At 40.4% G+C, this 72,089-nt stretch overlaps 1 protein-coding gene across 1 annotated transcript; it reads left to right on the top strand.

The window, feature by feature from the left end:
- Positions 1-20,798: 20,798 nt before the first annotated feature.
- On the top strand, positions 20,799-57,745 carry GPM6A (glycoprotein M6A). The gene is made up of 5 exons (XM_077814517.1): positions 20,799-20,888; positions 41,329-41,482; positions 43,388-43,464; positions 44,454-44,519; positions 57,593-57,745. The coding sequence occupies exons 1-5, from the start codon at positions 20,799-20,801 to the stop codon at positions 57,743-57,745; spliced, it is 540 nt and encodes a 179-aa protein (XP_077670643.1).
- Positions 57,746-72,089: the final 14,344 nt, after the last annotated feature.

Below are 72,089 nucleotides of genomic sequence, written 5' to 3'. Positions count from 1 at the left end.
AGGAAGAGGATGGGGTGTTCGTCTTCCCCGACCATTTGTGAAAGTACCACCCCCAACCCTACATCACAGGCGTCGGTTTTTAGGATAAACTCCTTCCCCCAGTCTGGGGCCACAAGTATGGGGTCAGTGCAGAGGGCCATCCGTAGATCTGAAAAAGCGTCTTCAGCCGCCGTCGTCCATAGCTTACTATGTCTGGGCCCCGAGCTTTCGTTAGGTCCATTAATGGGCATGCCCTGGTGGCAAAGTGGGGAATGAACCATCTATAGTACCCCACTAGTCCCAGGAATTCCCTGACCGGTTTTTTTCAGAGTGGTCGGGCCCACTTCAGTTTTGCTTCTAACTTGTTGAGTTGGGGCCTCACCATGCCCCTCCCCACTATATACCCGAGTTATTTAGCTTCAGCTAGCCCGAGCGAACATTTGGAGGGGTTTGCCGTCAGCCCCGCCTTCCTCAGGGTATGCAGCACTGCCTCCACCTTCTCCAAGTGTGTCTCGCAGTTGGGGCTATATATGATAACGTTGTCGAGATAGGCTGCCGCGTACTTGCCATGTGGTCACAACAGTTTGTCTATGAGCCTTTGGAAAGTACCGGGTGCCCCATGCAACCCAAAGGGGAGAACAGTGTACTGATATAGTCCCTTTGGAGTTGCAAAGGCTGTCTTCTCTTTGTCGGCCTTGGCCAGGGGGATCTGCCAATAGCCCTTGGTCAGGTCAAGGGTAGACATAAACCATGCTTTTTTCAATCTGTCAATTAGCTCATCTATCCGGGGTATAGGGTATGCATCAAACTGGGACACCTCATTCAGCTTTCGGAAGTCGTTTCAGAACCTCATGCTGCCATCCGGCTTAGGCACTAAAACCACTGGACTTGACCATTGGCCATGAGATTCTTCAATGACTCCTAAGGCCAGCATTTTCGTGACCTCTGTCCTGATCCCCTCTCTTTTGGCCTCCGGGATCTGGTATGGCTTGACGTTCACCTTCACTCCAGGCCCTGTGAGGATGTGATGGTGAACCTCAGTAGTCCTGCCTGGCTTTTCTGAGAACACATCCTGGTTGCATTTAATCAGGCTGATCACTTCAGGCTGATCACTTGCTCTGGAGTCATCTCCGGGGATATTCCCACTTGGTCGGGCTGGTAGCTTTTAGGGGATGGTGCCCCTAGCGCAACCACATGTGCTTCTCTATCCTGCCATGGTTTCAGCAGGTTTCTATGGTAGATCTGCTCCAGCTTCCGGCAACTCGGCTGTCGGACCTTATAGTCGACTTCTCCAATGGCTTCTGTTATCTCATATGGCCCCTGCCACCTGGCCAGGAGCTTGCTCTCTGCCGTGGGTATGAGCACCGTTACCCGGTCTCCCACCTGGAACTTCCGGGTTGTTGCTTGGTGATTGTAGTATGTCCGTTGGGCCCCTTGTGCCTTCTCCAGGTGTTTGCGCACAAGGGGGGCGACTTTGGCTATCTTTCAGAGTAACAGCCGTGTTAGTCTGTATTCGCAAAAAGAAAAGGAGTACTTGTGGCACCTTAGAGACTAACCAATTTATTTGAGCATGAGCTTTCGTGAGCTACAGCTCACTTCATTTGCAATACATGTTCAACGATATTTCTCTCTGGGTTCGGCTGTTCTTCCCAGCCCTCTTTGGCCATGTCCAATATGCCCCTGGGGTGGCGACCATATGACAGCTCGAATGGGGAGAATCCAGTGGAAGCTTGGGGAACTTCCTGTACAGCAAACAGCAAGTAAGGCAGCAGGGCGTCCCAGTCTTTCCCGTCATAACTAACCACTTTCCGTAGCATGTTCTTCAATGTTCTATTGAAGCGTTCGACAAAACCATAGGTCTGGGGATGATAGACTGACGTCCTGAGGGTCCGTAAATGCAGCATTGTACATAGGTCCTTCATTAACTTAGACACAAAGAGGGTCCCTTGGTCTGTCAGGATCTCTTTAGGTATCCCTACTCTGGAAAAAATCCAGACTAATTCTTTGGCTATGGTCTTGGACGTAGTGTTCCGTAGGGATATCGGGTGGCATAATCTAGTACTACCAGAATGTACTGATGACCCCGGGCTGACCTCTCCAGTGGCCCTACTAGATCCATAGCTATTCGCTCAAATGGAATTTCAATAATTGGTAGAGGTACCAAAGGGGCCCTTAGATGTGGTCGGGGCCCAAATAACTGACATTCCGGACAGGAGGTACAATATCGCCGGACCACCGCATAAATGGCAGGCCAAAAAAACCTCTGCAGAGTCCGATCAAGGATCTTATCTATCCCTAGATGGCCCCCAAACAGATGGCTGTGGGCCAGATCCATCACACCCCTCTGATGCTTCTGTGGGACCAAGAGGAGTTCTACGACTTGCTCTTGGACCCAGACTACTCTGTATAGCAGATCACCCTTAATCACATAATATGGCCCTGGGCCCTTGACTCTCCCCTCCACAGGGACCCCATTTACCTTGACTACTACTTTATGAATATTGTGGTATATTGGATCATTGGCCTTATCCTGATGAAAATTCCCAAGTGAGGTCCCCATTTGTCCAAACTCAGGGGGATCTACCTCTGTCTCCCCCTCGGGGAAAACTCCCAGGGAACTAGGTCCAGCTATTGGGTCGTTGATCTCCTGCCCTGCCCCACCGTCCATTGAGCCACCTCTTTCCCCTACAAGCGTAGATTTCTGGTACTGGGTCAGGATCCTCATTCCCCTCCTTTTATCTGCCCTCCGTTCCCTCTGAGTCTTCCGGGGCTTTCCTGGTGGGGAGAACAAATCCTGGCCAAATTCGTGGAAGGCTGGGGTGGGAGGTGGGGTTATCTATCTGGGCCACCCCCTGGGTCCCGGGTTCATTATTTTCTTCCACCTTCTCCCCAGGGAGTAGGCTATCAAATCCCGGGAAGTCTCGTCCAATAAGGACTGGGTAGGGGAGTTTCGGAACTACTTCCACCGTCACCTTAGTGGGGTTTCCGAGACTTCTATTTTTACGGGGATGATCGCATAGTAACTGACATCCCCATGTACTCAGGATATTCCTGAGCATTTGGCCTGGGATAGTTGGTCCTGCCCGACCAGCTTTCCTGAGACCAGTGTGATTGCACTTCCCGAGTCTACTAACGCGGTGGTCTCTATACCATTCATCTTAATGGGTCTAATGTATCTATGAGGGACCATTGCAACCCCAACTAGACTTATTAGATCACATGGTCTCCCTATATCTCCCAGTTTGCATTGTATGGGCTCTTCTAGATTTGGGCATTGGGCAGCGATATGCCCCAATTCGCCACATGCATAACATCGGTACCCTGCTTGGGGCAGCCCCCGACTTTTCGGGCTACTGGGCTTTATCCCCCGAGCCTTTCTCCCCAAGTCCTCAAGTCTCTCTGGGACCTCTGGCCGCTCTTCAGCCTCCTTCCTCCCCTCCATAGTCCGGCCTGGTGCTAGGGCAAACCAGGGCCTCGGCGCAGAGACTTGTCTCCAATTCTGGCGCTTTCCTTCCCCGGTGGTCCGCGAAAGTTCTTGGGCTGCTACATGTCTCTCTACAAGGGCAACTAGTTCATCACAGGAGGAGGGATCGTTTGGTGGACCCACCCCCGTATGTCTGGGGGCAACCCCCTCACGTACCTGTCCAACACAAGGATTTCCACTATCTTCTCCGGCCCATGGGTCTCGGGGCGGAGCCACTTCCGGGCAAGGTGGATTAAATCAAATAGCTGGGACCTCGGCGGTTTGCTGTCCCGGTATTTCCACTCATGGAAGCGCTGGGCCCGTATGGCTGACGTCACACCTGACCTTGTCAGGATTTCCGCCTTCAGCTGGGGGTAATCCATGGCTGTCTCTGTGGTCATGTCGAAATAGGCCTTCTGGGGCTCCCCACACAGAAATGGAGCCAGGATAACTGCCCACTGGTCTTGGGGCCAGGCCCCTTGCAGCGCCGTCCTCCCGAAGGCGAGGAGATATGCCTCTATGTCGTCGTCCGTAGTCATCTTCTATAAATAGTTGCTTGCCCGCAGCAGCCGGATCCCTTGGGGCCCGTGCTTCAGCGTGGTCAGAGCTTTTAACTGGTTCACTGCTTCATTCAGGGTGGCTCGATCTTGGGCCACCTGGTTCATCAGTAATTGGTTCGTCTCCTGTTGGATGCATCCTGACTCTTGCTGGGCAGCCATCTGCACCCTGGTAGCCTCTTGTTGGGCCGCAGTGGCCTGTACCAACGCCTTCACTACATCCTCCTTTTTTTTTTTTTTTTTTTTTTTTGTGATTTACCCTGCACTGAGATGGCTTGCCACAGAGCCTTACTCACTCACCACAACCCACTTCTGACACCATGTGTGGCAAAATACCTTGTTTGCCTCAGTAGGCTCAGTCCTTTTTCGCCTTGGAGACTCAGTTTTGGGGCAAGGCAAATCCTTATAGGTGGCACAGGGTCCTGCTACTCCTCTCCTCAGTCAGTCCGTTGTGCTTGTTTTCCTTCCCTTCTGGGGAGCGAGTGCAGCCTCCCTACTGGGAAGGTTTGGTGTCTTGCTGCAAACAGCCTACTGGCAGCTTCTTTGCTCCTCTCCATCCCTCACTCTCCACCTCCTACCACCCAGGGGAGCGTTTAAAAAGGTCCCAAGTAGTTGGAGACAGTTGAACCTAATTGGTTCCCTTTCAACCCCTTTTCCAGCTGAACCTTATTGCCCCGTAGTTCTCTCTCCTCAGCAGATAGGGAGGGGCCTTTTAATCCCCTGGGACTAATTACTACCCCCCTTTTGTAGCTGTTTGTCCTGGGTTTACCACATAGCATTTGTAAAAAGAACAGTTGCTATTATTAATGTGTTGTATTCTGATAGTGCCCACAATGTGTCTAGGCTCTACATACACTCACACTCTCTCTCTCACTCACACACACACAACAGAGGAAACAGTCCCTTCCCGAAGAAGTCACAATGTGGAGGCAGTGAAAACCCACATGTGAAATTGGAAAATACATATTTACTATTCATATTTCAAAAACAAAATATAAGGTCAGATCCTCAGCTGGTACATTTTGGTATAGCTTTATTAGTGAGACGGGTTATTAAATAAAAGCAGCCAGGATGAGATGAGGTTTGTTGGGGAAGAAGCAGGGCTGGATGGGATGATATCAGAGACAGTCACAAAGGTTGCTGCAGTGCAGGGAAGTGGACCTGGGGAAGCGCTGATTTGATAACTTATCCTGGACCCTAAAAACTCTGACTGTAGTCCATGGAACATGACAACAGTTCTAGAGTGGGATTTGTCTTTGTGTAGAATCTTCAGTCTGAAAAACCTCTTGTCTATTTTTGGGTTCCATCTGAATGCAGAGACAGTCATGTTAAACGTCCACAAACCAAAATAGCCTGAATGGATCAAAACAACAGACTAAATGATCATTTTTATTGTCCAGGTAGAATAGGTTGAAATAGGCACCATCTTCATGATTCAGCCCCCTCTGCCAATCATTGCTTCATGTATATATTGTTAATAAACTGGACAGTTCTAACACATTTTTAATCGGCAATAAATCTCACCTTTTTTTTTTTTAACTAGGACCAACCTTGTATGGTATGGCTCTCTGGGTGACCTCTCTGATACTTCACTTCAAGTTGTCCCAAACTTCTTCAATATCATCTGTATCCTGGGGCTTTCTCCAAATAGCTATTTTCAGGCAGTTCAACAAATGTTGGAAAGAGGAGGGAGTAAGAGACATAGGAGACGGCATCCGCAGGGGACTAACAGTATGAAATAATCAGCTATGTTCCATATTTTAACCACAACTGTAGTTTTGGTCTGCTGAGATGTAAAGGGATAATTTCCCTTAAGATTTAAAGGGATTGCATCAATATAAAACTGGTTATTTAAATTCTTCTGAGAACTGATCTTATGACACTTACCGTACCATGCCACCCTTATTCCTGTGCTGGTGCTTTCAGAGCTGGGCAGCTGGAGAGCTGTGGCTGCTGACTGAGGGCCCAGCTCTGCAGGCAGCAGCGCAGAAGTAAGGGTGGCAATACCATATTATGCTGTCCTTACTTCTGTGCTGGTACTGGCGGTGGCTCTGCCTTCAGAGCTGGGCTCCTGGCCAGCAGCCACTGCTCTCCAGCTACCCAGCTCTGAAGGCAGAGCCACCACCAGCAGCGCAGAAGGAAGATAGTAGCCTCTGCAGCTCCCTCTATAATAACCTTGAGACTACCCCACAACTCCTTTTTTGGGTCATGATCCCTACAATTACAACACCGTGAAATTTCATATTTAGATAGCTGAAATCATTATATTTATTATATTAAAAATCCTATGGCTGTGAAATTAACCAAAATGGACCGTGAATTTGGCAGGGCCCTACAAATAGGACTACTTGTTTTCTGTCAGGCTATCTCTATCTACAATATAAACTGAAAAAACAATAATGAATGTAACTGTATTTTTTAATACCGCTGATATAAACTAGCTAGCAAAGGTTCTAGCAAGATGAGAAATGGATCAAATGAAACTTGTATGAACTCAGAAATTTATGCATATTGCTGCGCTCAGTTTGTAATTATTATAAATATTTTGTCCTTACAAAATAAATAGGCATTGGGTTGGCTCAATGTGGCCTGAGTCTTGAAGTGCTTAATCATTTATTTATCTGAGACTCTGCAATTTCTGTTCTTGACTTTGATTATTAACAGCTTAATTAGGATCCCAGTTAAGGTTCGGGGTAGTATCACTGTAGAAGGCGCTGGTAAAATCTCGATCCTAAAAGGATATAGGATAAATGGTTGATCTTATGTGTGATGGTACATTATTTAATGTGCACACAACAGGGACTATTCTTTGGTTGTGGAGGGTTGTTAATAACATCCATGACGCTGACTAATTTATCCACCCAAGATCAAGACTCTCACACAATCCTACACACTCCATTCAGAATGGCCACTGTTGCTTATTTTAAAGGATATTTCAGTGTTTCCATTATAAATCCTGAATATCCAGAAATGTGTATACTAGCTCTAAGAAAAAAATCAATTGGAGCTGAAACTCTGCACTTAGATGCTATAGAAAAGACAATTTATAAATGCTGACATATAGATAAATAAAAATGTGCCATACAAGATCTGCAGGACCGGGGCCTTAGATTATAAGGTCTTTGAGGCCAGACATGGTCCCTTTATATTTGTTTGTACAGCACCTAACATAGTGGAGCCCTGAACCTGATTGGGGCTTCTGGGGGCTGCTATAAAGTAAGTAGTAAATATGAGTAAACAGTTAAAAAAACGGTTTGTTTGTCATTGCGTGTGTTTGTGTTATGAACAGCTTTAATTGTTTTAAAAGATAATTCTAAACTATCACTTAGTCACATTTGATAATTTGAAAGAAAAATGTAGAATTGTTAACCGTAGTCATCTAAAGAGACGTGCTGACTTTTCATGAGGATTATTACTGCACATTCCATTATATAAAATTATTTCAGTAGTTATTTAAATCATGTATTATGATGTTTCTAAACTGGGTTAATATGCACCATCCACTTAATAATAATAAACTTCTAAAGAACTTTCCAACTTCATATTTGCAGAATCAACTATAACAGATTCTTTAGGAAATGATACAACAATCAGTTTTTTAAAAGTATTATTCTAATGTTTTTAGACAATAGACCTTAATGCTATATTGAGTCAACAATGCCCTTTAAAATTATCATTAATAGGTATTTGCCCATAGCCCATTTTTTCCTAAGAGCATACATTGTAACAAGTATGGAATTTATATGTGTGTGTTTGTGTGTTTATTTGCAACTTGTTTTAGAACAAAAACAAGGAAATTAACACTTCAGGGTTTTTTTGTGATATTCAAGTTCATCAGTGACAGCAACTCTTCTTGAAATTATCTGATTGCAGCTAAGAATTGTAGAAATCTAAGGCTATGTCTACACCTGGAGCTGGGGTTGATTCCCAGCTTGCATATACACCAGCATAGGGTCCAGACAGATTTGTATTTAGGTCAGCTAGATCCATGCTATTTCTCTCTGCTGCTAAGTTTACCACTTTCGCTTGATGAGAGGTAGCACACGTATATCTGTGCAAGCTGTGAATCACACCTCTAGCTCCAATTGTAGGTGTAGCCTCAGATCGATAGGTGATGCTACTCCATCTACTGTGCATGCTGCCATATATTGATAATGATCTTGCACTTATACAGCGCTATTATCCAGTAAGATACCATACTGCATTATAAAGCTTCCTGAATCATTTCACAATCAATGAGACAAATGTTGCCAGAAGACCTGTGGACTACATGGGACTGGAAGTTGTCTTCCTCAACCCTGGTTCCAAAACCATAGAGAGGCCACTCCATAGATTTTTTGGGGCAAGAACTGTGGAGGTATATTCCAGGATAGGGTCAGGGGTTATAGTGCATATTGTCCTGGCTTAGCAGTGCTTCATTTGTATGATGCTCTGCTCAGATTATTTCCTTCTGGCAAATGGGTTGATGATCGTCAGAATACGGCTGCACATTGATAATGCTTTGGTTGGTGTTCAGGCATTGACTCAGAACTTGTGCTTTAAAAATGAAAATCACTGCTGTGCTGAGTATTGGCCCCAGGCCAATGCATGAGTAAACTCCCGACTACTTTTCTTTTTATTAATGTGCTAGAGGTTAATAGAAACTCACTTAAAGAGCAAACATGTAAAGAGCAAAATAATATTAACAAATAAATTTCAATTTCAGTTAAAACACTATCTAAATAAAGGAGACGGTTGCTCTGTCATTGGAATGATTTTGTTACATGTACAAAATAAAGCTTGACAAGAATAACATCAGAAAGTTTCTGTGCCAAAGACAGTGGGCCAGATTCCTAGCTGATATAAATTAGTATAACTACATTAAAGTCAGTGGAGTATGGCAGCATTTGCCAAATACATTTGCAGCCTTAGGCAGGGAGGAAAATTCCACCCTCTTACAAAAAGAGCTATGTTGCAAAGCAATCTGACACTCCATATTCTAATAAAAGCAAAGACAATAAATATTCTTATATAAATAAAACAACATTGAGGAGGCATTAACACAAATCTAGTCAGACCTAGACAAACATAGATGTAGCAACATTTTAATGAGCAAAGAGCAAACAAAAGCGATTGTAATCAATGCATAAAAAGAAATCTTGTGAATTAACAGAAGAGGTAATTAAATAGGGGGATTGCCAAATCAGAGCACAGCAGGAAAGAATAGCTTAGGAGACTGTCATAAATATAAAGGGAAGGGTAATCACCTTTAAAATCCCTCCTGGCCAGAGGAAAAATCCTTTCACCTGTAAAGGGTTAAGAAGCTAAAGGTAACCTCACTGGCACCTGACCAAAATGACCAATGAGGAGACAAGATACTTTCAAAAGCTGCGAGGTAGGGTTTGTACCTGCTGCCTCTGGCTAACCTTGGGCTGTCCCCTGCAACCCCAGTACCTGCTGGGCCTAATACTAGGCCGCAGCCTGAGGATTCCTGGCTGGAGCTCTCCCAGCTCCTCAAGCCCTTCCCCAGCCCTGCTCCAATCTAGGTACTCTACTTAAGTCCCTGCAGCCAACAAACCCTACCTCCCAGCTTTTGAAAGTATCTTGTCTCCTCATTGGTCATTTTGGTCAGGTGCCAGCGAGGTTACCTCCTCTCCTGTTTGTGTGTGGGGGGAGAGGGTGAGAAAACCTGGATTTGTGCTGGAAATGGCTCAACTTGATTATCATACACATTGTAAGGAGAGTGATCACTTTAGATAAGCTATTACCAGCAGGAGAGTGGGGTGGGGGGAGGTATTTTTTCATGCTTCATTTCTATAAAAAGATCTTCTACACTTTCCACAGTATGCATCCGATGAAGTGAGCTGTAGTTCACGAAAGCTTATGCTCAAATAAATTGGTTAATCTCTAAGGTGCCACAAGTACTCCTTTTCTTTTTGCAAATACAGACTAACACGGCTGTTACTCTGAAACCAATGAATTAGGGACAGCTTCTGACACCTTTACTCTTACTGAGTAGCACCTTGCTCTACAAATGGTTCTGTTGACATCATTAGGATCATGTGTTACCCAATGAGAGAAAGCTATTAGAATCTGCCCCTTAAAGAACAAGAAGCAGTGTGAATTCACATGCTATATATCATATGCAACAAACCTATGAACTTTCCTTTATGCAGTCCCCAACAAGTTGGATGGAGATAATATTGCAAACATAATTTATTAAGAGTTTAGCAAATGCTTTAATTTGGTTTTACATGAAATGTTTCTTGAAATGTACAGCGCCACAGCCTTGAAAGGAATCTCAGTTACTACTTGTCATAGTTCCTTTAGAGTATGTTTTTCCCTTTCACCAATAAACGAGATTTGTAAAGGCCCTTTGTCAAAGGGTGTCACTGGCTCTTTTAGAGGGAACAGGCCAGTGCACTGTGACTGGGCATCTGACCCCCAGCTGAGCTTAAAAAAGGACACCTGAGCCCTAGGGGACAGGGGCAGGAGAGAGCTGCCTGAAAGACTCAGAGACATTGGCAGGTGAGAGCTGCTGGAGACCAGGAGGCTGTAGAAGGTCCCTGAAGGAAGCTGTAGCTAGGAAAGTTTGAGGGCAGGAGAGCAGCAAGTGGGGTTTGCTTTCTAACCTCTCCAAGTCAGAGATCCAGGGCTGGAGAGAGCTGAAGTTAGAAAGCTGCAGAGGGAATTCCCTGCTGACTTCCAAGCCAGAGCAGACGGCTGAAGTCAGGGGAATGGTGGACGGGTTTACCCACCAGTGATTTTGTGCTGCAGAACTGGAAGAGGTCAACAGAATATCGGGAGTGATGAGTCTCTTCTGGTGGGGATGAACCCCAGCAGAGGCAGTGGGGATTTCTGCTGGGAAGAGCAGGGTTCCATTCCAGCCGAAAGGGCTGTGGAGGCAGTCCTGGTAAAAGAACAGGAGAGGACAGAAGAAGAGCCCAGGTATGGTGGGAACACAGGATGTGCTAAAATGATGGACTAGAGGATGTGGGATGTTAAGGCCTATATACAGTGGGTGGGAGAAATGGACTATGTTTGGACTGTTTTGCATTATGTTTTTGTAATATACCTGTGCAATGAAGGGGTATTTTTGAGGCAAGAAAGCTTGTTTTGAGGACTCTGTAGAAGGGAAATTGAGGTAAGTGCACTTGTTCTGCTGCTGGGGTGTACTTCAGGTTGGATTGACACACTTTTGCCCCTTTGGCTAGCATTAACACATTCTGTTTTGTCATTTCACTGCAATCTTTAATTGACCACCATATAGTTCCATTTTGTCCTTTTCCCAATTCCCCACTCATAGTACAGGCTCTATGTTAACCTGATATTTCTGAAAAGTCCCTCATGGAGCCACGTTAATGTTTGCCTATTACTTATATTTTTCTTTTTTTTCCTGAGGCATTGTATACTCTTTTGCCTTAATTGTGGTGTTACTTGGGTTGCTCCAGCCTTACTCTATATACAATGTATGAATATTAATAATTCCCTCTTTCTGCTTGCTTATGCTTTTTCTTAATTCTCCAGAATTTGACTTCATACACAGAAACAGCTATTACCAAATACTCCTTTATGACATTCTGCATAATGAAGTGGCATTGAGTTTGATAAATTCAGTAGCCTAGGGACTAGATTTAACCTGCATTTGTTTGGTGGACACCTAGTCACAGAACCTCAGAAGCCTAATGAGGGATGGTGCATGGGCAGAAAGTGTTTGCAAAGTGCCTTCCAGTGAGTGGCTGACAGGGCAAAAAATGGGACTTAGGTAGGGAAACTGCTAAATGCAAAGGATCAGTGCATTTCCTCAGCATTCTCCATGGCTACGGCTTCTGTGGATTCCCCCCACAAAAACTGAAAGCTGCCCCTGCAAACTGGAAGCTCTGAGGCAGGGCAGGTGGTAATGTCATTCCTTGCCTTCCCTCAGGATGACTCCTCCAAGGCGACAGGGGGATCAGCTGGTACAGGGAGAAATAAATTACACCTCTCTCTGCCAGCATGAATGAATTTGATTCCTGGCCTCTGAATATTAACCAGTCTTTCATTGTGGCATATAATATTAAAAGAAATGTGCCTAGTTTCATAACCCATGTGCTACTTTTGTATTCTGTTGTCTATTGATTAGTGGGCATTAACATCCCTGGAACAAAACATTTACTCAAATTTTACAAGGCCTGAACACCTCCCTCCCCCCACCCTCCCCGGCAATCTTATTGATCATGCTCTGTGTTTATTTCTCTGAAGTGTATCTGTCAACCTTGAAAAAATAAATTTAAAAAATGAATTGAGCTGTGCTAATCAAATTGAGTGCCTGCTATACCCATTGAATTTATCTGTGAGAATTGCATTTATTTTTGTTAACTTGGAAATAGAAATATTTTAAACCACTAAGTATCTGGAAAGAATTTAATGTTGAGTTCAATTTATCACCTTTCAGTTTATTTGTAATTACAATATTTTCAATGCCTGTATTCTTCTTGATTCCATTATCTCTATGTGGGGAAGTTACATTATACATTCATTGTATTCAGTGTTGTGGTAGCCAGGATATTAGAGAGGCAAAGTGGGTGACGTAATATCTGTTGTTGAACAAACTTCTGCTGGTGAGAGAGACAAGCTTTTGAGCTTCCACAGAGCTCTTCTCCAGACCTGAAGAAGAGCTCTGTGTAAGCTCGAAAGCTTGTTTCTCTCACCAAGGGAAATTGGTCCAATAAAAGAGATTACCTCACCTACCTTGTCTTATTATACATTCAGACTGATATGAAAAGGAGAATTATACAATGCTGCCAAATGCTGGGAAATTAATTTCACAGTAATACTAAATGTGGTAGCTAGATGGACAACTAAACTGCAGTAATAGTAGGACTTTATCCCTTATTCAAATGGAAGTATGTATACACAGAGAGAGGGAGAGAAATATGTTATTAACAGTGCTTTCTGCACAGTGAGAGAGTCAAGTGGCACAAGGCAAATCTAAGGAGAGCATTGCTCCTGTTAATCATCATTAAGTGCTTGCAATACAGAGGTATTTTAATTGAATAAAAATCCCCTGCCTTGGGTTCAATTTTGAGCATTCCAAAGCAGTATAAAGCAGCTTGGATAGAAAAAATCTCTCATTTTCTGCTGACTGATTACTAATATTTCAGCATTCAGGCTGGAGCATGCACAATCCTTAGGCTGCACCATGTAATTGCTTCAGAATTCCTACAGTATTAATCCATTTTGGGACGCAGTAAAAACAGGAAAGGCTCATAGCTGACAGTTTTTTTTTTGGGACCAGATCCTCAGTTGGTGTAAATCAGTGTAGGTCTATTTATTTGGATCCCAATGCCTGAAAATATATTGCCTCCAAGTGCTCTCAATAGGAGCCAATGTATAATTTTGGGAGAGGCAATACTGGGAAACTTTGGATATACATATACCAATGAAAAAAGCCTCTTAATTGCAGCTTTTTACACTGTCTGTTCCACACACTCTCCTTATTCAGCAAAACAAAACAAATAATAAATGGCCATATCCCGTCACTTAGTTCATAGAGGAGTTCTGTGCAGAGATTGATGACAGAGTGTGCTGGTCTTTTCCTTCAAAAACAGGATAATCCCTATTATGTGAATGCCTCAAGGGAAACCTTCAGATTTCAGCATGCCAGCCCAGCACGTTTTCAATCTGTTCTCCAAGAGTAGCCCAATCGTAGAGATACTGACTTTTTCCCCCAGAGACAGACAAGCCCAGAGCATCATTCCTGCAGAATTTAGAAATTCACAGGTCTCAGATGTGAAAGAGCTCCAGCCTCTTGGAACACGTAAACTACACATGGCCTGAGCTTCTGTCAATCTTTGAGGGTGATGTTCATTTTTTTTTTTTGGGTAACCAAGGAGTTTCTTTAGCAGGTATGTAACAGGCACAGCTGGTCTTGGGTCCATACAACATGCATTTTGATGTAGAAATTACTGTCACGGTTTATGGCAGTGATGGATAACCTGTGGCCTGTCAGGGTAATCTGCTGGCAGGCAGTGAGACAGTTTGTTTACATTGACTGTCCATGGCTCCCAATGGCTGCAGTTCATCGTTCCCAGCCAATGGGAGCTGCGGGCAGTGTCACAGGCCACAGGGATGCTTTGGCTGCTGCTTCCCGCAGCTCCCATTGGCCGGGAACAGTGAACTGCAGCCACTGGGACTGTGGGCAGCTGTGCCTGCGGATGGTCAATGTAAACAAACTGTCTTGCAGCCAGCCAGTGGATTACTCAGACGGGCTCTAGGTTGCCCACCACTGGTTTATGACCTAGTCAGACTAGATGAACATAATGGATCCTTCTGGCCTTAAAATCTAAGAACATGTTCAGTCCTATGAGCATGTGCTTACCTATGTCATGTAAGTAGCACCAAACTGCTTTCTTGCTGCTGTATCACTTGGTGAGCAACCCAATATGAAGGAGGGCTTTGATTACACCTCCTTCTTTCTCCTGGGAGCCACCTTTCCCCAATGTCTAGGAGAAGGTGCCCCTCTCATTTTTGCAAATAATATCCATTACAACTTTTGACATTATTTCACTAAATAATTATCTGGAAATATTTTTTTCATTTTTTGAACATTTTTTGAAAGTGAGTGGTTGAATAATATTTTGCAAATAATAGACATTGCAAATTTTATCACATTTGTGAATCCACATTTTCTTCATTCAAAGAGCTAAACCCACATCAGAGTATATATTGTTTGTTACAACAATCTCTTCTTCAAAGTTCACAGCTTTTGAATGTTCATAAAGTGCTTGGGGTTTATCTTATTAACTATTGTTTTATTATTGAAACTAGATTTGCTAAAGTACAAGGAAAAATACTGAAGAGAACTGATGTGGGAAAGAATGAGATGACCTATATATTTTTATATCTGTAACTTGATTCTGCTGGGACAGGCCACTCTGCACTTAATTGCACCGTTTGTTCTTCCAAGATGACAGCACACTTGGGTGGCAAAGCACAGTGGCTGCTTCTGTTAGGAAAAAAATGACTATTTTCTCTAATGCTATTCTCATGTCCCTCAGTCCTTTGGACTGAATCCAAACTCAGATTAATTATTTATAAAGTCTGCTTAATCTGGAATAGTTAATAACCAGCAGTAGAAAAAAATTGACAGAGGAAAAGTTGTACAGTCAAACTGATTTAATTTAGCTCAGTGCAAGCACAGCTTGAACTACAGGTTGGAAAAATCTTATGAACATGCTGATCTCTACCTGAATAGGTCCATAACACAAATATTCTCTACCAGACTTTGATGGCATACAAAATAATTCTTTCTTTACGCTCTAAAAATTGATTTCACTTCAATCAACACAATTGTTTCACAATAACTTCATTCCAAATAGTCTTTCTTAAAGTCAAGCACTCTGAAGGTAGAAACTGTTATAATTAAGGTTGCCTTTGTAACCTTAACTCAGACCCTTTGTGTGTCTGCAGAATGATTACATTAATTACATGATCACACATGATTTTTCCCACAGGGTCCCTGAATGGGTAGTGTGACAGGGTCAGGCCAGATGGCTACAGGAGAGTGATAGAAGACAGATATATTAGCCCTAGGTTAAGCAGGTCCCTTTTCCCTGGGTAAGGTAACAGGGGCAGTCCCACAACAATCAGGCACTTGCTGGAACCAATCAAGGCAGACAGGCTAATTAGGCCACCTGGAGCCAATTAAGAAGCTGCTAGAATCAATTAAGACAGGCAGGCTAATCAGGGCACCCAGTTTAAAAAGGACCTCACTTCAGTCAGTGAGGGGTGCGCAAGGAGCTGAGAGTGAGAGGGCGTGCTGCTGGAGGACTGAGGAGTACAAACCGCTATGTGGCATCAGGAGGAAGGTCCTGTGGTGAGGATACAGAAGGTGTTGGGAGGAGGCCATGGGGAAGTAGCCCAGGGAGTTGTAGCTGTCACACAGGTGTTACATGAAACACTGTAGACAGCTGTAATCCACAGGGCCCTGGGCTGGAACCCAGAGTAGAGGGCAGGCCCGGGTTCCCCCCATTCCCCCAACTCCCTACTGAATACAAGAGGAGTTGACCTGGACTGTGGGTCCCACCAGAGGGGAAGGTCCCTGACCCACTAGGTGGATCAGCAGAGACTGCAGGGATTGTTCTCCTTCCTTTTCCCCATGCTGGCCAGTGATGAGGTTAGCTGAGTGAACGGCAGGTTTGAGCCACTAGCAAAAATGGCCAAACTGAGGGCTGCCCATGAATCTCTGAGGCGAGCAAATCCACCAATAAGCGCAGGACCCACCAAGGCAGAGGAGGAACTTCGTCACAGTAGTTATTCAATATTTCTTTTATTCCTCCTCATTCAGTGTATGGCCTCATGCGATTTATGCACAGCATTCAAATACTGCACTGAATGCAAGGTTTGTAATTTTGGCTCCAATCATCTTCTCCCCTCTGCTCCTATTAACCTCTCCAGCCTCCAGTCCTCCTCTATTGCTATACACCACTCAGCCCCCTCTTTCTCTCCCCTGCGTCTGTTCACCACATCCCACCCACTGGCTTCTGTTTCCCCCTTTGCTCTTTCCCTGGACCTTCTTGGCTCCTGGCATCCCAATCCTAAATGGGTTTTTTTGGGGTCTTACTGCAGCATAAACAATAATACCATTAATAATAAATATTCTAAGCCATTTTACCCCCATCAGCTTCATTCAAAAGAATAATTTTTATTATTTAATTTATAATTTTTAAACAATGATAATTTCTGAATATTCCACTAGTCCTGCCCTTGAAAACTTCCAGCATGAGTCAATGTAAAATTCTACCTATGATTCACTTTTGTGATATAATATGATTTTCCTGGGCAGACAAGCCTTAGACATTGCAAAGGTTTTAGATGAAGTTTTAATTAATTTTTTTTCTCAGTGTGTACTCAATCAACATTTTCCAAAAGCATTCTAGCTGTTAGTGAGAGTTATTCTGAACATTTGTAAGCATGAAAATATTTCTTTCTTTTGGAGCTAAAGTACATAGGGATCAAATTCAGCCTTATGTTTGGACTGTAGTTCCAGTCTTAACTATGGAGAGTCTGGTTCTCTCCATAATGAAGCAGAGCAAGACCAGAATCCTGGCCTTTTGACCCTAGAAACATGGACATCTAACTACCTCTTGAACTAAAGATGTCAGCTGGTGCAATACCAAACGTCCTTTCTAAATTGACACCAGCCATTAGAGAGCAACATATTTTCTCACTTTTAGCCACGTGTGCGCATACATACACACAGAGAAAGAGGTTGCATCTACACAAGGGATGTGTTTTTTTTCAAAGGGACATAAAGACTTGTCTACATGGTGACACTCAGGAAAGTTAATCCTAATTAACTAAAAATGTGAATTAAAAGTGGATTGGTTAAACTGCATTAAACCCCTACGTGGCCACTCTCATTCAGAATCAAAATGGCCTTAATTCACTTTCACTTGGTGAAACTGCACCTGTTGGAAATTATGGGTCTGAAAAATCCTAGTTTAGACAAGGCCAAAATGCCTGACCCTGCTTCAGCAGAAGACAGTAGGGTATGACTTGTTTCCATTGATTTTAATGGAAGTTATGGGCCTATTCTCATTTCCACTGATGACAATGGGAGTTCTAGGGTATGTTTACACTGATATTACACACCCGTGGCTGGCCCATGACAGCTGACTCAGGCTCACGGTGTTCAGGCTACGGAGCTATTTAATTGCGGTCTAGACATTTGGGCTTGGGCTCGGTTCTGTGATCTGCCTTTTTGAGGAGCAGCACAGGAGATGGAGTATCTGGGGAGGCATAGCAAAGATAACTTAAAGCCACCTTTTTCCCACCCAGATTCTAGGCTGCTGCAAGGGTTGAAATATTACCAATGGCATGAACTGCATCTCACAATCCCTACAGCTCCACTACAGTTCTCTATTTCTATAGCACTGAGCGATATAGATATGTTTCCTACACTCTGGCCTTTGAGGATCTGTTGACATCAGCCCTCTGGTGTTCCAACAGTGCCATTATGGAAGTATATGACTAGTGTAAGAGGTAGAATTGAACCTATAATCAAGTTATATTTTAACTATTTTTGTCCATTTCCTTTATTATCAGGGTATATCTTTATAAATAATGGCAAGATTTGCTCCAAAATCAGTCATTTAAGGTCTTTGTAGAAAATGAATTTTATACTTGCTGAATTACCATAAAAACAACTGAAAGGGGATTTTTGACAAGTATTTTAACATAAGAACAAACATGAGACACTATGCAACTCTCTGAACAATTATGAGGTTTCTAGAGATGCAGATGAATCAGTCTGTATTCTTCCATCGGAGTATCTACATCCTTAGTTCAGATATCTGGTTTCTAAATGCAGATATCAAATGTGACTCCTTAGAATCATCTGATTGTGAGCCTAGGAAACGTAGCAGAAAAATATCTTGAGAGCAGATTCTTTATTAGGATACGGCACCTTGTTAAAGGTAAAAGCTTAGCATGTTTTTTCCCAGCCCTTTTCAGTTCAGCATCAATTAAAAATGTTCCTCAAGCTATTTTCTGACTCAGTTTAATCATGATACATATCTTGCCCTCAACCGGGTGCCAGATCATTGGTTAGCAATTAATAAAGCTTGTTTCAACTGTTCTCATAAACACTGAAGACACCTGAAGAGACATTTATGCTGAGACATTTGACATACGAAGTGCACATTTATGTCTCAGTTTGGATGACCTGCAATTTCACAAGCTTTTTAAATTCAAAGATATGTTACTTGAGCTTTGAAACTCGTTGTCTTAAAACCTACATTTACAGTTGTATTTCATAGATAAGGTTGAAAATATTTTTGTGGAAACTTTGTTTTTCAGCGCAATATGCAATTTCAATGAAACTGATTTTTTTTAATTTTGACAAATTTTCCCACAGAGAAAAAGGAACCAATATATTATGTTCCATTTTGAAATGAATTTTATTTCAATGTTATAATTGTATTTTACATTATTTTATTATGTGTCAGTAATACCAGTGCATGAGATGACATACCAAGTCATGTCATAATGACATGACAGGTCATTATACATTATTACTACTGACATTTCATAATATGACAGACACTATAATAGTTGAAATATTGTGTAGTCCTTCACTTCACCCAAGAGATGGCTGGAATGCAGTGGTGATTGAAAGGATTAATCTAAATCAAGGGTCCTCAACCTGGGCGTTTTGACCCCCAGGAGAACTGCAAACAGATATCAAGGGGTTACAAACTCTGGGCCCTGCAATATTGCTAAATTGGAGGAAGATTTGATATAGATAAGTAAGGGGGTTGGGGATTGGTTGCAGAGTGGTCCTGGTATGGAGAAAGGTTGAAAATTTCTCATCTAAATCAAATTGTGAGATCCCGAACCCTCCACTCTGACCCCTTTATAGCAGGTAAATGGGCTGGAGCAGCATAAATGGATTATAAAACCCATGATCTTGCTGAGGGGGAATTCTCCTGCCTCAGGCACTGCAGAAGACAGTCACAAGGCTGCTTTCTGAGGGCCTCCTCACAAGCCCCAGTATTGGAGTCAAAGCGGGGGGCAGGAGGGATACATAGTGGGCTGGGTCACAGCATGCCATGTGCAAATTCCAGGCAATGTTGGGACCCATAGCACAGCCTGGGGAAGCTATCATTACTTAAACCTTCCAGGAGTGTGTATTTTCTGCCAAGAGCCTTTCCAGTCACTACAGTATCCCAGGATTAGAAAGGTGAAAGCATGACTTAAAGCCCCCTTTCAGAGGCATAGCAGAGAATCTCACATTTTATCAGTAGATTTAGATCTCAATTCTTGCTTGACTCGTGTGTAGTCCCCTTGTAATACTCACTATGCCTTGCCGTAAATTAGACTGTAAATTCTTCAGGACAGGAACTGTGTCTTATTAAGGGTGTCTATAGTGCCCACACAATGGCCCCTTGATCTCAGCAGGGGCCTGTAGACACTACCATAATACAGATAATAATCCTGCTTATATTGCCGGGAGTAGGTGAGCAGGACTCGTCCAATAATTTATAAAATGTTTTGAGATCCCTTGGCATGGAAGACATTCCATGAATATGTAACCCTTCTGCCATGTGTGGCTAACAGTAACAGGGACCAGGTTCAATATGGTGTCTAGGGAATCCTTTTTAAATGCTGTCTCCAAAAATGCACTTTGTCCATTGGGGAATAATGGATAAAAATAATGAGGAGAGAGAGTTTTTAGCAGAAATTAATAATGCCACGTGAGAACTAAATATAACTAATTGTACGGTGATGAGTAGTTAATTGAAGATTGTGACTGAGCCTCTTTTTCATGACACATTACATTTCAATTTCTGTAACTGTCCAGGAAGCAGGATGATATTTAAGGGAAACTTTTCAGAATCATGTTTTCTATTCATGTTTGCTAATTAAATTTATTGTAATCCTATTACACTCTTTAGGTAATAAAATCAAATGAGGATGAATTGACTTAAATAGTGCTCTCTTACTGATCCAGGACAATTTTTGAATACCGTTAAGTGAAGGGAGCCCTTATTTTTTTTGTGTAACCATTATTCAGATGTATCAGCCACATGCTACATAAGGCAACATTTAGACAAGTCTTTAAATGCAGTTATTATAGAACATCAGCACTGAAGAGTTTCCACTCTAAAAAAGCTTATGCTAGAGGAGATCTTATTATACAACACTGACATTTCAGAGTCATCACTGAACTGTTGTTGAGATATTTAACTTTCTCACACTTCTTGTACAGGATTGACATCTTCAAGTATGTGATCTATGGCATAGCAGCTGCATTCTTTGTCTACGGCATTTTGCTGATGGTAGAGGGATTCTTTACGACTGGTGCCATCAAGGATCTCTATGGAGATTTCAAAATCACCACCTGCGGCAGATGTGTCAGTGCTTGGGTATGTTAATATGACAACCTTCATTACTTATGTTAATTTCAGTAGCATCTTTGGAATAGGTTAGTATATGTTTACAGAGGAAATATGTCTCTTGGGGGAGGGGGTTTATATATTCTTATATGTTAGTAGTTAAAAATTGCAACAAGAAAGGAATGAAATAATATGAATGGACTCCATATTAGCGAAGCAATATCTACTGATGAAAAGTGCAATATAAAAGCTACATAATAATAATTAATAATACGCATGTTTGTAGAAATAATCACTTCACTAATTAAATGGACAGGCTTTTTGCCCAAGCTAAATGTGAAAACTCATTGCTCAGTATTATGCTCTTTGGCGCAGGACCATGTTTTCATATGTGGTTTTATATTTTCCAGCATAATGGAGCCCTGATCCTGATTGGGGCTTTAGGAACTGTACATATCTACGTGTAGGTTGTAATATTTAATTATAGTGAGAGCTGATAAATAGATCAGGCCCTGAACAGTTCCTCCTTGTTTAATAACGTGGAGCTGGATTTTGAACCTTTTACTCATGTTGGTGAACAGTTATTCAAAAGTCATTTTCACTTCAAAATTAAACCACAAATTGACTCCTGTATTAGCTACATGCACATTTTATGTCCTAGGATTGCTTGGCCCCAGCCACACTTAGTCTCTGTTTACTAATGAAACAACTAAATAATTATACTTCGGAGACTGCTGAATAAATTCAACAGAGTCTTTATTAGCAGAACCTCTCTAGGTTAGGGAGAGGCTACCTTAAATCTCAGAGTATTAAAGATGGGCAGATCAGGGCAAGACATTTCTTGGCTTCCCAAATCATCATTCCTTTTACCTGTGTGTTTGACCTATTTGCTATTCCATTCTTAGAAGCTCAGGTATTGTCACATCATTTATCAAAAATATTTTGCTGTTTTGCGTGGGAGTAGGTAATGATGTACTCTCCTGGAAGCCAGTAGAATTTCTAAGGTTGGTCATTTTATACTTGATGATGATAAACGTAATTGCAAATAGCATGAACATAAAATGTTATTCAAAGGAGGGCTAATCACTACACTATATTATGAGATTACTTATATTGATAAGCTGAAGTAAAGGCTAAGAGTACATTGTGGTGACAAAGGGTAAGCACCATCTAAGAGCATAATAGTTACCAAGAGTCAACTATTAGAAACCCAGGCAATCCATAGTTAAGCTTAACTTGAAAAGAAATCCACATATTTGAAATTATGGAAAAGCACAGTTAAGACCATCCTAATAACTGCAACCCGCCCTATATTAATGTCACTCTTTCATCTTCTTGACTTTGTTCCTTTCATAACTACAGGCTGAGATATTAATACTTGGACCAAGACTTGTTGAGACCTTTCAAGATGTCTGTAGTCAAAGGCTGGGGACATTATAAATTGGGAAAAATCACTGTACTGAGACCACCATCAAGTTCTTTGATCATGCTTTTATCATCTTTGAGAAGGCTTCAGTCTATGGCTGCAGACATCTTAAATGTACAGGAGATACTGTACTAATACAACTTGTGGATGAAATATAAAAATGTGAAGCCCAGATCATTGATTTTATAACAGTTTTCATATACGCATGTCTTCAATAGAAAGAGTTATGCTCCAGCCACACATTAACCTTTATTCCTTTCATAATAATAAATGCCATAATCTTATAACCTGTGCCTAGGAGGATTCAATATTATGCTAGCCTGTAGTTTAATACTATGTGTGGCACATGAAATGATTGCTTTCAGTATACTACTTGTCTAAGCGGGAATTTGTGAAGTATGTCTTTTCCTGTAAAGAAGCCCAAAAGTCATACAGCCACTGTACAATTAAGATTAAGGCAGTCTGCTTTTCATGCCCAGTAATGAGATGAACTTGTTTGCTATGGGTGGAGGAAGCTGACACAAAGGGTGAAATCCTGGCCCAATTTAAGTGAATGGGAGTTAGGATTTCATCCAGATTATTTCCGCCCCAGGGAGATGCTATGGCAGCTCTAATTCTGTACATTTCTATATTTTCAAATGTTTGGGTTTCTTTTAGGTTAAACCCTAATTCTGAATTTCTTGGTCCTTTTTTGGTGGCTATTTGATAACTAACCTCTTTGTAAGGGTTAACAAAAAAAACCCCAAACTTAAGATGCTGACATAAGAACATAAGAGCGGCCATACTGGTTCAGATCAAAGGTCCACCTAGCCCAGGGTTCTGTCTTCCAACAGTGGACAATGCCAGGTACCCCAGAGGGAATGAACAGAACAGGTAATCATCAAGTGATCCATCCCCTGTCACCCATTTCCAGTTTCTGGGAAACAGAGGCTAGGGACATCATCCCTGCCCATCCTGGCTAATAGCCATTGATGGACCTATCCTCCATGAACTTATCTACTTCTTCTTCAAACCCTGTTATAGTCTTGGCCTTCACAACATCCTCTGGCAAGGAGTTCCACAGGTTGACTGCGTTGTGTGGGAAAAAAAATTTCTTTTGTTTGGTTTAAACCTGCTGCCTATTAATTTCATTTGGTGACCCCCTAGTTCTTGTGTTATAAGAAGGAGTAAATAACCCTTCCTTATTTACTTTCTCCATACCAGTCATGATTTTATAGACTTCTATCATCTCCCCCCTTAGTCATCTCATTTCCAAGTTGAAAAGTCCCAGTCTTATTAATTTCCTCATATGGAAGCTGTTCCATACCCCTAATCATTTTGTTGCCCTTTTCTGAACCTTTTCCAATTCCAATATATCTTTTCTGAGATGGGGTGACCACATCTGCACACAGTATTCAAGGTGTGGGCCTACCATGGATTTATATAAAGGAAATATGTTATTCTCTCATATTATCGATCCCTTTCTTAATGATTCGCAACATTCTGTTCACTTCTTTGACTGCCACTGCACTTTGAGTGGATGTTTTCAGAGAACTATCCACAATGACTCCAAAATCTCTTTCTTGAGTGGTAACAGCTAATTTAGACCCCATAATTTTATATGTATAGTTGTAAAAAGACATACAGTTACATGTATAGTTGTATATAGACATGCAGTCCAAACCTTAATTCCAGCTTAATGAAAATGGCAAATTCGTTTGATTTATATTTGTTTAGAAATGTTTGACATGCGTTGGCAGCCGAAGGAGGCAAGGAATATGCTAAAAGCATTAGAGTTCTCTCTGCAGGAAGCTCTGTGGGTTGCTGGGGGTCACAGGACAATACTCTGTATTCTCCCTAGCTCTTCAACTGACCTCCTTGAGTTAGCTCTTTATTTCCTGGCCTCTCCTTTCTTTGATTCCTGCTCTGGTTCCCTATGGCCTTCTTAAGATGAGCAAGAATCTTGACATGATAAAGAACAGTGGAGTTTTTATTGTTTTTTATTTTAATCTAGCCTACAAATCTACATTCTTAAAATTTATATAATTACAATTTGAGGCAGTCTTGTTCACACGTTTCTTTTACTTCACTCACATATTTTAAAAATAATTCTTATATAAATAAATATATAAAAATAATGACTGTAGAGAAAAGCAACAATTTTTATTTGAAAAAGGTATTGTTTAAAAGATATTTCAGTTCTATCACGATGCTTTTGCATTTCTACACTCCTCTCTTTCACATCACATAATGTGGGAGCATAAATTCCGAGCACAGTACATGGAGAATTAGACATATAACTCCTATTAAAAATTAAAAAGGTTGCCCTGTGTGTGCAACCCAGATGGTGCTGTTGCTGTGTAGATCAGATAGGAGAAATTAATATACTGTAATTATAGAGTTGCCAAATGGAGATTATGCTATTGAGGAGGATTAGCTCAAATCACAGGTTGCAAGAAGGCTTCCTTATATGGAATTCTGGGATATTCATCTTGTAAATTTTAAAAAAATACACCACCTCACAAAACCAAAAAACTCAACTAATAGAATCAATCAGTTGCTTTTTAGCAATGTATTCTAAACATGACAAAAATGTCCTCTTTACGGTCACATATGCACACAGAATATTTGCACTCTCAAATAATTTGAAACCACATAATGGCTCTAACTTGAAAAGTGGCACTATAAAAATGAGGTCATGTGTTTGTGTCAGTCATTCCAGGTAGAATTTGCTCAAATTATGAATTAAAAAGTATTTCTGAACAGAAGCCTTGCAGGCTCACCTGGAGGTCTGGGAATCAAGCTGAGTTCTTTTCTGCTTCAGCATCAGCACCTGCTGATCTTAATGAAGTTTATAATACATGTATGCATTGATTACACAAGTAACTAGAGTGGGTCAGAAAATGAGGGTAGCGGGGGTTTCAGGAGAAAATTTTTGACAAAAAACGAAAAAAAAATGCTTTAGTCAATATTCTGTGGAAAATTTTGACGTTTCACTGAGAATCACAGAATGATAGAATATTAGGGTTGGAAGAGACCTCAGGAGGTCATCTTTTTGGTTTTCAGGTATTCAATTTTTTTGACAAAAAGTGAAACTCTTCTGTGGAAAGCAGACAGTTTTGCCCTTTTTTTGCCCATGTAGACAGGGCCTGAGTAAGTGTCAATGATAAAAGTCAGTGACTATTGTTTCAGAGCTAACTCATTGTTAATGAAGTAAAATAAGGGCAGCATAGGAATGTTAAATAAATTCAAGCACAGATCAGCAGTGTTTTTTAGTCTTCATACTTATATTTCTCAATACTGCATGTATGTTCCGTGAATTAATTAAACAGATATATAGAATGGCAGTGGAGCTTGATTAGCCAGAAAATGAGAAACAAAATTCAATTATGCCTAAAACCACTTGTGACATAGTTAATATATCAGAGATCAGGTGGCCCTCCCATTTATATTCACCTTGATGATCTTGGGATGTATCTTTTCCATCTGTGATGTCAGTCAGCTGAGTAAATGAAAGATTCATTTCTCAATCATCACAGCATCTCTTGGCTTCCAGGCGTCACTTATTGCATAACTAATTATTTTTCTTTCTAAACTGAAAAATTTTGCTATTTTGGGCTGGGTTACTGCTGCAGTGTTATGGTGCTTACATTAATACAATAGCCTGCCAGGCACTATTACATGCATTGCCTGTGACTTTTTTTTCTTTTGTACTCTCTGTTATTTGACTTTTTTTTTTTTTTTGTCGACAATAAACTGGAAAAATGTTTTGTTTTGCTTTCAAATTAATTGTGTTGTGAATGTGGCTTTCACAAAGTATATGGCATTTTTTCTCTGTGTATAAGTTTGATCAATACGTCATTTCTTGATCAAAACATTTTCTTAAAATGTGATTGTGTTATATATTTCCAAAGCTTGTCTGACTGTGGAAGCTACTACACTTTTTCCATGTGTTGTGCCTTCCTATTATGGACATAAAATAATCAAATTGTTAACTCTATCTTCCCTAGGTTTCAGAGAGATTCTCCTCTGAATGTACAATTGTAGCTGTCTGCGTTATAGCTCCATTGTTCATCGGATGAATATGCATTTTGCTGACAGCATCCTTTGCTCACATCTGGCAGGCCTATTTTTATACTAGTAGTTAGCCATTTTATTCAATCTCTTTTATCAGTCAAATTGTTATTTACTCCCACAAATGTAGACAGCAATATTATAGACTCAGTTGCTAACATAGTAGTCACACTTTCTGTCCCATTTATTTTCTAGTCTATATGTCTGTGGATTCCAGTTAACTTCCCCAAAGTCTGCAAGAGCAGCAAACTGTGTTTTTCCTCTCTGGCTTATCCTTACCAATAACCAGATCTTGCCACTGACTCCTGCTCTGGCAGATTCCTTATCCCCCTTGTGGCTACTGTAGTATTTACCTGTTAATCACAGTAGGAATTTTCTGTTGTAATGTATAGTGAAAAAGGGCAAAGTTGAATTATATTCTAGAGGAGAAAGTGCAGGGACTTAAACAACGGATGAAGTTATTGAATCAAACCATAGAAACTACATCATGTAGATGACCAAAGGTGGTACTGTCAAGACCAGAAATGGAATAGAAAAAGGTGGATAAATGAAGACTGAAGATTTTGGCAGCAAAGAGGGGGAAAAGGGAATTTGGGGGAGGGGAAGATTTTGACAGCAAGAAAAGGAAGAAGGGAATATTAGAGATTGTGTGCCCTCAAGCTTCCTACAGGGAGCGGAGTCTGGGGCTTGCCCTGCTCCACATGTGCCGTGGCTTCGCGGAAACAGCGGCATGTTCCCCCTCCAGCTCCTATGCATTGGGCAGCCAGGGCTCCGCATGCTGCCCCGCCCTAAGCAACACCCCGCAGCTCCCATTGGCCGGGAACCATGAGCATTCATGACCCACCATACAATTTCCATAGCCAGATATGGCCCTCGAGTCAAAAAGTTTGCCCACCCCTGGTCAGTGTCCTCCTAGCAGTGTGTAATGAACATGACTCAAATTTGGCTGGGTTGCTGTGGGTTAGCAAGCCAGTACATTCTTTGAGGATCCCTTCTTGTTTTCAAGAATCTCAGATTTCATTTACGTTAAAAAGACTGTAGATATTATAGTGGTACAGAAGAACTTGACAATGTGAACTTTAGGTAGATGATGCAGAGATGTTTGCCTGAGTTTGTAGGGACACTGAAACAACTCAGATTTCCAAGGCTGCTAATTTAAATGCCAGCATTGTTAATTTGCATGGTTTATTGACTCACAGAAGGAAAGAGGGAGGATCATATTGTGGAGAGTAGTATTACTATTTTCACCCCCCAGTTTGACCATTGGAGTTAAGGAGCCAGAAGAGAGGAGCATAGATTGGGTGGCATCTGAGCCCTAACTGAATAGGAGCCAATCCCGCAGTGCCCAGTGTGGTGAAGCCAAGCTGAGTGTAGTTCAGCAGAGCACATGTGATCACATTTTGAACAACTGCACAATCTACTTTGAGTGGCATCTCAAGTGGGCAATGCTTGAAAGAGTACTCCACTTCTTTTCTAACCCTAGCCTCACAGGCATGTTTCCTTGTAGAAGCCCTGCAGGCTTCCAATTTGGCTGCCTCTCAAACCAGGTGTAAATAACCTTCCTAGAGTGCCTTTCACAGGCAGAGGTGTGGTCTTGTCTGTGTGTAGAAAACTTCCTGACAGTGAAAGATATAAACTATGGAACAGACTGCTCAGGAAAGTGGGATTTACTTCACAAATTGGAGACAAAACACCGGAAAAATGTACTATGGGGATCAATCCTGCATTGGCAGGGATGGTCATGATGACTGAAGAGGTCTTGCTGATCTCTAACTAGATTGGATAAAGTACTGTCATAAGGCATGAAAGCAGCCCAAAGAACTGTATTATACGAATGGTATGGGAAAGCAGCAATATATCTCATTTGAGGGAGGTGTCCAGTAGAGTGCCTCAGGAATCCATCGTAAATCCAGATTTATTTGTCTACTTTGCATCTAAAAGAGCGGGTAGTTGTATACACAGAATGTTGCAAATAGCACTCATAAGAAAGAGGTTGGAAGAAGGGATAGGAGACAAAATGAGAAACAGGATGGTGTAGGTATATACATTTGGGTAAAAACTAGGGCTGTTGATTGATCAGTTAACTCCCGTGATTAACTCAAAATATTAATTGTGATTAATTGCAGTTTTAAGTGCACTGTTAAACAATAGAATACAAATTGAAATTTATTAAATATTTTGGATGTTTTTCTACATTTTCAAATATATTGATTTCAATTACAACAGAATAAAAAGTATACAGTGCTCACTTTATATTACTATTTTTCATTACAAATATTTGCACTCTAAAAATGATGAAAGAAATAGTATTTTTCAATTCACCTCATATAAGAAACTTACAAATGTTGGTTTTTTGTCCCATAACTGCTCTCAAAACCAAAACAATGTAAAACTTTAGAGCCAACAAGTCCACTCAGTCCTACTTCTTGTTCAATCAATCACTAAGACAAACAAGTTTGATTACATTTACAGAAGATAATGCTGCCTGCTTCTTATTTACATAACCTGAAAGTGAGAACAGACATTCACATGGCACTTTTATAGCCGGCATTGCAAGGTATTTATGTGTCAGATGTGCTAAACATTTGTATGCCCCTCATGCTTTGGCCACCATTGCAGAGAACATGCTTCCATGCTGATGATGCCCATCAAAAAAAATGCATTAATTAAATTTGTGACTGAACTCCTTGGGAGAGAATTGTACGTTTCCTGCTCAGTTTTACCCGCATTCTGCCATATATTTCATGTCATAGCAGTCTCGGATGATGACCCAGCACATGTTGTTCATTTTAAGAAGACTTTCACTGCAGATTTGATAAAACACAAAGAAGGAACCAATTTGAGATTTCTAAGAATAGATACACTATTGGCACTTGACCCAAGGTTTAAGAACCTGAAGTGCCTTTCAAAATCTGAGAGGGATGAGATGTGGAGCATGATTTCAGAAGTCTTAAAAGAGCAGCACTCCAATGTGCAACCTACAGAACCCAAATCACCAAAAAAGAAAATCTGCTGGTGGCATGTGACTCAGATGATGAAAATGAACATGTATCGGTCCACACTGCTTTGGATTGTTATTGAGCAAACCTGTCATCAGCATGGACTCTTGTCCTCTGGAATGGTGGTTGAAGCATGAAGGGACATAATGGGAGAATTGAAAAATACTATACCTCTACCCTGATATAACGCGGTCTTCGGGAGCCAAAAAGTCTTACCGCGTTACAGGTGAAACCGCATTATAGCAAACTTGCTTTGGCTTTGAGCATTTCCGTTATTAATAGTCAGCAGGCCCCCCGGCACTCTCATGCCCTATCCAACGCCCCTGTTCCCCATCCCCGACCCTACATATTAGAAAAATGTAAAAGGAAATGTATAAAAAGGAGTCACAATGAAAGTTGCATTTAGCCATAACAATAACAGCTGCTACCACTCTAGAAAGTAAATGTTTCTTTAGTTAATATTTAACAGCACAGATCAGAAGGGTAGAAACCCCAGATTTGTATAAGGGACTGTTACACAATTCCCAGGCTAAAGCTGTTGGGAGTTAATCATTTCTCATGTTACAGAGATCTGAACAATTCTTAACCTTTGAAGTTTCACACTTCCTTTCACCATTTGCCCTCTGGATGCCCAGAAGGGGAAAACCATTCCCCTATATCTTTTTATTTGATTTTTTTAAAGTAATAAAATCATCCTTATCCATTGAATATATAGGCGTGGGAAAGGATTCTTGACATGTTTGAAATTAATAATTTTATGACATCATATTGATTTACATGGGATTTATTGGTTTTCTGTTACACATCTGAAAGTTAGAAGATACGATATAGAAAGTAAAAAGAAAAGGAGTACTAGTGGCACCTTAGAGACTAACCAGTTTATTTGAGCGTAAGCTTTGGTGAGCTACAGCTCACTTCATCGGATGCATTCAGTGGAAAATACAGTGAGGAGATTTATATACACACAGAACATGAAAAAATGGGTGTTATCATACACACTGTAAGGAGAGTGATCATTTAAGATGAGCTATAACCAGCAGGAGAGCAAGGGGGGGGAGAAAACCTTTTGTAGTGATAATTGAGGTGGGTCATTTCCAGCAGTTAACAGGAACGTCTGAGGAGCAGTGGGGGGCGGGGGAGGGGAAGGAAATAAACATGGGGAAATAGTTTTACTTTGTGTAATGACACAGCCACTCCCAGTCTCTATTCAAGCCTAAGTTAATTGTATCCAGTTTGCAAATTAATTCCAATTCAGCAGTCTCTGTTTGGAGTCTGTTTTTGAAGTCTTTTTGTTGTAATATTGCGACCTTTAGGTCTGTAATCGAGTGACAGGAGAGATTGAAGTGTTCTCCTACTGGTTTTTGAATGTTATGATTCCTGATGTCAGATTTGTGTCCATTTATTCTTTTGCGTAGAGACTGTCTGGTTTGGCCTACGTACATGGCAGAGGGGCATTGCTGGCACATGATGGCATATATCACATTGGTAGATGTGCAGGTGAGCGAGCCTCTGATAGTGTGGCCGATGTGATTAGGCCCTATGTTGGTGTCCCCAGAATAGATATGTGGACACAGTTGGCAACGGGCTTTGTTGCAAGGATAGGTTCCTGGGTTAGTGGTTCTGTTGTGTGGTGTGTGGTTGCTGGTGAGTATTTGCTTCAGGTTGGGGGGCTGTAAGCAAGGACTGGCCTGTCTCCCAAGATTTGCGAGAGTGATGGGTCGTCCTTCAGGATAGGTTGTAGATCCTTGATGATGCGTTGGAGAGGTTTTAGTTGGGGGCTGAAGGTGATGGCTAGTGGCATTCTGTTATTATCTTTGTTGGGCCTGTCCTGTAGTAGGTGACTTCTGGGTACTCTCCTGGCTCTGTCAATCTGTTTCTTCACTTCAGCAGGTGGGTATTGTAGTTGTAAGAATGCTTGATAGAGATCTTGTAGGTGATTGTCTCTGTCTGAGGGGTTGGAGCAAATGTGATTGTATCGTAGAGCTTGGCTGTAGACGATGGATTGTGTGGTGTGGTGTGGTCTGGGTGAAAGCTGGAGGCATGTAGGTAGGAATAGCGGTCAGTAGGTTTCCGGTATAGGGTGGTGTTTATGTGACCATTGTTTATTAGCACTGTAGTGTCCAGAAAGTGGATCTCTTGTGTGGACTGGACCAGGCTGAGGTTGATTGTGGGATAGAAATTGTTGAAATCATGGTGGAATTCCTCAAGGGCTTCTTTTCCATCAGTCCAGGTGATGAAGATGTCATCAATGTAGCGTAAGTAGAGTAGGGGCATTAGGGGACGAGAGTGGAGGAAGTGTTGTTCTAAGTCAGCCATAAAAATGCTGGCATACGCTGGAGCCATGAGGGTACCCATAGCAGTGCCGCTGATTTGAAGGTATACATTGTCCCCAAATTTGAAATAGTTATGGGTGAGGACAAAGTCACAAAGTTCAGCCACCAGGTTTGCCGTGACATTATCGGGGATACTGTTCCTGACGGCTTGTAGTCCATCTTTGTGTGGAATGTTGGTGTAGAGGGCTTCTACATCCATAGTGGCCAGGATGGTGTTTTCAGGAAGGTCACCGATGGATTGTAGTTTCCTCAGGAAGTCAGTGGTGTCTCAAAGATAGCTGGGAGTGCTGGTAGCGTAGGGCCTGAGGAGGGAGTCTACATAGCCAGACAATCCTGCTATCAGGGTGCCAATGCCTGAGATGATGGGGCGTCCAGGATTTCCAGGTTTATTGATCTTGGGTAGCAGATAGAATGCCCCAGGTCGAGGTTCCAGGGGTGTGTCTGTGTGGATTTGTAAAAGTGATTTAGAAAGTGATTGCTTTTCGAGTTCTGAAGGACTCTTCCAGTATTTAGATTCTCACTGATGGAGTTAACATTTGTGGCTTGTCAACACTACTGTTATTCTACATTTATATTATGGTAGCACATAAAGGCCAATTAATTCTACTGTGTTAGGTGACTAGGCAACTAAAGGTTTATACTCAGAGAACTACTCTTAAATTTATTACAGTATTTAAGCAGTAAATATAACGGGAATTTAACACTTGGGAAGAGTACAATTAATGTGATAAGCCTCTGAAACTTTACTGATATGTAATTAAGCTTAAGTGAGTCTAACTGCTGTAGCTTACACATTTGTATATCGTGTAGCTCCTTGGGGTGTAAGTTAATTTATTTTTATTTAGTTATTCATCTAGATTTAAAATAATAAAGACCTCTATCCAAGACTCAAGGCTTCTAAACCCAATTCATCATAAACAAATATAATTAAATTAAATCTCAGCAGCATTAAAATCAATTCCAAAGGAACTAGATTGTCCAGCCACCTGCCCCCTTCATCTAGGAAGTATACCCTCAGCCTTCTCCAGAGACCCTATCGAACAGGTGTCTTTTGTAGCATGCCCCAAAAGTCACCAGACTTGTGCTATTTCAGATCAGAAGGGAGCCAGTTCCAGAGTCCTGCAATATCCTCTCAGAGAATGCCCTACCAGCCTCTTTTATAATGAGGGGATGATTAAAGAATTATAAAATATGCCTTACAGTGACAGATTCAAAGGGCTCAATCTATTTAGCTTAAGAAAGGTAAGGTCAAGGTGACTTAATAACAGTCCATAAATATCTACATGGGGAACAAATATTTAATATGGGCTCCCGAATCTAGCAGAGAAAGGTACAACATGATTCAGTGGCTGGAAGTTCAAGCTAGGGAAATTCAGATTGTAAATAAGGTATACATTTTAACAGCAGAGTAATTAACCATTGGAACAATTTATCAAGGGTGTGCTGGATTCTCCATCTCTGACAAATTGTAAATCAAGATTGGATGCTTTTATAAAATAGAGCTAGATTCATAAAGCATATATGTGGTCAGTAGGGACAGACCACAACTGTGGCAGTACGTCCTAGGGGGAGAGACCATCCTTCAAGTAGGCTGATCCCAGGCCATTTAAGGCTTTATAGCTCATAACCAATACCTTAAACTCTATCCAGACACCAATGAGTAGCCAATGCAGCTCTTGAAACACTGGGGTCATGTGCTCCCAAAGAGATACCCTGCTCAGTAAGTATGCCCTTCAGTTCTGCTTTAGCTTCAGTCTCTGAATGATTTTAATGGCTGTAGGCCCATGTACAGCACATCTTGAGGTAACAAAAGCATTGATAACAGTTGCAAGGTCCACATCACAACCTCTTAAACACACACAGATTGTAAAAAAGTTGATTGAATCACTGCTGTAATATGATTGTGAAACATATTAACTAATGGCAGTCTAAGTTGTGAACACTATTAACTTAATGGCAGATGTACTCCCTCAATCGAAGGGATGGATGTTACTTCCGCCGTCTCCTCCAGGTGTTTCCCCTAACACACCATAATCACCTCAGTCTACTCTGGGTTGAGCTTCAATCACCTTACTCCCATCCGTGCCCCCATCTTGATTAGACAGTGGCAAGGGGTCAGCTTCTCCCGGTGAGTGTGGAGGCCTACACCATCAATCTCTGCATATTTAAGCTTTAGGATTTTTTATAAAAATTAAATTTCTTACCCTTCTAGTTAACATTACAAAAGTGAACAAAATGTAAACTGATACACTGTTGTCTTTGTAAGTCTACAGACAGATTCCTCCACTGGTTCTATAGTTGCTCATGACTCTGCCAGGAAGCAATAGTAAAATTAACAAGGCTTGTATCCCTTTTGATGTTACTATTCAACAGTCCCCTAGTTAGCAGTGCAACTGTCAGGAATCAGTGAAAATCTCATGTTGCTGCTGCAGTAGAGTTAATTATTGGAATTATTTCTGGGTAAGAAAGACCAAGCAATGGAGGCTGGCAGAGAAGCATAATAACAGAGGCCCACTGCCTCTTGGCAGTAGCTAGAGGAGAGGCCGAATAGTAGAGAAAGCCCCTTTTTTTGTATCAGCCAGGAGGGTTTGGAGTTGAACAATGGTTCTCAAACTGTGGGTTGGGACACCAAAGTTGCTCGCAACCCCATTTTAATGGGGTTGCCAGGGCTGACTTAGATTTTCTGGGGCCCAGTGCTGGATTCTGAGCCCCACTGCCTGGGGCCAAAGCTGAAGCCTGACCCCACTGCCCGGGGCTGAAGCCAAAGCCCAAGGGCTTCTCCATGTGCAACAGGGCTAAGGTTACAGGCCCCTTGCCTGGGGCTAAAGCCCTTGTGCTTTGGCTTTTCTCCCACTCTCTGCCTGGAGGAGTCGGGCTTGGGCAGGCTCAGGCTTCGGTCTCCCCTCCTGGGATCGTGTAGCAATTTTTGTTGTCAGAAGTTTGAGAGTCCCTGGAATAGAAAAAAAACAACAGAATGAGACTTCTCTCTTTTAGCATCTAGATAATTCCAGACCTTCTCTGTTTAATATTTAGAATTTCACATTTATTAGACATCTAGTCAGAGGCTGACAAGAAAGATGGAACTTTCATGAAGATTCCAGCTGGAGGTGACAGTAGGGGTTGGGATGTCATCAGAATGTACCTCCTGAATACGGGAACAGGGGACCGCTATCCTTATATTGTATGGATATCTATTAGTAGCTTTAGTTCTCCGAGTAGTAGTTGTCTGGTAATTTTTTCAAGACCTGATCCTGTAGAATTTAGGACAACGCTGCATCATGGACCATCTTACTTATGAACATAAAATGCAATGGAACGAAAGGTTTAAGGAAACTTTATTATATTATGTTCAGCTTCTTGCAACGATAAATGTGATAACTTAGAGGAGCTATTTTCACTACTAACAAAATATATAGTGTGCTAAAGGAGCAAATGTGGTGTTTAAGGTTTAGTACTGCTATTTAATAAATCATTTCTTCCTTTGACTTGTCAGGTAGCCGAACACTATTTCAAAGGAGTACCATCCCTTTTAAATCTGAGCAGATTGCATTTTGAACTTAATTCTGGCAGTGAACAGGCTTTTCAAGAAGTGTTTCTGGAAAGATGTCTAGAAGGTAGAGAGAAGACTTTATAAGAGAAAATTCACTAATAAATATTTTGGTTACTAACCTGTAGGCTTCACACAAGTATATCCTGTAATTTCTAAATTCCACTCCATTTTAGAAAAAAACATGTTCCTATTTTATGTGTTACCTGATCATTGTTTTAGGCTGTGCTTAGACACAGCTGGACTTGTATTACCCAAGCCAATGCAATTTGATTCTTATGGTTACCACCTTGCTGAAACCACCATGAAGGACAATTGCCCATTGATAACGGTTTTAACAGGGCTACAGATCTGTGGTATGTCCAAAGACCTTCATAGACTTTGGCATTGTAGACACTATTGCATGTAATCTGAAAAATGGCCTTGCTCTTTCACTGGCTTCTTAGTTCTGCAATGTTAATTAGAGCATGTAGTGGACAAGTAGTCCTTCAGTTGAAAGTGCTCAGTCAACAAAGAAGAAAAATAAAAGCAGAAGTTCTTTTTTGGTCTTAGAGTAAATACAGTTTTAAAGACTTAGCCTTGTCTTCACTTGTGCGTGTGTTAACACATGCACACATAGCAGAAAGATTCCTAAACTTCCATATGCAGAAAGAGCACAGGAATACAGGCCAGTGTATAAAAATTGAGCATTATAGTTCTAAAATATAATTAATATGAAAGATGTGGTCCGACCCATTAAATTATAGTACATTTAACTACACATATTGAGGTATTCGCATATAAATAACTTTGCTTTACACTTTTTAAGAACACTTTCTTTCCCATTTTTGAATCCCCAGAAAGGGACTCTTAAACAGGACCAAAGCACACATTGCTATTTCTTGCAAGAGTAGAAAACCTCAACAGGGGAGATTTTTTTACTCCTAAAGTGAAAGTTTAAAATAAGCTTTAAATTGAAAAGCTATTCTAAAAAGGGCACAAACATGCATAGAATATTCTTTGTCACTTCTTGCTCCTACTTTAAAAAATAGAAATAAAACTCTTTAGCTTGATGATAAATTAAGAACATCTTTTGCTTTTTAGTCTGGAATTCAAAGCTCTTAAGTGCCACTATGCTGCCAAGTAATTACTTGTAAATGAATTCCTGGAGTTGGACCAGATGCTGTCACATCATATGGTGTAGTGTGACGGGGGGAAATAGAACCCAGAGACTGAGCAGAGATAGAAACTAAATAATAGTGTGGAGAAAAAAACCACTTAATTGTGCTCAACATTTTCTTTGTAATAGATGCCTTCCTTTCAAGTCACACTATGTAAAGCAGTTCACACATGCCATAGTCTTTGATAAAGGATCATAGGGGATGCAGACCACACTATACTTATCTATCATCTATGTGTTTTGATTTAGTTCCCTCTAGCATGTCAATATTTGGTGAGGAGAGAGAAAGCATAGATCACTGGCAGTAATAATCCATTTCCACAATGTCTCTGTGCTTAAGTCAGAGAAATTATTCTCACTTTTCCATCCCAACCTGCTGTCATTTTTTAATTCTCTGGGACAAATTCAGAGGCGATGCCGTACAAATTGGTATGTCCACCTTACTGGATATTATTAAGTGTTATTGTCACACACTGAAGAAGGTTGTAGAAGGAAAGTAACCAATAGGCAGGTGAGGTTGTAGAAGGAAAGTAACCAATAGGCAGGTGCAAAGAAGATGCAAGATAGGGCAAGCCACAGTGTACTTTATCTTTCATCTTCTTGCTCTTGATAACTGTTTTTACTGCTACAATCCCAGCTTTCCACCTCAGCATACTGCTTGCATTCACAGTTTACACTGCCATTTACATCACCTCTAAGTATGGCTTTCTATTTGTTTGCATAACCAGGAACTTGGACTTACAGTAAGCCTTTGAAAAGGCTCTCGCCAAAGGCTCTTAAGCAAAGTAAGCAGTCATGGGATAAGAAGGAAGATCCTCTCATGGATCAGTAACTGGTTAAAACACAGGAAATAAAGAGTAGGAATAAAAGGTCAGTTTTCAGAATGGAGAGAGGTAAGTGGTGGTGTCCCCCAGGGATCTGCACTGGGACTGGTGCTGTTCAATATATTCATAAATTATCTGGGAAAAGGGGTAAACAGTGAGATGGCAAAATTTGCAGACAATACAAAATTGCTGAAGATAATTAAGTCCAAAGGTGACTGCAAAGAGTTACAAAGGGATCTTATAAAACTAAGTGACTGGACAACAAAATGGCAAATGAAATTAGGGGTTGATTAATACAAAGTAATGCACATTGGAGAACATAATCCCCAACTATATATACAAAATGATGGGATCTAAATTAGCTGTTACCACTCAAGAAAGAGCTCTTGGAGTTGTGAAAAAATCCACTCAATGTGCAGCAGCGGTCAAAAAAGCTAACAATGTTTGGAACCATTATGAAAGGGATGGATAAGAAGACAGAAAATATTGTAATGCTACTACAGGTCCAAAGCACACATTGCTATTTCTTGCAAGAGTAGAAAACTTCAACAGGGGAGATATTTTTTACTCCTGAAGTGAAATTTTAAAATAAGCTTTAAATTGAAAAGCTATTCTAAAAAGGGCACAAACACACACATAAAACTCTTTAGCAATAAAACTCTTTAGCTTGATAATAAATTAAGAACATCTTTTGCTTTTTAGTCTGAAATTCAAAACTCTTAAGTGCTGCTATGGTGCCAAGTAATTACTTGTAAATGAATATGCTCAGACCTTGAATACTGTGCAGTTCTGGTCATCCTATCTCAAAAAAGATATATTAGAATTGGAAAGGGTACAGAGAAGGACAACAAAAATGAAGAGGGATATGGAACAGCTTCCATGTGAGGAGAGATTAAAAAAACTGGGACTGTTCAGCTTGGAAGAGAGACCACTAAGGGGCGATATGATAGAATTTTATAAAATAATGAATGAGAAAGTGGATAGGGAAGTGTTATTTACTCCTTCATATAACACAAGAACCAGGGGTCACTCAATGAAATTAATAGGCAGAAGGTTTAAAGCAAACAAAATCAAGTACTTCTTCACACAACACACAATCAACCTGTGGAACTCATTGCCAGGGTATGATGTGAAGGGCAAAAGTATAATGGGATTCAAAAATAATTAGGTAAGTTCATGGAGGATAGGTCCATCAATGGCTATTAGCCAACATGGTCAGAGATGCAACCCGCTGCTCTGGGTGGCCCTACCCTCTAACTGCCAGACTGGGAGTGGATAACAGGGGATGGATGATTCAATGATTACCTGTTCTGTTCATTTCCTCTGAAGCACCTGACATTGGCCACTGCTGGAAGACAGGATACTGAGCTAGATGGGCCATTGGCCTGACCCAGGAAGGCCATTCTTATGAACTGTGGGGGGAAAGTCTGTCTTACTTCACTTTTTACCCTTATAGGGACACCATCTTTTCAAGGTTCTGGAGTTGTTCTTGATTCTTCATTATCTGTTGGTCTTTCATCAGTTCATTTAACGGAGGAACAGACTCTACTAATGGTGGGCAGGGTTTGTCTATGGTGTAAATTGGTGCATACTGCTACTCAGGGGTGAAAGTAATGTTAAATTCTTATTGGCACAGGGGCCAGCTCTGGACCCTGGCAGGGGTGGGGCCTCGGGCGGAAGGGGTGGGATTGCAGACCCCCCCCAGCCAGCCCATCCATGCTGCCTGGCCCATGCCGCCCGGGGCTCCAGCGGTGATTTAAAAGGGTCCAGGGTTCTGGCCCCTGCTGTTGTAGTGGCAGCAGTGCCTGGGAGCTCTGGGCCCTTTTAAATCACCGGCCTAAGGGTAGCTTCCCCTTTTGTGCCCACCCTCTTCCCCGTTGGTGGCCCGGTGGGGCAAAAGGGGCAATGACTTTAAAGCGCTGCTGCAGAGCTTTAATATCATTGCCCCTTTTGCTTCACCTGTTGGCGGCCCTGCCGGTAGGGTCCCACTTTCACCCCTCCTGCTACTTAACTCTACGTCTAGCCATGTTTAGCTTTCTTTTATTGTAGTGACATAGACAGGAACATAGCCACAGTGATATACAGTCCACATACTGGATATTTATAATTGGGCTTTTTAAACTTATGCAAGAGAACTTTCTTTACAGGAACCAGAAAATGTTGGGTTTTTTCCTCGTTTGTTGGGCAGATCATCCAGCATTACTTATATTAGTTCCTTACTGTCAGATTCAATGTTTGATATGCATTGTAGGGATTCAGGCCTTAGGCTGTCATTGGGACTGTCGTGAGGTGCAGCCCTCATCGCCAGACTGGCACCTCTTCCTGGTCATGCGAGGGACTAGCTCTAGGCTGACTGCCCTATCCACAATCTGCACACCAGCAATCTATCTTTGTTCCTGCCTACAGCTCCTCTCTCAGTTCCTAGAACTGTAGCATCCTCTTTGCGACTCAGCCCTCTGGTTAGGTCACCATCCGTGTTTTCCCCCTTCTGGGTGGGGATTATTTCTGTTCAACTGTCGACCCACTTTCCTAGTGGTGGGAACCCCGACCCACCCACTACTCCAGGCCTCAGCCCAGGAACCCTGTAACTAGCAGCCTCCTGCTGCTCCTCTGTAACCTCCGTCAATGCTGCTATATTTTCTTGGGCCACTTCCCCATGGCGCCAATACCTTCTTCACCCTCATCTCAGGGGACTCAGCTGCTCAGTCCCAGCAGCCAGCCAGGAGCTCCCACTTGCTTCCCTGGTCCTTGCTGCTCTGTCCAAGGAGTTTAGTTCTCTCAATCCTCCAGGGATGCAGTCCTTACTCCCTGGGCTCCCAGCAGCAGCTGCTCTCTACTTTGCCCTGCAGCTCCCTTCTATCTGAGCATGCTGGCCCTGATTGGTTGCTCCCTGAAATGCCTCCCTGATTGGCTGTGCTTTCCGCAGCCCCTCTGGGCCTCTTGGAGTACTCACTTCCATTGCTACGTCTGGGGCAGGGCATGGCTAACCCCTTTTATGCCTGTCTGGGAGAGGCACCCCATTACAGGGACTGTGGAATTATTTGAGAAACATACTAAAAAAATTTAGTTCTTCAATATGGAGCAGCACTGCAAAATCTCGATCAATGTCCATTTCAAATGTGGGTGTTTGGCTCCAGTGTTTAAGTGCAGGCTCAGTGATTGTTTTTAGCAGTTTGGCATATTTTTCTGGTCTTTACACAGTTAGTTTGTTTGTTCAGTACAAAATAAGAAAAGAGCAACCATTAATGGAATACTGTACTAGTTGTCTCCGATAGTCAGCACTGTGACACTGAAGCATATTCACTGCCTCTAGATGTTACATGGGTTTTGGATCTGAAGTCAAATGGAGTTCAGCGGTTGCTATAAATACACAGCTAGAATTTTAAATTGCTCTACTCTAGAAACGAGAGGTTAAAATAATAGCACTCGGAGAATACATAGCTGCAACATAGTTTATAAAACATGATTCAGTGCTTTGCCTAGTGACGGAGGTACATTTTCCAGTTTGTTTATAATGGGAAAGCCCTTTGTATTAGTGTCAGGCTTGCAAATACGTGAGAGAGGTGCCTCATTGCGTCTGATCCAATACACATTGAAGTCAATGAGATGCTTTACTTGCAATGGCAAGTGATTCATTTTAACTATGGTCTAAATCATGGCTTGAGCTCACAAAGTAGCATAGAGCCATACGTGGGCACAAGGACCTCCCTTGCATTCCTCCATCAGTTATTTGCACTACAGCCATTATATCCTCTCCTGGGTAGGGGGAGAGGAGGAGCAGAGAGTTGGTTCCACACCATCCCTATGGTGCCCAGTGAGATAGTTAAACCGGCACATCATGTGATGTACATTGGATCAGGTATAGACCCAGGAGCACTGGGGAGGGAGATTGTGACTCTGGGCTGTTCCAGAGGCAGCACAATAGTGCACTGCCCCTTACTCTGGGCAGATCACAAACTGCCCGTCTATTAAACACAAGGAAAGTAATGGAACTTCCAAACAACAGAAAAAAAAAACTGAGAATGCTGCATGCATGTTGGGTATGGTTCTGTATTTGAGTTGGTTTCAGAGTTTTTTAAATGTTCTACTGGTTTTGTTTCTCTCTCTTTCTCCTTTGTATTTCATATAGTTTATTATGCTGACGTACGTCTTCATGCTGGCCTGGCTAGGGGTCACAGCTTTCACCTCTCTGCCTGTTTACATGTACTTCAATCTGTGGACCATTTGCCGAAATACCACTTTAGTGGAAGGGGCTAATCTCTGCTTGGACCTTCGTCAGTTTGGTAGGTGAATGATGGATGCTCAATGTGAATTGAGACTTCAAAGCCAGTTAACAAAGCAGCCTTTTAGAAATATTTGTTGGGAATGTTGTCTGCAAACCCTTGATGCTTCCAAAATTTTTGCCTAACACCTTACAGGTTGGTACAGAATAAGTATTTAAATTGGTAAACAAACCAACAAAAAAGTGAGTCTATATTCTATCATTTCAATGGTGTGCAGATTTAAGGCACATCAGTTAAATTCATAGACATCACTAAAATTGGAGTTATTGCAAATACTACTGAAAATAGAGAAATCAAACAAAAAGACTGAGAGAAATTAAAAATATGAACTGGAAATAAGAATATGACTGAGAGTCAACCAGGAAAAATGAAAATTGCTACATACATGGGAAACAATCTGAAACCCAGGAGGTGTAGGAGGTAGGGTACTGGAAAGCAGTAAAAAAGACTTACTGTAGGGTCAGCAGTAGACAGAAATTTAGCAATGAGCTTGCAGTGCAATACAGCATAAAAATGTAGTATTGATCTGTATACACAAAGGTACCACATATTAGGTTGGAAACTTCTACTACCCTGGTGATAATGGCTGTAGTGAGTCTGCAGCTGGAAAACTACTCCCAATTCTGGTCAGCTTAGAAAGATGGCAACAAAGTGGAGCGTGTTCACAGATATGATAAAGGAGATGAGGGACAAAAGTCATAAGGAGGAGTTAAGACTGAAATAAGGAAGAAGGCAGTGCTGAAGGGGGAAATGATAAACATCTCCTATTGTTAGAATGGTTAGATCACAAGGAGGGATAGGCATAGCTTTAAACCGAGTACATTCTTGCACCATTTCCCTGTCATGTCTCAGTATCCACCCTCTGACTGGGAGGAGGCAGGGGCGTGGCTCCTGTGCTTTGCAAAGAGAATGTCTGTACTCCACCTGCCATAGTCTTTGCTTAGTCAATTCTAAGCCTCTTCCTGTAGCTTTTTTGTCTATCTGATAGCTTAGCAACAGAGGAAGAAAGAGTGCCTCAGTATCATACAGTCAACAGGCCTATGTCCTGATCTGGAAGAAGTGGATTTGATGAATTGTTCTTTTCTATTTCTGACTTCTATGATGCAATAACAGCTAGTCTTCTTACTTTGTTCCCCAGAAGATAAGTGATCTGAGAGCCATTTAAAGGTCAATGCTTATCTCTGGAAATGCTGTATGGGGCTTTTGTTTTGCTAATGTTTGCATCTGTATTTTATTTATATAATCTTTACAGTTTCCATCTGGTTTGCAAGTCCTGCAAAAAACCCACCGATCCCCTACAGGGAAGACAACATTACTATTTCCCACAGTAACACAGTAGTTTTCAACAGGCTAATCTATGATTTAGTATCTTGTCACGTGCCAAAGTGAACAGTACAGCAGCTTCTTGTTTCCCTTACTGTAAGCAGCTGCATTCATTATCAACAGATGATTAAGCATACCTCTGGGTAACATACTTTTATAGCCTCTAACAGACGCTTTGCACCAGGCAAGCAAATTTGGATCCTGATTCTCGCATGTTCTTCAGCATAAGGACAGAGAATGTTTTTAAATTTGCCAACAGGCCTAGTATGTGCACTGGCTGAAAGTTGTTTTCTAATATTTGAATACCCTGTTGGTTGGAATTAATAAAATCCAAAATGAAAATATAAAAAATGGATTGAGGAATGATTCTGTGTGTTGCTTCCATTCATACTGTTACCAAAAGGGTAACATGTCAGCTTTATGACAATGAGAGAGACCAATTGAAGACCTAAGAGTTGTCAAATATGAGCCACAGTTGCTTTGTTCTACCTAACATCCAAGAATTTGGATTCCTCAGCTCCTTTGAAGAAAACTACTGACTGCTTTGAATACTAAATCTAGTGAATATTTTATGTGTTTCAGGAATTGTAACTATTGGAGAGGAAAAGAAGATTTGCACCATGTCTGAAAATTTCCTGAGGATGTGTGAATCTACTGAGGTGAGTAAATGGGCTAAGTTTGATGGGTTTTTTTGCCAAATCCATAACCGTCATTTTAGTAGGAAGTAACTGGCATATATGGTTTTCTCCAACACTTACCTCCCTAATTGTAGACAAAGTGATAGAATGAAGGCACAAGGGAAAAAATATAGTCCTTTTCCTTTCCCCTAGAAAACATCCCCCATCAACATAGTTTCTTCAACTATTATTTTTGTAATTACATTTTGATTTTTGGTTTAAAAAAACAAGATTCCATTAAACCTGTAACTTTTAATTTGAGATTTTACTGAGGGTTAATGCATCGGCTACATGGTGAGAAGAAATTATGAAAAACATTATTGTCCTTATATTTAGGAAAAAAGAGAGTACAGGGAGTTGGAAGAAATTATGGTTATACTGTAACAGAACAGTAATGTTGTTAAACTCATTGGACTATTTTTTCCCACTGGTGTAGGAGTCTATAACTCCCATGACTTTGATGGAGCTACACACTTTGTATTTTTTTCCATAAAGAAAGACTATATATTTTAGTTCCAATTATAATTTTTCTGAATTTAGATCAAAGAAAACAATGTTAACATACAAAAGTAATATCTCCATAAATGAACACATTGGCTAAAATCCTGGCCCTTCTGAAATCAATGGGAGTTTTGTCGTTGGCTTTCATGGGCCAGGATTTCACCCCAGTGCATGTAAATCTCCTTGGTTACAGACTGCAGCAACTTTGAAAACAAAATGGCCAGAGTTTCTGCACCCACACTGAGTTCTTAGACATTTTCAAGTGCAGTACCCTGAAAATAAAAGCTCTGTAGTTTCATATCTACGTACACCATGCCAGCAGTGAATTTGGTCAAAAATATTACTGAATCGTTAACTTCTGCAGAACAATGGCAGGGGGAAAGTAGTCGTTTGCGCTGTCAGATGCTGGCTTTTTGGTTTCTATGCAGAGTTACTACTATGAAATTTGTTTTCTTTGTCCCCCTTTACAGCTAAACATGACATTCCATTTGTTCATTGTGGCACTTGCTGGAGCTGGAGCAGCAGTCATTGCTATGGTAAGCTACTGGAGACACTGCCCCTGAACATACAGCCATATCTAAATCACTGACACATCCTGTTTATACATTACTGTCAGCAGTAGAATTAGTAGCTGAAAAATACATTCGATTACTACTAGACAAAATAAGGCATATGAATTTAAAGGGATACTGTTAACTGTTTTTTTTTAATTACTAATTTAAAATGCTATTTTATGTTAAATTCTCCTTTAAACAGCCTATCCTGATTTGTTAATATTAAAATTCCTGTAAGTATCTGTTCCTCTGGTATGTTTAGAAGGGTCTTTTGGGCAAACTGCAGGGCAATCCCACCAAACTTTTTCCTCCTCGTACCCTCCTCTGTGTGCACATGCCTGCCTACTGTCTCTTCATGTTCATTTTCAGCTGTGCTGCTGATGTGTTTTTTTTTTTTTTGCAGAGATTGAGGAAGAAAGAGGTTGAGCTCTTAGATTTTATCCAGGAGGAAATGTTGCCATTTTTGCCAATGAACATTGTTTATTGCTATGAACATGGTAGCATTTTCAAAAAATATAACACTAGATTGGCCAAAATTATGCTTCTGTTGTGACTATTTAAATTGTAAAGTCTTTGGATTGGGGACTGTTTGCTACTCTGTGTCTGTACAGTGTTAAGCACCATTCGCGGCTGGCCCCTACATACCACTGTAAAAAATATGATTTAGAATTAGGTTTGGGAGAATTCAATTTTTATCTTTTTAGAATTTCGATGGATAATATCAATGTTTATTTTTAAGCATTCTTTTAAAGATATTTATTCATTTAAAAGTTCACAGTTGGAGAACGTATGAGGGAGCAGAGAAAGTGGCTAGGCCAGACAATAATTATTTAATGACAGTAGAGACTGAGATTCAAAAAGTTAAAGCTTTATAACTGTTAAATCACAAACTGTCAACATCACAGTCAAAATATACATGTAAAGTAAATTGCCTTAAATCAAACTCTAAAGTAAAGTAAGAGAAATGCTGCTTGAAAATTTATTAATCTGTAAATTTTCATTATTATCTATGGAAATATTTTTTGTCAGTGTGTGCGTGAGATCGACATTTACTGATAAAAATCTAATCCTTCCAAGCCTATTAATAATAATGCTTTTTGGAGGATTATTTTTTCACCTATGACAACTGTTTCACTTACACCAAACAAGCCACAAAACTACTGTTCATCGTTACAAATTGAAGATGTAGTTTTTTAAAATGTTTTACTATCTGCTACACCTTTATACTGGGCAAAGAGAGAAAGCTGGGCATGGTCAAGCGGACTGAACTAGTAGCCCTGTTGCACAAATCAATTTCTGTGCCTCAGTTTCTACATCTACAATACAGCTACCTCTGCTACTGTGACAGAGTAGCAAGAAGAAGAATTAATGTCTAAAAATTATATTTAATTGCTTCAAGATGAAAAGTACTGTGTAAGTAGAATGAACTGTACTTTATATTAGATTAATTGATTAACTCTCAGCTCTTCCAAAAGCAGATTTTTCTTCATCAAGAAGAAATACTAATGCTATAACATTTTAAAGAGAAAATTATGTTTCCACTGCATGGCTGATCTAAGCTATATTCTCTTGTGATGGGAAATTCATGAAAGGATCATTGGTTCAAATAAGCATTTAAAAGTTCAACTAACAAACACTTAGCACTTGTGTATCACTTAATATTTTTCAAAGCACTGTTAACTAATTCATCCTTACAACACACCTGAGAAGTAGTATTCCGTGGCTGCACAGTGATTTTGTGGTAGAGAAGGTTTTGAACTTAGGAGTTTTTGGCTCAGCCTTTATACTCAGTTCCTTAGAGACAATGCTGCTTTATCCAAACCACCAATTTTGCCCTATTGGTGATCCTCATTCAGACTCCCCTGCTTGCATAAAACAAGCTTCAAATCTCCACATGTTCTGTGGTGGCAGGAGCCAGAGTGAAGGCTATTTTACCTTCGGCCCCATAGTACATATCTTTATGTAAAAGGGCAGATGTCCAATAGGCATGCAATATAGACTGAGGAATAAATAGAAAGGAAGGCACAGTGCGACTCCAAACCTAGGAATGACAGGGCATCAGTGGGGTCTTATAGAGAGGCTGTGAGGCCCTACACAGCAAAATAGTCTCAGTGGTAGTTGGGGATGTATCTGACTCTGAAATAGAGTTCAGGTTATGTCTGGGGAGTGGATGCCTTCTCAGTCCTTCTCTTGCCCAAACCAATTTAACCATCTCTGATAATAGCCCCTCTATGCTAATATGTCAATCACACAGAACACATACCACTTCTGAATTAGTTACTCCCGTCACATAACTTTCAAGTATGACTGCTTCTAATGTTTCTTTAAAAACTGCTTTTCTGAGTAAGGCAGTTTAGGCAGGTTGCTGTTTTGGTAATCCCCTAAATTTTAACCACAGCTTGAGCACAGTCCATTTACAATTACACACTGAGACAGCAGCACAGCAGATTGCACAGAATTTGTAAGGGAGTGTGTCTCCCATTTTTTCTTGTGTAGTTTGCTCAGCAGCAAAATGATTATTTACACTTACACTAATAATTCCATTGTTAGGCTCCAGAGTAAACATCTAATTGAAATGTATTAGGAAAGCTCACAATTTTCTTAGAGTTATTCTCAGGCTGTTGACAGATTCAAGACAGTATAATTACATCAGTTTATACTTGGCTCAGACTTTGAAGGTTTTCTTCACAGACATAAAGGATTTAACTAGGGTTGTTGGTTTTTTAACATGAAAGATTAGATGCTGGAGCACAAGGCAGTCACTATCAGGAAAAAGTAGCAGCTCAGTGAACTGCTGCAGACAAACCCTATTGGAACCCAAAGTGACAGCAGGTATTTCCAGAAAGATTTGATTCAGCTTGGGGAAAAAAGAATTAACTAAGTATTCTTCCCTCGCCACTTTGCCAAAGAAGTATTATTTTATCTATGGCCAATAATTTCAAGTTAAATTTGTGGACAGAGCACTCTAATTAACTGGAGAAAGCTTTAATATATTCAATAGAGAAGATCATGTATTTTCTGACATTTGATTCATGAACTAAGTAGCTATTTAAAGCAAGTGAACGCATTGTTTGCTTCTGTCCTAGAATTTTTAATTTTGCTAAAGTAATTATAGTAAGAAAAGATGGAAATAATTTTTAAGAGCTAGGCAATATGACAAAGAAGGTGAGGGAAGGGGAGCATTTCTGATGACAAATTATTTTAAGAGAAGATGAGAGTATTTAAACTGTTTAGATATTTCTGCAAAGACCGATAGAGGTTTCCAGGTGCCAGTAAAAGAGATGATAGGCTAAATTATCAGTAACTTAAGTGGGTCCTCTAAAGGGGGAGGTATAGGGTGTCGAGAGCCCCTCCCCTAAAATGCAATGGGCAGAAAGGAACGATAATAGGTTGCCAGTACTCCAGAGGTGATAAGGGAAGGGGGCTAGTGTGGACCACAGTTCTTCACAGCCCATTGGGGTGTGTTGTGGTAGTGTGGGTGCTTGGTTTATTCCATACCCTACGTACACTGGCATGTGTAGCTACTGTCACTTTTAAGCACCCATATAGCCCAACAATACTGGGACATTATCGTGGCTTTTTCACTCCAGGACCCCTGCTCAGCAGATTCTTCCTCTGCCACTTCTAGCATTGCTTGGCTAAGAGAGCCCATTTGCATTTATTCTTGTCTGCCATTCCATGTTCATGCTTACTTTGTAGTCATTGAGCTAATTTTGGGTTTTTTTTTAATTACTCAGTAAATTGTACCATGAACCATTATTTCCACAGACATCAGTGCATGCAATCATGGCAGTTGTAGAGAAATGTATTCGTTGCATCATATTAGTTATAGATAATGCACTTTTGGACCACTATTGCGTGCAGCTGTTCAGATAGAAAATTAAGACTACCAAAAGCTAAGCACACGGTAAAATTCTGGCTGCAGATAGGCACATACGGCTTCAATGGGAACTGCATGCATGTATCCGAGGACAGAATTTGGTCTATACATTGAAGGTAGTACAGAATCTTTGAAGTGACACCAAATGACAAATTCTGCTCTCAGATACACTCATGCCACTGCATTATTATGTGTTTTGTTCATGAAGCATAGGTTTCCATTGCATGATTGCTCCTGGGTGTAAATGAGGGAGTGAGCTCTTTTTCTCTGTCCTTCAGGCAGGTGGTGATACAGGAAGTTTTGCATCTAACTTCTAAGCTCTGTGCTGGCAGAATCCCAAGTTGTTTCCTGCCTCATGTTGAAGGAGCAGATGGTCTCCTGCTTGAATTTAAGGCACCATCCTGAGTTCTTTTCAGCCTTCCTTAAAGCTTGTTTATACAGTGGTTGAGTCCAAACCAACAGGGTGTAAAGTCTAGTGTGCACTACCATGTTGCACACTAACTACCCATCCTATTTCAGACAGTACCACATTAACACTCACTAGGGATCCTTTTAGTGCATGCCAGTAGGGTCCACTTGGGCCAGTTAGCGTGCAACATGCTAGTGTGCACTAGAATTTACACCACACTGGTGTGGACTAAAGCAGTTTGTAGTCAAATTCTTAATCTTCCGTGTGGAAAAGTAGAAAAAGAGGTCAGCCAGCAACAAGAAGCTTCACCCTGGATGCAACCCCATTATCCAGCCCACTGTTGTGGACCCTAGATGCACACGGAAAGGTGGTTGTGGTGAGGAAATCCTTGCAATCTCAAGGAATAAATCTCTCGGTTCCTAGACCTGATTGTTCATGCAGTATTGGACTTCAAACTTGTCACTTAGTCCAGGACTGAGTATTGGCTTTTCTGATCTTAAGTCCCATGTATTTTGGGGTTAAACTATTATTCTAAATATGTGCTAGCAAAGCCAAAACAACAGAAACAGACCTTTTGGTCCTAATTTTGCCCTCAAGTCACTCATGTGGCTTCCCTTGACTTCACTGGACCTCTGATGCATGTGTCCAAAAGGCAACGTTTGGCCCTCAGGCATTGAGCAGTAACTGCAGATTTTGAAGTATTGGAAAATTAAACTAATTTATGTTTTTTTCCAAAAAACTGATGGCAAATTCCATCTTGGATGCCGTTTTCTGGGGAAATACGAATTTTAGGAACTGTTTTAGCTGAAAATATTTAATCTCCCTCCTGAATTGGGAAAATGAATCTGAAAGGACATATTTTATTTATTTGCAGTGGTAATTTTTTTAAATACCAAAGAGTCCATCTTAGCAACATGCCATGTAAAATGATCTGTTACTAGGGCTGTCAAGCAATTAAAAAAATTAATTGTGATTAATCACACTGTTAAACAATAATGGAATACCATTTATTTAAATATTTTTGGATGTTTTCTACATTTTCAAATATATTGATTTCAATTACAACACAGAATACAAAGTGTACAGTGCTCATTTTGTATTTATTTTTGATTACAACCCAATACAAGTACTGTAGTGCAATCTATCATGAAAGTTGAACTTACAAATGTAGAATTATGTACAAAAAATAACTGCATTCAAAAATAAAACAATATAAAACTTTAGAACCTACAACTCCACTCAGTCCTACTTCAACCAATCACTCAGACAAACAAGTTTGGTTACAATTTACAGGCGATAATGCTGCCCATGTCTTGTTTACAATGTCACCTGAAAGTGAGAGCAGGTTTTCACATGGCACTGTTGTAGCTGGCATCGCAAGATATTTACGTGCCAGATGCACTAACGATTCATATGTCCCTTCATGCTTCAACCACTATTCCAGAGGAGACAAATCCATGCTGATGATGGGTTCTGCTCAATAACGATCCAAAGTAGAGAGGACAAATGCATGTTCATTTTCATCAGATACCACCAGCAGAAGGTTGATTTTCTTTTTTGGTGGTTTGGGTTCTGTAGTTTCCGCATCGGAATGTTACTCTTTTAAGACATCTGAAAGCATTCTCCACACTTCATCCCTCTCAGATTTTGGAAGGCACTTCAGATTCTTAAACCTTGGGTCGAGTGCTGTATCTATCTTTGGAAATCTCACATTGGTACCTGCTTTGCATGTTGTCAAATCTGCTGTGAAAGTGTTCTTAAAACGAACATGTGCTGGGTCGTCATCCGAGACTCCTATAACATGAAATTCTTCCTCAAGGAGTTCAGTCACAAATTTATTCAATGCATTATTTTTTTAATGAGCATCATCATCATGGAAGCATGTCCTCTGGAATGGTGGCCAAAGCATGAAGGGGCATATGAATGTTTAGCATATCTGGCATGTAAATACCTTGCAATGCTGGCTACAAAAATGCCATGCGAACACCTGTTCTCACTTTCAGGTGACATTGTAAATAAAAAGCAGTCAGCAGTATGTCCCGTAAATGTAAACAAACTTGTTTGTCTTAGTGATTGGCTGAACAAGAAGTAGGACTGAGTGGACTTGTAGAATATAAAGTTTTACATTGTTTTGTTTTTGAGTGCAGTTATGTAACAAAAAAATTACATTTGTAAGTTACACTTTCACAATAGAGATTGCACTACAGTACTTGTATGAGGTGAATTGAAAAATAGTATTTCTTTTGTTTATCATTTTTACAGTGCAAATATTTATAATAAAAATAATAATATAAAGTGAGCACTGTACACTTTGTATTCTGTGTTGTAATAGAAATCAATATATTTGAAAATGTAAAAAAAATCCAAAATATTTAATAAATTTCAATTGGTATTCTATTGTTTAACAGTACGATTAATCATGATTAACTTTTTTAATCACAGTTAATATTTTTGAGTTAATCACATGAGTTAACTGCAATTAATCGACAGCCCTATTTGTGATGCATTATTTTTAGGCACAGTCCTTCAACCTGCACACTGTCAGCCTCAAAGGTAGGGCTCATTGTCTTGACTTGCAGGGACAAAAAGGGCTGGTTCCCTTTAAGGACAGTTTTCTCCTTCACCAGAATGATATCTTCATGATATGGGAGTGGGAGGTTAAAGAACCTCCCTCTCCCAAATCATGAAGATGCAGGAGCTCTGAGGAAGAAGGTTGGTTCCTGTGCAACAGAGGGGAGGCTATATAAACCTTTTCCCCTATGGTCCGGGTACCACTGCCCGTTGGACAAGCAGCTCCCACCTCTGAGTTTACCAGAGGATTGGGTTGTTTCGTTTTTCTGTGAGAATCATGCTAGTCACCCTTTTTGGGCTGAGAAGGAATTTCCCCCTCACTGCCAGATTGGCCAGGGTGTCTGTGGTGGTGTTGGGGTTTTTTGCCCTACTCACAGCAGCCCAGTGACCTAATGGATAGGACAGGAGATTAGATTCAAATTGCACTTGATAGCTGTCCAGCACACATACTCGTTCCATAGGGGGTCTGGTTCCCTGACAAACTGGAATTGGAAATAGACTATGGGGAAGGAATCCCCTAAAGAAGCTGGGGAACGTGCTTGGAGCTTCTAATGGAGCTGTACAGCAAGGAGACATCTCTTTCCCCCTAGCCCTAACCTTCATATGTGGTGGGGTGGGGATAGCACCAGACTGAGACCCCGAAGGGAGAGGTGAAGGGTTGATGGCAACCCTCTAACAAGAAAGAAAGATAATCTGCTCTATAAAATCTGATAAAATCTGATAAGAAAGAAAGATAATCTGCTCTATATTATTGCAGGATAGTTCCCAGATGACTGAATAAAGATGCAGTCTAGTTAAAACACATCCCTTTTGCCTTGGCTGTTTTCCTGCCTATATGAAACAACGACAGATCTTTCCCATTAATGAATTCAGACTTTTTAACAAGATCATTGATATTCAAACACCAGTCCTTTGCAAAGCTGCAGATTGATAAAACTATTTTAAAATTCAAAGATTTAATAATTCTGAAGCCAGAATATACATATTTGACTACAACAATAAAGTTTGTTGTGTTCATCGCCAGTCGTTTAAGAATTATATTTAAGATTTTTTTCCAATCTATAATCCCAGGGACTTCTGAGAAGCTTAAATTACTTTTTAAGAACATGTGTAATCACAACAGTCATGTACTGTATTCTATTAACACCGGTGAATATAGGGATATCTGCAAGAGCCAAATTACTTCACAGGTGCAGATCTATTTCGGCCTCACTAGCCTTCCTGAAAAGGAATGCGATTTTTATTTTAGTGTCTTTACACAGTTTTCAGAGTTAGTCTTATTACAAAAGAAAACAGTTGTTCATGAGTGCTAACCCCATCCATTCCCAAATGCTGAAATATAGAAGAATCTAATTTTTTGTCAAGGAAATACTTTTTTTAAGAAACACATTCTGCTGTAAACTTATTTTGTAGAGCAAAATCACTTGACTCTAGGACCGTTTCTTCCCACTAGCTACCCTACCTTTTGAGTTCAAAGTTGTGTATTAAGGATATGATTGCCTGTGTTTACAAATTAATTACCTGCTCATTCACCCATATGCAGTTCCATGTTCCAGCTTGAAAAATGAATGGGTCTGTTGGCAAGTTATTATATAGAAGTACCTGTATACTTTTAATTGATTTGTCATATTTTTTTGTCTCCTAAGGACAGTAGTAACAGACAGGAGTAAGAAACAGCCACACTTATCTGTAGTTAGGCACCATCCTGAACCTTTAAACTGCTGTTCTTAGAACTTTCCCATCAGTATGTGAATGAGTAGTAAGCAAAGGCTCTGCAAATAATAATATAAACAATAAATATTAAATTTATGGAAGGAAGTGTCCAAGTAGAAAGAACATTAAATGTTCATATATAAATAAAAATACAAATTGATATTTCTCTCAACTTTGAGGGGGGATGGTTAAGTTAGAATCTTGCAGTATGATATCTGCAGAGAAGCAGAATTACAAAATATATAATTCCTCTTCTCTGAAGATGCAAGCTGAACAGGATTCTTCCTCCTGGAGAGGAAGTGGCTTGAGATATTGCTATAAGAAGGTGTAAACAATAATGCTACAACAGGACCAATAGCAAGAAGAAAGAAAAGTGGTGGGTTTTTTTTAATGTTATGTGCAGTGAGTAGATTGGCTCCCAAAAAACAGCTTTACATGATGGGAAGCTTATAGGATGCATTCAGGGAGTAGAAAATTTTCAAAATGTTGGCTAACTCAAATAAGGGACATCCAAAAATAAATTCTAGGGGGCAGAAGAGTTTGGACTCCCCTACTTTGGACACAAGTACTGAAAGACTGAATCAGACTATCTCCCTAAAGACCAAATGAAAGGAATAGGGCTTCAAAAGAGTATGGAGTGAGGACGATGTGCTGCCTGGCATAATTCTGAAACTGAAATATCCCTGAGGCAGGCAATGGAAACTGCCCTGCTTCAGATTGAATGAACCTTGACATGGTCCTTTAGCTTTAGGTCAGCCAAATCGTAGAAGTGTGAAATGCAATTAGACAGCCACTGAGACATGGCTTCTCTAAGGAACTTTTAACTCTAAGGAACTTTTAACAGTAAGAATGGGGACAAGGGCCTGGGATGGCATAGAGAGTGCACTTTTTAAAGTTTGTGAACGATACCAAGCTGGGAGGGGTTTCAAGTGCTTTGGAGGATAGGATTAAAATTCAAAATGATCTGAACAAACTGGAGAAATGGTCTGAAGTAAATAAGGTGAAATTCAACAAGGACAAAGCAAACTACTCCACTTAGGAAGGAACAATCAGTTGCACACATACAAAATGGGAAATGACTATCTAGGAAGGAGTATTGTAGAAAGGGGTCTGGAGGTCATAGTGGATCACAAGCTAAATATGAGTGAACAGTGTAACACTATTGCAAAAAAAGCAAACATCATTCTGGGATGTATAAGCAGGAGTGTTGTAAGCAAGACATGAGAAGTAATTCTTCCACTCTACTCCACACTGATTAGACCTCAGCTGAAGTATTGTGTCCACTTCTGGGGGCCACATTTCAGGAAAGATGTGGACAAATTGGTGAAAGTCCAGAGAAGAATAACGAAAATGATTAAAGGTCTAGAAAACATGACCTATGAGGGAAGACTGAAAAAATTGGGTTTGTTTAGTCTGAAGAAAAGAAGACTGAGAGGGGACATGATAATTTTTATGTACATAAAAGATTGTTACAAGGAGGAGGGAGAAATGCGCATGTAGTCTTGGGAAGAATATTGGCAGTGTAATAGACTCATTAAAAAGGAACTCCAACATCACATTAGAGCAGAATCTTGCAAAAATATAAACCATCCCTTTATTATTTTAAAACTTAGTATCTTGAGGATCAGTCATTAGATCCAGAATTTTATTTAGTTCTACAAGCTTAAGTCATTGCCACTAGAAAATACCTTCCTTTTAATAAACTCAATCTCCAAAGGAACTTTCATTGGGTTTGTCAGGACTGTGGTACTATGATTTTTTTTTAATGGGGTGGGTGGGGAGGCTTCTGGAGTGTCAGACCCATGTTTTACTTAATTGCTTGGGCTGTAATAGAGTGATTAAGGTTACCAAACCTTTGTCTCTTCTGAGCTTTGCCAGGAGTTTTACTATTAGAGGTGAATGAGGCTTATTGTTCAGTTGGGTGGCAGAGATCCATCACCAGGGTTCCCTATTTGATCCAACATTCCCTGATCCAGAGACCATTCATGAATACCTAGCATAGATCAACTCAGACTGACCGTGAGCATGATCTCCTTCCATACCAGTTAAATGATTATCAGAAATTGTGGGACTGTATATTTGCTGTTTTTGGAGAGACGGAGGTTCCCTGAGTGCGAAGCCCTGTTTAGCGTGCCCTCAACCCAATTGGATGTCTCAGCTAGGATTTGATAGGGTGAGTTTGGAAGTTGATTCTAATTGGAGATTTTCCTTTCATTCAGGTAAAGAATTCCAGTCTGTTCAGGCAGTCCACAATTGCCATCAAACAGGTTGTGAATAAATGTGGTGCTGATGCCAGCCCAAACAGGACATCATAAAATTGATAGTACTGTACCCACTATGAATCTGAGATACTTCCAAAGAACTGGAAGTATCCTTGTGCACCTGTAAGCCTTTGCAAGACCCAGAGCTGTTCCCAGATTGAGCATCTTTAATTTTTATTTGACCAGATACTGATTCAGGTCCCTGATATCCAGGATGCTCTAGCATCTTTTTGATTACAAGGAAATAACTGGAGTAAACCCTATTTTCTTGGACGGACTAGATTTTCTGCAGCATATTGTCCAGATAAGACGGCATTGAAGAGCATTCTCAGGGAGGCAGGGCAATCTGGAAAGTATGGTAACGAACCTTCTAGTTCAGTACTGTGTATTACTGTATTACCCTTCAGTTCATCCAGCCAGCAGAGGGCTCCATAATGCTAAGAGTGCAGGAAAAGGAATTAATATTCTGAGGTCAGACGGAACCAGGCTCGGGAGAGCCAGAGGCTGCGTGGAGCGGCTGGCTGGAGGCAGAAGACTGAAGGGAAGGCTAAGCAGCTTGAGAAGGGCCTGAGAGCAGGCCAGGAAGCAGCCCATTGCTGGCAGGGAGTCAGCAGTAGCTGCAACAGCAGGGTGCCTGGGAGTGGCCATCTGTCAAGTCCCCATTGTGGGCAGCCTGCCTACTATTTAGAGCCAGAGTCAGATGTCAGGAATGAGAATCATAGGTTAATTCAGGGTCAGGAACCAAGAGTCAGAAACTGGGTATCAGAGCCAGGAAATAAAGCCAGGGTCAGGAACCAGCATTCAGGAGCAGTAAGAGGAAGCAGGGCCTGTAGCAGCAGCTAGCTGAGGTTCCACCTAATTGCACAGACACATTTCCTGTATCGTCCCCAGAAGTCAGGAATGTCCTCTCAATCAGGCCCTCTGTGGGTAGCACATCCTATGATAAGTGGGCCACTGAGGCTCATGACCTGCTGAGTGTGTCCGCTTCACAGTTGTTGGTGGTGACTTGGAGGTGGATGCTGCAGACCCAGGTTCTAGAGCTGCAGTGACTTACACTAGCAAACAGGATAACCAAGCAGACTAGACAATGAGACGTATGGGTGATGGATGAAAAGACTGAACTCTGGCAGTGGGATCTGCAGGCCAATGTGTGATCGTCTCTGGGAGAGGTGAGGCCTGGAGAGAATATTGCTGGCACCCACCTTCATATCTTGTACTGAACTGCCCCAGCTGGCTTAGACACTGCTCTTTGGTTTGTTTACTGTAATCATTAAAGCAGTTGCGACTAGGCTATTCTGGCAGTCCAAATGTCAGCATTTTGGAGAACTCATGTTCAGCATCCATATATTCCAGGCAATGTAGATGTCATCAGAGATCCTGGCAGATTACTAAGAGTGGCTGGCTAGACTCTTTTCTTGTGCTTTTTCAGAGGGAACACAGATGAGTTAAAATTCTTTGGCTTTTGTTGTTGCTGATGAGGCCAGGTGCACTCTATGGGGCTGTGGAGAGCTACTGTGTGCTCTTGAAGCTATTAGTTAGCATGAAAGTCTGCTTTATAGATGAGCCTTTCTTTTTCCTCCTTTGTAGGAGAGGGTAAAGGATAGGACAGAGACCCCAAGAGAATTCAGGATGGCTATGTCGCCTTGCCTTCTGTAAAGATGCCTCCGCTAGCTTCCCAGGTTCTGTGCATTAGGGCAGTTCCTCAAGTATTTCTGGCCTTTCTAAGAAGCCTAGAGCCAAGTAGATATATGGGCCTCTACTTCAGAGTACACAGTTTCTCTTGCATCAAAAACCACCGACACCTTATGTTGAACCAGATCCATGGTCTTATTGTAATAGTGAAGTAGGGCTGCTGGAGGGGCTCTTTTGTCACACACACTCTCCTTACTGCTAGCAAAAAAGGGGAAAGAGGGCATGTCTGGGACACCCCTGTGCCATGCTGATCCTCTGCTATGTTTTTGACTTTATGGCCATTGCAGCCAAATATAAGTAAGAGCAGCCCATAGGCTGCTCTGTCACAGTGTAGAGGGAACACACCATGCACAGAATAGCCCCAAGATCAATGAAGTGCAAAGGTGAGCTTTACACCGCTTTTGCACACCACTCCCTGACTTGCTCTGCATTTTGATCCCATCCAAAAATCTTGTTCTTAATTTTTCAACTTTGAATATATTCTGTTTCTATGCAATTAGTTACTAACTCCCTATCTCCTCTCTTACAGGTTCATTATCTCATGGTTCTGTCTGCTAACTGGGCCTATGTGAAAGATGCTTGCAGAATGCAAAAGTATGAGGATATTAAGTCAAAGGAGGAACAAGAGCTTCATGACATTCATTCTACCCGCTCTAAAGAGCGGCTCAATGCATACACATAAGAGAAACCTTGTCTTACTTTCTAACATTTGAATGCTTTGTTGTTTAACTAAAGGCCATCTAACCATTTTAAAAACAAAAAGAAAGTGCTTCTCACAAAAGATAGTTAGGGTGACTTGTAAATCTCCCGGATACAATTTTTGGTTGTCTAGCACTTGGTTTCCTAATTAGTTAATAGTTTGTGTGACCATTCTCTGCTGCAAAGCTCCTAAACAGCCTTTCTTGAATCCTCTTAAGGAAATTAGTTCTGTTCGATCGAGGATACTAACTATTGTCAAATACGGAGATGTGTTTGATTTTTTTAATCACTTTGTATGTGTTATGCATAACACCTTTTTGCATTGTTTCTTATATGGTTTTGAAAAAAATAGCTTTTTATACTTTTTAGTTTTAATTTCAGTAACTACTTTAACTACAGGTATACGTCAAAGGGACCATTGCACATTATGTACAATATCTAGAGAAAACACACTGATGAGTTTCCTTCATATTTGGAAGTCTTGCCAGATGGCCCAGTGGCCATCTTGATTGAGGGTCCTAAGAACATTTTAAACAATCAAAGGTGCAATTTCTAAATTTGTAATAGTAGGTAAAAAAAAGTGCTTCTTATCTTTGTTAACATTGTATTATTCTTGATGTTCTTAAAGAATATTCTCTTTCAAAGTTTTATTGGTGAGTATTCCTGTTTATATAGTGAGCATGCAGACCGTGGTGCTAATAATGCATGGCCTCTTGCCTGTTTAAAGGATGTTATACCATGGTTACCTTTAAAGAGTTACAGTATATAGACAAATGTTAACTAAATCATATAGCTATGCGTAGGTTTGTGCAGAATGATCTCTTTGTAATTCAACAATGGTTATGCTGAATTGGAGCTGTTCATGTGCTGATGTGAGCAATTACTGCTTAGCTACATTTATGAAAGTGATATATCAAAAATACAGCAACCTTACAAGTCAGAAGTCTTTTTACCTGCTTTAAAAATTTTAATGGATTGCACCTGTCTGAACTATATACATATATTGTATGTGATATATTCAAGAAGACTTCCATAAATGCAATAGCTTGGCTTGCAGCTTTCCTAGACATACTGGTTTACCTGTATTATGTGAAAGTGAGATAAAAGGCCACTTCAGAGCTTATTGTATGAAAGTGTAGAAATATAGCTGAACCTTTATTTTGAGTAAGAAAATGTTAACAGAAAGGTAAGTCGTTAAGTTGAAGGAAGTACCTGTGTAAAAAAACCCTACAAAAATCAGTATTATTGGACCAAATTTGGTGTTTGTTTTTTGCTTTTTTTTTTTTTTTTGCCTATTTCTAATGCTACAAGAATGCTGTAAATTGTCTTTTAAAGTGATGTATCCTGACAAGACATTTTTGTCAGTGTTAAAAATCCTAGATAGTTTTGTGCACTTATTGGACCATTGTGAATTCTCTCTCAGTGTAAGTGCATTTCTAATAAAAGTTCTTGAGTAAAACTCTTCTTTGTACTATTACTAGTCATGCATCATGAGTAATTTTTAACTATTCTTGTAGTAAGTAGAAGGTAATACTATAGTTATTTGTGGCATGATTATGCATTAAGTAGTATTAGTTGATTGATTTGGGGTTTTTTTTGGTTTCTGTTTCTTTGTTTTTGTTTTTTTACACTTAGACTGTCTTACGAGGTCAACAGTTTTCTGGTATGTGCAGTACCGGTTCTGCAAAAAGTATTATGAACCTCTTTTGGATTCTATATTGTAGTGTTTCAGTTTTGTGTCTTAAACAGTTTGTGATGATTTTTAAAACTATGTCTTTTAAACTCATGTAATGATGTTGATGCTTTTGGCTTTTCTCTGGTATTAGAGTTTGTATTTTCACAAAGAATGCTTTGTAGCAGGCATTACAATTAATCTGTTTTGTACATAAATGTGCCAACAGCTTGATGGTGGCGTTTTTGAAATGTAGAACAAAGTGCTTGCAAAAATGTAATAAATACACTTGTGTACTTTGTGTACTTATTAGTAGTCCTTGATGTGTGTTTTTTTCTTTTGTATGTACAGTATGAATCTAGAGATGGAAGAGACTGGTTAGTAGTGCTGGCTGCAAAATGATTTTCTCATCTTGCAAATATTTTTAAGAGTTTAACATTTTCCCCTTCTTGAATTGGGATGAAAAATTGAAATTGTGACAATATTTGTGAACTGAAAACTCCAGGTTTTTTTGTTGCAGGTCAATCGGAATGCACTGATCATTTCAAAAAGTTTCATTTGAACGTCAGCCTTTTTTCTATAACTTTTTTTCAGTCTAATTAGCTTACATTTCAAAAGGAAAAGCCAGAAAACAGGATTTTTTAATTTAAAAAATGTCAAAATTAAAGGTTTTGGCAATTAAAAAAAATTCTCTATATTTTTGGAAGTCAAGAAGTTTGTCAGCTCCCCCAACCCTGTTTTGCTAAACTTTTAAGTGTTAACAAATCAGCATTTTTAATGAAAAAATGATTAATCCAAAAAATTGTTAACCAGCTCTACATGTTAGGTAATGTAGTCCCATCTCTCTGCCATCAGAGGATTGTTCTCAATAGTCTGTTTTTCAGTTTTCTGTGTCCAGTCTTCTTTTAAATGTCACAGGCAATCATTCTCTTCGCAAAAACTGTGAGAACAAATCCCATTTAATTGATATTTTTTTTAAAAAAGGAGAGAGTTAGAAAAAATATGCCATAGCTGTAATGCTAATACAATTCAAATGTAGAATATGTCCTGGTCAACCTTATGATCTTAAATGTCTCATTGCAATGGTGCTAAAGAAATGAACATGTCTCCCTGCATGGAACACTGTGCACACAAATCCCTCTTGTGGATGAAAATGAACAGTAAACTTCTTCCAGTCTGTAAGTATTTTATTTTAAATCACATCAGGGGACAGAGGGGAGTTGAGCGATATATGTGATTATATCATATCCTCTGAAGTTGGGAGGATGCAAAAAGGGGAAGACGTAATGAAGCACTAGACCTGTGAAAAGTCTGGAGATAGGGAAGCATACTAAGATTTTGGGGAAGCAACTACGCCCCATAGCAGTGACCTCCCCTCTCCCCCCTCCAAATTACATGTAGGTAAAGGGCCCAATTCACAGCTCTGCAAGACAAAGGTCTGCCTTACAGGCAGAAGTGAGCCCATGGAAATTTGAGAAATGTTACCCAAACTACAAATAATCAGTTCACCATATCAGAACACCTGGTCATTTCCAGTAGTGAACATCAGATATCACTTACAATACATTTGGGCAGAGAGGAAAAATTCGAATATACTTTTCCAAAAGCCAGAATAGCAACATTCCATAAATGCTAGTGAAAGGAACTATCATTTCAGACAACAAAAAAGCCTACAACGCATGCACCCCCTACATCATACTATATTTGATGATTGGTTGGTAAAATCCTGGTTTTTCTTCAAACATGAAAAGCAGTGTTCACAATGTGGGAGTCTTTTCAGAATTTTGGAGTCAGTCTAGTGTTTTGTGTGTTTCCTGGGGATTGCTTCCTGATGAAGTGGGGAAGCCTGCATGTTCCATTGACCCTGAGAGTTATACTGGTGGGAGCTTTAACGCCTCTAGGGCCACCCAACCCAGACAGGTTGGAACCAGATGGAAAGCAGTCCACAGCCCTCCAGGTTAGGGGTTGAGCGAGCCAACAATGTAAAACTGTAAAAAAGCCTTGTAAAAAAGTTAAGGTATAAAAACACAGCAAAGTAGCCATTCTAGCAAACAACATGAGAGACAGGGATGCCTGAGTTTTGCTCATGCTGTAAGCAAAGTATGACAGCGCAGGAAGGATTCAGATGCAGGGTTCTATGAATCTCTCACAAAATCTCTAAGAGCTGATTCAATATCAGACACGATCTGTCCCGTTCCTAGAATAATAGAATAAAAATACAGTCTAAAGACAGATTTTTACAGAGTCAAACGAGCAGCACAGGCATTCGAGTTCTTATATCTTAATATGTCTTGTGTATGTGTAACTACTGAGAACTCCCATTCACTCGGATACCAGAAGGTCATCCCTGTCAGCTCAAGCAAAGTAGAACAGGTAGTCTCTCATGAAGTCTCCTGGTACTGAGGGAGATGGCGTTACAGTGCTAATAAACATTACAGTGACTAGTGTTGGAGACTTTGATAATCCTCATGTGTGCACTTCCTATCTGATTGTGAAGTAATTTAAATATCAAAGATAAGTTTATAACTGCTTAAATAATGCTAAATCAGTAATGACAACTGATTAAAACTATCCATTCAAATTTGTGTTCATTACTTATTTCACAGTTGTTCACCATGTTTGTGTATAATACTTTCGATGATCACGATTGCCTTAGCTGACATCATGGCAAATGGGAGACAGACACCATAGCAGCTGAGCATCAGCAACAAGTCAGGGGAGAAAAAAGATGTCCCACACCCTGCCAGTCGTAATTTATATAACTGTAGGTCAGTGCATATTTGATTATGCCTGACTTTCCCCCAGTACACAATTGAAAACCTAAGATGATGCCTCCAAAAATAGATTCCATAGTCATTGCTTCTGCCTAGCCTTGAACTGTGACAGTCATGTCTCTCAAGAGCATGATAGTCCATTTTAATAGCTTTATATGAAACAATCCAGTATAGTAAGTGTCAGTTGATATCCCAAGTTCTAGAAGAGCAGGCCTTGTGATGAGTTTAGCGAACTGGGCTATGCTCTGAAACACTGTTTCCATCTGGTTAGCAATGTGACACAGCATATCTAGCAAAATGTTACCTACTTTCAAAAGGAGTTGTTCCATAGTTTAAAGAGCGATTTTTTAAATAGTATCCTCCAATTATTTCATCACTAAATACACTAAACTTGAATGTACATGGTAAGTTTTCCAAGGCCAACAAATAATGATGTTCAGCCTTTTATGTACAGAAATTGAAACTAAAAAAAACCAAAGAGGATTACAAAGATACCTGTAAAGCCTTCACTACCATTTCACAGGTCTCCAGTTATCAATATAGGGATTATGAAATGGTAACCTATTCAGATGAGTTATTTAAACTTTTATACTTAATTAAAATGTACAAAGATCTAAAAGAAAAGGATACAAATCCTGCCGGAAAGATGGCTCTAGAATTTTTCAGAATAATATACAAGAACTGAATAAGGTAAATCGGTACAAAGAACAAGCTTTAACACCTATAGTGTATTCGTATAGCAGAGCTATACATTTGAGTACATTTTACATGCTTAGAAAATGCTGATCCAGTAGAATCACCATCAGAAAGTTTAAGGAAGTAGTAATATGTGTCTTTGAAGGGGCTGGTGGGAAAGATATACAGTATAGAATTGGCAAGAAAGGTACTGAATTAAAAAAAAAGGCTACATAGAACAGAACATTTTAAAGGTTACTTTAGTACTATAATAAAATCAGTTAATTCATTATTTTGCTTTGATGTGTCATGAAGGAATAGGAACATGCCTTTAACTACATGAGAAAATCCATTGATTAAAGGAGTGACTGAATGTGACTGTAGTTAAGATTGAGCTGGTAGAGTTACAGTGAGGTCTTGGAGCAGGGGATTTCTGCACAGTACATGTTATAAGTGCTCAGGACTGCATTACTTGCTTTACAGCTATAAATCTTTTAAAAAGACTTCACCTTTTCAGTTCACCTTAGCTGACACAGGGAAGCACAGATTGCACTGTGCCTTTGTGCATAATTCATCCTGGGGTGCACAGGCAGTGTTTGAGCAGCCATTTCCCCCCAAATGAGCAGCTTTTAATTTCAGCTGGAACCATGCTAACTGATGCTGACTAGGCAATCCAATGAATCAGTGCATGCCCTGGCCACACCCACTTCCCATAAACACCACCTATTTGTTGGGCTGTGCTGGTGAACCACAGGTCACCTGGAAGAGAACACGGTGGTGGCACTTTTCATTGCTGCAACCTCTTCCATCCTGTGTGGATTCTTAGGTACAACCATCATGATTTCTGTTTCTCAGCCCTTCAGGAGGACTGCTGTAGGTAGCTCCCATACCTAACAGTTGTTCCTCACAGCAGGTAATATATGGTAGCAGGTAGGCTGTCCTTCAGACACTGCCTGTGACATAGCTGGTTAGGAATGTGTTGCCTTTGGTTTTTGACGTGGTGATGAGGGTCAGTCAAGGAGTTGAACTCCCATGGTTGATTGGTGGGAGGGTGGTTAGGCAGAGAAAGTGGGTCTTCCTTGTGCAGTGGGCACTGGTCTCTTTGTTGATGCCTTAAAACTCTGGGCTGAGGCTGGGCTGTTTGGTGCCAGCAGAGAGAAAGAGCTTTAATGTCTTCAGGTCTCAGTAATTCAGATATGCCTCCTCTTTTCATGAATTGCTGGAGCTCTGTGGCTGGCGAGGATGATACAGGGGATATGTGTGTATCTTCCATGAACTCCTAACAGCACGGGTGGATATGCCACAGGGAAGCTTCTTTCTCAGACGCTGCTACCGCTGTGGTAATAACAGGAGTATTCGAGCTTGCAGCAAATGAGTCACTGGCACCAGATCCAGATATGATAAGGGGCTCATATAGGCTCCCTAAAGCCAGAAGTGCCATAAGGTCCAAATAAGCTTTAAAACAAGCCACATTTTTTAAAGTACCCCTCTAAATATTTGCTCACTCCTTCTATGCAAAAGATGCTTTTGCAAGTGAGGACAGGCACATCACTGCTTAGGAAAAGGTTTTCAGTGGATAAAAAGAGGAATGTCAGTCTGTAGTGGTGTCAGTCCTGTACCTTTCTATATATTCAGCTAAATTTATTTTAGAAATTAATTTCAATATTGGACTATTCATCTCTAGTGTGATTAATTGAGACGTATAAACTATTTCCTATAATCAATTTCTCCAGTTTGATTTTCATGCGTATATTCAGCCCAACTAATGCATTTTTGGCTGTTTTCAGCTGATTAGACGGATTGGAAAGCTGCATTTAGAAAGCAGCTGGGGATGCCCCTTGTGTAGGAGAACTCCTAGTGGTGTCAAGTCAGAGTGAATGGCTCTATGCCAGGTGCTCTTGGTCCCATCCTCCCACCACAGGAAATGTGTCAGGGCATAGCTGGATGTGTTGCACACCTGGTTTAACTGAATGATCTGTTATTGTTTGTGTAATTTAAAACAGCTCTGAGGATCCAGGACTGGGGGAGAGAAAGTGGCAGAAAGGTGGCTTTGAGCCACCGTTCTTTGGGTGAAATCCTGGCCCCCTTGAAATCAGTGGGAGTTTTGCTATTGACATCAATAGAGTCAGAATTTCATTATACCTTTCAGAGGATCTGGATTCTACAGCAGCCAATCAAATGAAACGTTTCTTTTTTTTATTTTAATTGAATTGTTCAGGGGGAAGGTTTACTTTTCAAAAGTGGCTACAGTAAAAACCAAATCGTTATCATAGGTAGCCTGTTAATACTCTCTAGATGTTTCCTTGACATATGCACAGCTCAGATATAATGAAAAGAGAAGTGTTACATAATGCGTGAGCATTAGTTCCATTGGCATGGCATTGTCTCTGAGGGAATCACAGACCTCAGCCCACTCCAAAATCTAGTCAGTTGCTGACATGTTAAATACCCTTTTTTAATGCTCTCGTTAAAAGCAAAGGAAAGATAAAACAACAAAAACAGCAAACAAGATATCTGTTCATCTTATAAGTGTGTAATAACTGCAGATGGAGAGAATAAAAACCCATAATAAAATAATGTCAAGGCTAACTTTAAATAAAAAATGTGAGGAAATTCAGTAACAAGGCAACCACTGTACCTATGTCTATACGTTATACCTATTTTTGACTACCACGCTCCTCAGCTATCTAGGCAAATATGGGGTAAGCTGAGGACGTAGTAGCAGCTTCAGGTCTTTGCGTTTATCAGTTTAATTCAGAACCTGTTAGTTTTAGTTGTTGCTATTCACATTAGCATAAATGTAAACAACGTGCATCTTGTTCTCGAAGCTGGGTGTTTTTCAAATCATCCAAACACTTGACGGAAATGTTAAGCACTATGGTATAACTGTACAAAGTAATTCATCATTAATTAATGTTTGCAAATGTGTTGCTGAGCAGTTCTTCCTGCAGCTCAACTTAGCATTCCAAATGCTGTTCCTTCCCTTCCCATATACACATCATAGCTTTTTCTAGTCTGTTGGAGCCTCTATTTTAAGTGGGTTTTTTTTATATCCCACTACTCCTCCCTTGAAAGTCCCCAGCATCAGTATGGCCCTCCCTGTGGCAAAGAATTGCCAGACATGGCTTCCTCAGGCCATTCAGCTCTGCTCTGTAATCCATTATCGCTGGCACAAGGAGTAGCGTTAACTGACTCTGAGAAGCTGGAAGCTATGTCCAACAACTCTCTGCCACAGCTACTCATCATACTTGACCTGATGTGTTCCCAGCCCGATTACCCAGGATCTGAGGACAAGCTGATAACTTGAACTCAGATACCCTGCAAAAACTGTAGAGCAGATCACAAATAAATTAAAACAGTTATTGTCCTTCAATATTTTTAAATAAAAAGCAGTTGATAGAAATCTGTGAATAAAACGTGGGAAAAGTCTGGAAAAGGCAGGTTTATATGCACACAATAAACAGGTTACTTTAAACTCTAGGTGGGTTCTGTGCTCTGTTATGCATTTATTAACACAGGAAGTAAGCCCCTTTTCTATTGTACAAAACACATTATCTTAATTAGTTTCTCATTTCCTACCTTTTAACTAACATTCAAGGCTTGTTCTTATTCTTTCTGCAGGTCAGCTGATTGGACAAAAGCACATTTTCTTAAAACTGCAGGGTGAGGGGTAGTTGTTATGTGGTGGGGCGAGAGTGGCTAGGGGCTATGACAATCAGAAGTTCCAGTCCGCCATGATCAAGAGACAGAACCTGATCAAAACGTTTTAAAAAAATGTCTATTTGAGACTAGAGGTTATGTAATAAGGTACATAGTGTATTAAAATGAGACCACACAGTATGTGTATCCTTTTTCCTGAAAGAGCTAACTATGAAAGAAAAGAAAAAGCAGTGTTTTCAAGTACACAGAACCATAAAAATTGTACTATTTTGGATAATTTCTCTATGTCATATTTTTATATTAAAAGATACACATTCAGAGATCAGTGTGTACTGAATTTCACATAGACCTCTGATAGAATAATAGGAGTGAAACCAATAGAGATCTATAGACAATTAAAAAGAGTTCTGTAGAAACTACTGTATAAACCTATCTAATTGTCATGTTATGGCAGGGGGTCATCAGATGGCACCATTACACACAGTCACACAAGTTCTTTTTCTTATTTCAAGTTTTTAGCATTGGAAGAAAATGCTGCATTGTTGGTTTCCGGATACAATTCTTTGTGGGAGCTGTGGTAAGCAGTAAAAAGAATTCGCTGTTTTCCTTAATGTCTCTCCGTAGAATCGATTCTCAGGGCAGGTTTTGCTCCCTGGGAACAAGGGTGGTTTGGTGTTTGGGCTGAGATCCCTGAAAAAGGAAATTGTCTACATGTTGTGGCTGACCACTTCTGTTTCAAGACTGACATATATAAATGTAAAGAAACAAGCAGCACTAACAATATATCCAGACTCAGAGTCACTGATTTCTCCTCTAACAGAAAGCTGACTAACAAAGTCCCAACATCTGCTCCCTCTTGGAGGGGGTGGTGGGAGAGCAATTGGCCTTTCTAGATATTTTTTTAAATATTGAATAGAATTAGTAGAAAATTGTTTTCTAATATATATTTCTATTTATTGGTTTAAAATGCAATAGAAAAATTATCATTCTCCATTAAATTCTATGTAGGATTTTACCATAGGGGACCCCAAAAAATCCATCAAAATCACCTATAATAAGAATTTAATTTTCCCTATGTTCACATGGTCTCAGAGATAAATTGGTGTCATTCTCAGCAAGTCTACACAAATGCATTACTTCACCTTTCAGTGCCCAGAAATCATCAGTGGCTGAATGGCTTGGGACAGTGGCAATGGAATACATAGTCTGTCACCAGTTCAGATCCAGATCAGGTTGGCTGTGACTGACAGTCACCATCAGAGAGCAATTCTGTCGTATTAACTGGTGGTCTGAGTTACAAGAAATTCACCAGATCCTAACATCAGAATGCTTCCAATATCCATGGTCAAGTCTTCCCTTGTCTTCCCTCCAGGTATGTAACAGGCCATTTTGTCTTCTCATACAAATGACTAACACCACCAGTTGGATAAAACCCATGTATAGTTTATTTATGTTATCTCAACCACCCCTTTTAGAGTCCCATACAGCAACTCTATGTACAGTGACAATAATCGTCCTCCTTTGCCAAAAGGAAGAGAGCTCTCCATGCACAGATCTCTTTTTACCCTGGACTTAGTAGCCTCTCCCATTCACTCATTCCTGGGTCCTGCACTTAGGATGGAAGAATCCAATTCACCGCTACAGACTAGGGACCGAATGGCTAGGCAGCAGTTCTGCGGAAAAGGACCTAGGGGTGACAGTGGACGAGAAGCTGGATATGAGTCAGCAGTGTGCCCTTGTTGCCAAGAAGGCCAATGGCATTTTGGGATGTATAAGTAGGGACATAGCGAGCAGATCAAGGGACGTGATCGTTCCCCTCTATTCGACATTGGTGAGGCCTCATCTGGAGTACTGTGTCCAGTTTTGGGCCCCACACTACAAGAAGGATGTGGATAAATTGGAGAGAGTCCAGCGAAGGGCAACAAAAATGATTAGGGGTCTAGAACACATGACTTATGAGGAGAGGCTGAGGGAGCTGGGATTGTTTAGCCTGCAGAAGAGAAGAATGAGGGGGGATTTGATAGCTGCTTTCAACTACCTGAAAGGGGGTTCCAAAGAGGATGGCTCTAGACTGTTCTCAATGGTAGCAGATGACAGAACGAGGAGTAATGGTCTCAAGTTGCAGTGGGGGAGGTTTAGATTGGATATTAGGAAAAACTTTTTCACTAAGAGGGTGGTGAAACACTGGAATGTGTTACCTAGGGAGGTGGTAGAATCTCCTTCCTTAGAGGTTTTTAAGGTCAGGCTTGACAAAGCCCTGGCTGGGATGATTTAACTGGGAATTGGTCCTGCTTCGAGCAGGGGGTTGGACTAGATGACCTTCAGGGGTCCCTTCCAACCCTGATATTCTATGATTCTATGATTCTATGATTTCCTCCCTTGCGCTTCCTTCCTGTGTGCCTTTAAACTCTTCCAGTTAATGGGTTCACTAGCTCCTTAGCTCTCCCTGGCTCAGACTGATTGAGTAATTAGCCCCAGCTTACCTCAGTTAGGTTCTTCTCCAGGAAAACCAGTTTGAGTTACAGTGTCCAGAGTGCTGGTTCAGCTGTTGGTTCTCAGCACTCTGTCCCAAGGTAGTCATTGTGATCTCCTCATTTGATATTTCCAGCATGATTCTTCAATGTGTAATGTCATGTTAAGCTGGCAGAACTCCACCGAAGTAAAATGTAGTGAAGAATAAGGGCCTTTGTCTCCAACCCCAGAAACTGCTATATACACTCAGCTGACCTGAACATCACATATGTATGACCCTAGAGTATTAATAGGCAAATGGCTTTGGTGAAAGTAAGAACTGTTCTGAAACTTCTCTCATTTCTAGTATCAAAGCACTGAGATTCAGGAAAGTTGAGTTAATAATAGGCCTCGACTCAGTTGCCTTGAGATGGTGGAATTTGTGCCACAGGGGCTGGACTATAGAATATCAGGGGTGGAAGGGACCTCAGGAGGTCATCTAGTCCAACCCCCTGCTCAAAGCAGGACCAATCCCCAAATAAATAGAGTGCAAAGTACCCTGAACACATATTACAAAAGTACCAGTAACGCTTCTTGCTGTTGTGTGATGGAGGAGGAGTGGGTGGCTACAACTGGGGCCTGTGGAGTCAGCCCACCAAGAGATTCCACCACCAGGGTTCTGATAATGGAGCCTAAGCCAAAGAATGTTGTTGCCAAAGAGAAGGCAGGAGGAAACCTCCCCACAGCAAAGGCGGGAAGGTATCAACAGGAAAACCCCTTAAAAGGGCTGACTATGTTTCAGATATGTAGCCAATTTTAGAAATAATTTGGTTTGAATGTAATAGTTCTATTGGTGAAATATATAACTGCTGCATAATATCACTGAAGCAAATATCCTAGTAATAGTAAACAGAAATTTAAAAACAAATTAGATGTTCTTCTGAATAAGAAGAAAATAAGAAGAAAATCTGTGTTAACTCCAGCTAAGACCAAAATTATATTTATTGGCTGCCAATTCTGAGGCTTTAAAGCATAAGTTAAGTATCAGACTGTGCTGGGTAGAATTTCCTCCAGTGCTACAGTCGTGGACACTTTGATAAATTATGTAGAGGCTGTTCTGTTTTTCTGTACTGTCCAGAACTGATCACTGCCAGAGACAGAACAACAGACTAGATGGATCATTGGGGTAAAATTCTGGCCCCAGTGAAGTCAGTGTCAAAACTCTATTGCCTTCAGTTGGCCCAGGATTTTCCAGGTCTTTTACAATGTGGCAATTAATATTAATATTGTTCCCCACGCTGTTGAGCAGTACTATGTTTTTAAGGTAAAATCATATTAACGCCTTGATATAGTATAAAAGAATGATGTTAGAATAACCAGCTAGATGTTCAAAGGACACTCAGACTAGTTTACTACCAACTTTCTTAGTATTACTTGTGTGTTTTTGAGTAAATGGGAGTAGTTACAACAACTGAAAATCTGGGAAGAAAGCCTTGGTGAATTAGCATTTGACTAATTAGATAAATCATTCAGGCCTTAATCTGGGAAATTTTTCCTTTCTGTTACTATATCCTTCTGCTACGTACAGGAGTCTAGGGTTGATTAGTAATTATAATGGCCTGAATGAAACTGTTCATAAAATGGGAAAACATTTTGTGATTTTTTATTTTTTTTTTTTTGCAAATAATGTGTACCTTTTTAAAATCAGAAAATTTTGAATTTTAAATTTCATATTTCTTTATTTTCAGATAGCTGTAGTCCTGAATTGAAGGACTTACACTTGAGCTAGGTTGTGGAGTTAGGTAGAGTATCAGGATAATTATAAAAAAAGAAAAGGAGTACTGGTGGCACCTTAAAGACTAACAAATTTATTTGAGCAGAAGCTTTCGTGAGATACAGCTCACTACATTGGATGCAACTTCATCGGATAATTATATCATTTAGTGTTTAATTTGTAGGAACATGGATTCTGAGAGTGATACTGGAGAGTTAATATAAATATAATTATTTTATCAATGTACCTTCCCTGTGTGTTTTCTAAGTAAGGTACTCATTATTTGGGATAATCAATAATATTTGTAAAACTACAGTTGTCTTGAATCTATTTCTTTCATCTAGTTCCTCCCAAATCATGAGAAATTGGCTCATTTAATTAAATGTAGTTTTATTGTTTTAAAACCTTATTATTCTCACACAGGTCGTTGAAGATCAAAGTGAATCTTTGTACCACCTACATGTTTGGATTTGTATAAAGCTGGATGCAATAGTTTAACGGTGCTGTAACAATACTAAACTGAACTATTAGACCTGTTTTCCTTCCTTTAATTATTGTGTGCTTGAAAGAACCCAGGCAATAATGTGCTGTTGTAACAATATCCTTTTAAGATTGGAGCAGTCTAATCCCCGATGCTGAAGTCAACAAGATTATTCTGAAGGAGATAAACATTAGTGAAATGGTCTAAAAAGGGACAGCATTATGGATTCCACTTTTTTTTTCAGTCTCTCATGTAGGAACCACCCCATCATTTCAATAACAGTGTGAAAATGTTATGTAAAAGGCACTAACTGTGGGTGAAATGAATGCTCTTACTCATTTTTGAAGTCATTCACAATTGTATTTGAACATACTTTCCATTAAAATAAATGCAACAAAATGGTCTGTGTTATTTTGTGATTTATGATGACAAGCGGAAAATGGTTGAACAGGAAGATGGCTACATAGAAGTAATTACATAAGTGTTCCCAGCTTGAAATTTGTAAAATACTGACATCTAGAGGAGAATGCACATGGAGCAGAAGCATGAATTTAGCTAACAAAAAGAAATATCTAAGTGAGATAGCATACCAGAACCTGTCTCTTTGCTGTGTGTGTATGTTTAGAAATATTCCTAGTATTATAGCTTAGACTTTTCCAAGCCTAGCTATACATTAATTCCTTAATTATACCTTATACAATAAGCCAAAACAAGGCTTGCATGTGCCACTGGTGCACAAGACATTTGTTTTCAATCACCAGAGAATGGCACCAATGACCCACAGACAGATACTCCCCGACATTACTTATTGTTCTAATAATATTGTTCCTAAGATTTTTT

Source organism: Eretmochelys imbricata, chromosome 4, assembly GCF_965152235.1.
Source record: "Eretmochelys imbricata isolate rEreImb1 chromosome 4, rEreImb1.hap1, whole genome shotgun sequence".
NCBI lineage: Eukaryota > Metazoa > Chordata > Testudines > Cheloniidae > Eretmochelys > Eretmochelys imbricata.
Note: the sequence above shows the minus strand (reverse complement) of the source record. Positions and strands in the feature narration are given on the sequence as shown.

Coding starts and splice junctions, on each gene's coding strand:
- GPM6A (XM_077814517.1), top strand. CDS start 20,799: ATGGTAGAGGGATTCTTTACGACTGGTGCCATCAAGGATCTCTATGGA. Junction 20,889..41,328: donor GCAGATGTGTCAGTGCTTGG/GTATGTTAATAT, acceptor TATTTCATATAG/TTTATTATGCTGACGTACGT. Junction 41,483..43,387: donor CTTGGACCTTCGTCAGTTTG/GTAGGTGAATGA, acceptor TATGTGTTTCAG/GAATTGTAACTATTGGAGAG.